The 57,363-nt window shown below is 58.7% G+C and overlaps 4 protein-coding genes across 5 annotated transcripts; 1 reads left to right on the top strand and 3 right to left on the bottom strand.

Annotated features, from left to right (window-relative positions):
• The first annotated feature begins 6,568 nt into the window (after positions 1-6,568).
• NPR2 (natriuretic peptide receptor 2) lies at positions 6,569-32,983 on the top strand. The gene is given in 23 exon segments (XM_087927624.1): positions 6,569-7,681; positions 20,432-20,625; positions 21,696-21,809; positions 24,533-24,668; positions 24,873-24,967; positions 25,173-25,299; positions 25,556-25,640; positions 26,124-26,244; positions 26,392-26,466; positions 26,552-26,629; positions 26,754-26,858; positions 26,953-27,024; positions 27,108-27,267; positions 27,357-27,518; positions 28,080-28,093; positions 28,095-28,249; positions 28,910-29,056; positions 29,153-29,276; positions 30,333-30,401; positions 30,516-30,690; positions 30,782-30,880; positions 31,182-31,273; positions 31,387-32,983. Coding segments are annotated over 23 exon segments (3,222 nt in total). The 5' UTR covers positions 6,569-6,918; the 3' UTR covers positions 31,447-32,983.
• Positions 31,056-42,101, bottom strand: SPAG8 (sperm associated antigen 8). Its single transcript, XM_087923235.1, has 9 exons — positions 42,063-42,101; positions 40,794-40,923; positions 37,287-37,510; positions 36,818-37,105; positions 36,380-36,554; positions 34,593-34,638; positions 32,553-32,670; positions 32,388-32,450; positions 31,056-32,178 (listed from the first exon to the last, which is right to left on the bottom strand). The coding sequence occupies exons 1-9, from the start codon at positions 42,099-42,101 to the stop codon at positions 32,089-32,091; spliced, it is 1,173 nt and encodes a 390-aa protein (XP_087779361.1). The 3' UTR covers positions 31,056-32,088.
• Positions 42,102-47,521: 5,420 nt separating this feature from the next.
• On the bottom strand, positions 47,522-49,064 carry HINT2 (histidine triad nucleotide binding protein 2). Of its 2 annotated transcripts, XM_026720790.2 has the most exons (5): positions 48,931-49,064; positions 48,675-48,809; positions 48,496-48,600; positions 48,209-48,281; positions 47,715-47,868 (listed from the first exon to the last, which is right to left on the bottom strand). In XM_026720790.2, exons 1-5 carry the CDS (start codon positions 48,988-48,990, stop codon positions 47,777-47,779), a joined length of 465 nt encoding a protein of 154 aa, XP_026576575.1. In that variant the 5' UTR covers positions 48,991-49,064; the 3' UTR covers positions 47,715-47,776. The 2 variants fall into 2 exon arrangements, with proteins under 2 accessions (XP_087783745.1, XP_026576575.1); XM_087927619.1 differs by lacking the exon at positions 48,209-48,281 and having other exon boundaries at positions 47,522-47,868.
• A 71-nt stretch (positions 49,065-49,135) lies between these two features.
• On the bottom strand, positions 49,136-53,505 carry TAF1C (TATA-box binding protein associated factor, RNA polymerase I subunit C). The gene is given in 13 exon segments (XM_026720788.2): positions 49,136-49,220; positions 49,223-49,291; positions 49,294-50,175; positions 50,567-50,704; positions 50,824-51,001; positions 51,189-51,317; positions 51,450-51,585; positions 51,829-51,900; positions 52,034-52,151; positions 52,252-52,380; positions 52,515-52,750; positions 52,905-52,975; positions 53,075-53,505. Coding segments are annotated over 13 exon segments (2,619 nt in total). The 5' UTR covers positions 53,498-53,505; the 3' UTR covers positions 49,136-49,182.
• Between the last annotated feature and the right edge of the window lie 3,858 nt (positions 53,506-57,363).

Genomic DNA, 57,363 nt, shown 5'->3' with positions numbered 1-57,363 from the left:
TCTTCCTGGGGCGTCACTTTCATACATGTCATAACCTCAGCCTAGCCCGGGGCGTTTCTTACGTTAAACTATACCAAAAAGGAGAAGTACATTTCTGTTATTTTCCAGACCCGTCCTTATTCACTGAAACATGCCTACTTCCAGTTCAGCAATTTCGTGATTTTGCACAATATTTCTGAAATAAGAAGCAAGGTAAGGGGGGGTCAGAGGATTTCTGGTAAATGCATATTTTGTTTTGGACCTTCCAGGCTGCTTCATTGCCAGCCCACAGTGCGTTTGTAATCGGGACATTCCCGTTGCAGCCCCCGAAACTCCAGGTGCAAACATTTCTCCTAGCTGAAGGATTGTTCTTTGTAGATAACAGAAGGGCAGGGAGGAGCGGGGGCCCATGGCCAGAAGCAAGTCATGGGGGTTTCCCTGCCGTGGTTATTAGTCCCGTCCCCCACCCCCCGCATTTATGCCCCGGAGAAAACGGGGAGGGGGAGGGGGGGACATGAGACAAGGCCTTTGGGGGAGGAGGAGGAGGCCTCTTTCAGCAGGGACTGACTTTGGCCAATGCCACGGAAGCCTCCGCTGTGGGCTTCCGGTCCTGCCTTTGGGCTCCCCAGCGGTGAAAGGCCGTTTATAATACAGCTGCTGAGAGGAGGATAAACCACCTGCTCCCGGCTCCTCCTCCCTCTTCGATCTTTTTCACAACTTCACGAACTTACCTGAATTAGGGAAAGTTCATCAAGTGATTCTGTTTTTGTTTGTTTGTTTTTATGCCTCCTATATTAAGACAACTGTATATTTGATAAATTTTGTTTCTTTAGGGTGTTGGCTATTCCTGCCAGCTTAGTATATGGAAATGTGGTAAGTTCCCCTTCTATTCCCTCATTTAGGAAGATATGGAAGAGTCCTGGGCTTAAGGCAGAACCTTGTGGCACCCCACTGCTTACTTCCCTCCAGGTAGACGTAGTCCTATTAAGGACGACTCCTTGCGTATGGTTGGTCAGCCAGTTGCGAGTCCATCTGGTGGTGATGCTGTCTATCCCACTTTTTTCTAACCTACCAAGAAGTAGGCTGTAGAATGCCTTGCTGAAGTCTACGTTTGTTATGTCCACAGTATTTTGCTGGCCTACTAATTTAGTCACTTTGTCAAAGAATGAAATAAGATTGGCTTGGCATGATCTGTTTTTAACAAAGCTATACTGGCTATTAGTTATAACCTTATTGGTTTCTAGATGTTCTCAGATGCTTTCTGATGATCTTTTCCAGTATCTTCCCATGTATTGATGCGTTACATCCCAGGATAGTGAAGAAAGTAGCAGAGATGGTTGCATAGCCACTCTCCCTGACCCCAAGAAGGACTCCGAGAGGTTTGGTGAGGCCCTAGGAGGCTGGAGGGGAGCAAATGCCGTCCCCATGTTCAAACGGGCGAGAAATAGAAGGCATCGTTGTCTACTTGACATCGGTGCTGAGCAGGGTCCGGCCACTGATCATCAAGCAGTGGTTGCCAGCAAAGGGTGGTTCCATGTTTCCAGAAGTGGGAGGGGTGTGGGTGTGGGTGGGGGGCTAGGTTCAAGCAACACAGGCCTGGCTGGCCTTATCTCATTTAAAAGAGTTGCTAAATCAGTAGACAGTGTATCTTCTGCTGTCAACAGAGAAGTTCCCCTCGGGATGGTAGATGTATCTGCTGAGCTCTGGCTACCCCAAGTCTGAAAGGAAGAGTTAGAGGAATTGGGGTGAGTTCGGAAGGAGAAACGAGCCAAATGCGGAACCGTTCAAGGACCTGGATATGGTCGGCCTAGAGATGAGATGATTCTCTCTCGACCCAGAGAGCAGGACCAGACCTATCAAGGACAACTCTCAGGAAGGAGGTTCAGGCTAGACATTAAAATGAACTCATTTATTTATTAACATTTGTGAAAGATGTTTATGAGGCTACTTGACTCCAAGATATTGAGTCTTAAGGTATTGAGATTTACTAGCTGACCAGCTGTTGTAAGGCTGATGCAATGAGGATGAATCGGCGTATGTACATAGCTGTCTTGTATATATACCGCTGTTAAAAGACAAAGTCTCTGTGTGCTGTGTTTTGCTCCTGGGTTGTCTTACGATAGTCGCGCTGCAAACACTCTGACGAGATGACTCTGAGTAACAGTAGAAATAAACACAAGAAAGGAAAACCAATCACTCAGCAAAGACGGTGCTTAATTCAGAAGGAAAATTGCACATTCTTTACAACCACCATATCCTGCCACAGCTGCCTCCCCTCATCCTAGCCCAAAGCTTGGGGAGAAAAACAGAACTCAAGGGCTTGTCCAGAGAAGAGTGAGATGGAAACCATTTGGGCTTCTTGGGGGCAGGAGAGTGGCAGAAAAGGACCCTTCCTGGACCCCAGTTTTATGGATGGTCCCGGGAGCGTCCCAGTCCCACCTGTAACAACCCAGGCAGGCAGAAACCATGGGAGACAGGTAGCCCCTTCTGCAGGAGCCAGGGCCTGTGCCAGGGCTCCAGAAATGGTAATCAGTGCCTGAAACTTCCTGGCTATATCAGAAGACAGCAGCACCGGCTGCCACCCGAGGAAGTGCATCCTATTTGATTAGAGATCTTCAAAGAGAGGCCGGATTGAATGAGATGATTCTTCTCTATCCAAACTATTCTGGGCACCATTTACATTTTAGGAAGAATGCTGGCAAGGTGGGGCAGGAAGCAGGACTATCTCTCAAGAGAAAGTTGTGGGCCTCCAGTGGCACTTCAGTTGAAGATGGACTGAAGACCGCGATCGTTCGCAGCTTTGATCTGTGCTTATCCTGTTGGAGGGTCCAAACGGGACCAGATCAGTGGTAGTATTCAGCCGGTTCACACCGGATCGGGAGAAACCGGTAGCAAGATTTTGTTGTGGGTTGCTGAACCGGTAGTAAGTTCTGGCTGGCCATGCCCCCCACCTGGTCGCCCTCCCGCTCAATGCTCACTCACCCCGCCTGCCTGCCTGACGTTCGCCTAAGGTATTTCTTTTTTCCCCTCCTGATAATCAGCTGTAGATAAGATCAGCTGCGCCGGTATTCTCCTTGCTAAGGCCCAGGAAGGCAAAAAATGGAGGGAGGACCTCAGCACCCCCCCTCCATTTTTTGCCTTCCAGAGCCCTACAGGAGCCTTGGGGGAGCAAAAATGCCCCCCCCCCCGAGGCTCTTCTGAGGCTAGGAAGCTCCCAAAGTGGAGCTTGGAGGGCTGCCGCGTGCCCCTCCTATGCTCTGTTCCTTTTCTTCCTGAGTCCCAGAGGAGCCTTAGGGGAGCAAAAATGCCCCCCAGAAGCTCCTCTGTGGCTAAGAAGCTCCCCAAAATGGGTGGGGGCTGCAAAAAAAACCCATGCCCACCCAGTCACCTGGCCACGCCCACCAAGCCATGCCCACAGAACCGGTAGTAAAAGTTTTTGAATCCCACTACTGGACCGGATCCATCTGACCCACCTCGGAGGGGTGGGGGAAGAGGTGGAGACCGCCAGCCGGGTGGAGGGGAGCTGCCTCTCCCCTGCCTGGCTAGGTGTACTCCCCTTGAAGACAGGAGGTAGCGGCAGTTTTAATGGCTGCCCTGAAGACGGAAAACTTCCAGGACTTCAATTTGTGCTGGAGCGGTGAAGCGGTGAGTGGTGTGTAACCAGGCAAAGGATTTTGTATTTTTCTTTGATAACTCCGAGAAACAAAAGGAAAGAGCCCTCATTTAAGGGTGTGGCAGTGGCAAATGGAAAATAAGTGGTAAATAAAAAACCGGATTAAAAAAGGACTATAATGGAATTAGAGACCAAATTTGGAATAAGATACAGGAATTGACATTAATCAGGCATTGGACAGAATTCTGGAATTGACTATATTTGAAAGAGCTAATGGTTGAAAATTAATGGAATTAATACAATTGAAAAGAGAAAAAAGAACTTTGAAAAGTGGAAAGAGATGCAGAGCACCATCTAATGGTTAAAGGCACTTTTTCCTGTTTGATTTTATGGAAAATTACTGGTCTTACAAATGTGTGAATGAAAAATAAAATAAAAGACATTATAACAATAACCCCAGAAGTACTAACAAAAAAAAAAAAGGATTGTAGCAAAGGGACAAGAAAAGATAATATATTGGGACTGCTTGGTGTTGATTGTGACAAGGAGACGGACTACCAAGAGGAATTGAGATAAACGAATATCTTTGGCAAGGACTAAAATAAAAGACTCTGACTTTAATAAAATAATAACTAAACTGATTTTAAAAAAGGAAGAAATAAGCAAAAAAAAATCAAGTTGGAACTGCAAACCGTGAGAGGAATGTTAAAAGAAAGAATGGAATTATTGCACATAACTGGCAGAAAAATTAATGGTGATGCAGTTCACAGAAGAACAGAAACTTCAAGGAGGAGGAGTTAAAAGAAGAGGAAAGCAGCTAAGAAGAGCACAAAGAACAAGGGACATTGCAAAAAGACATGAAAGGAATAAAAATCAAGACAGTGATGATAGATGCCATAATTAAAGGGGAAAACACACCCAAGACTAAACAAAAGAAAAAGAAGCAGTATAAGAAGAAACTTCAAAAGAGAGAACAGGAAAGGGTGGGGGGAAAATAAGAGATTGGCAGATGAAAATAAAAACCATACTAGAGGGAAATAGAGGAGTCAAGAGGAAAGCTTAGAAAGCATAGAAACTTAGAAAAGAGAAAGCTGGTTAGAACTATAAAAAACTATAAGGCCAAGAGATTTAGAGATAAGGGTTAATGATAATATAAAGGGGGGATGCCACATGGAAATGTGTGTGTGTTTTTTTTTTAGAAATATAGATTGGGGAGATTTGAAGTTTAAAACTTATTGGGAATTACCTTAAGATTGTTATATAATTATACATGAAAAAAATGATTGGATAGAGTAAAATAAATTAAGATGGTTTTATTGTTATCAAACCCTACTTTTTATATACATATACGTTAAATAATGTAATTGATTATTCAAATGATATTAGAAACAGAATATGGTAAACTAGAAAAAATGCTATTATGACCAGAAAGGGTGGAATGAAAATTAAATAAAATTTTATAGGTTAAACTTGGCTAAATTGAAACAAAAATGAAATGTAATTTTCTCTTTTTTTTTCTTTTTCTTTATTGTATACATTTTATATTAGACATGAAATAGAAAATGTAACTGATTATATAAAGGATATGAGAAAATAGAGAATATGGTAAACCAGAAAGGATTACAGTGGAAAGTAAAGTATTTGTAATGAGAATATTATATTATGGAAAGATTATATGAATATATCTGGAATAAATATAAGATTTATTATAGATTGGAGGATATACCATGTGGATACTGAATATATTAGTTTTATTTCATTTTTACCCTTTCTTGTTTCTTTATTATACATCGGCTTTGAGAAAGTTAATGAAGATAATGCATAATGTAAAATAAAATAGGTGGTAAGCTGAAAATAGAAATAATAGGGGATAAAGACTGGAAAATATATGAGAGGATGAAATGTTTTTGATATTGAATGAATGAATTGAAATCTGAAGTAAGAATTTAGTGGAATAGATAATGATTTGATATGAAATTGGATAAGAAAATTGGAAATCTAATTATGACTGTGCATAAACGTAACCTGGAATCACGTTGCTCACTTGAAGAGATGTGTAAAAAATAATTTTTTAAAAAAGAGAAAATTGTGGAAGAGACTGCCTAGGAGCCGACAGACGCCCGGTCCCTGGAGATGTTAAGGCGGAGCCATTACTGCAAAAGTAGACTCCTGCGCTGCGCTGGGCAGGTGGTTTGACTAGATGGTCTCCAAGGCCGCCTTTGTCATACCCAGAGGACGTGGGAAAGGCTACTTTGCTCAAATGGGGCTGTTTGACCCCAACGCCTGCAGAGCGGGACCAGAAGGGGCTGGGCCAGGGGTGGGAGACGCACTCCAACTGCAAAGGCCTACTTGGGGCTTGGCATCTGAGGGCTGCCAGCTGATTGGCTCCACAACCATCCTTTGCCCAATTTGCTTATTCTGGCGAGGCCAGCCGCTGCCATCGGCCTGGAGCCCAAGCCAGCTGTTTCAGAGGCTCGGTGTGTGTGTGTGTGTGTGTGTGTGCGTGTGTGTGTGTGTGTCGCCTCTCTTCTCTCCTGGAAACCCATTCCCGCCAGGGCCCTTGAGGCAAACTCTCCTCCACCGGAGCTCCCCGGGGCTTTGCAGCCAACATTCCCACCTGGCACGGCTGGGAGCAGGACGGGCGCCTGGCAGAAGGAGCCGCCCAGCTCCAGGTGGCACGCAGCCTCCGGACTCTGGCGGGGAGCCCTTCCCCCGGAAGGGGGACGAGAGGCACCATTTCCCCCCACGGCCCCTCTTGGCCCCTTCCGGGAGAACCCGCCTTCCTCCCTCGCAGCTGGGACTTGCTTGCCCGCTTTCCTCCTCGGGCGGCCGGGCTCGGCTCCCGCTCGGGCGCTGCGGCGGGGTCGGCGACCGCCCTGCAGTGGGGCCGAATCTCTCTGGGGGAGCCTCTCTCTGCGGCCGAGGGCGGTGGCGAAAGGATCCGCCGGCGGCCGGGCAGCCGCGAGCCTCTCTGAAGCCCCAGGGCCTTTCCCGAAGCGCGGGGGCGCCGTCCGGCTCTGCTCTGCGGACCCAGGGCCGGCCGGGCGATCGGACAAAAGCAACGGCGCCGCGGATGGCCCGCCTCGCCCGGGCTGCTGGTGCCCGAGGAGGCCGAGGGAGGCGCCAGGGGGCGCTGCCCGCCCACCTCTCCTCCTGGCGCGGGCAACGCATCCGGAGGGAGGGGAGGGTGGGCGGCTGGGGCGGCCCCTCTGGGGAGAGCGCGGGACATCCCGCCCCGCAGAGGGATCCGGCGGCGGTCGCGAAGGAGCCGAGTCGAGCCGAGCGGGCGGGCGAGCGCATTCCTTCAGCCGCTCTCGGCCGCCCCCATGGCCTCGCAGCCCCCGCTGCCGCTGCCGCCGCTGCTGTTCCTGCTGCTGGCCGCCTCGGCCACTCTCGCGCCCGGCGCCAACCCGCCGCCCGGCGCCAACGGCAGCGCGCCGGCCCCGACCGTTCTGACGGTGGCCATGGTGCTGCCCAAGGAGAACCCCAACTACCCGTGGGCGCTGCCGCGCGTGGGCCCCGCCGTGGACCTGGCCCTGGAAGCGCTGGCGCCGGCGCTGCGGGCCGCCGGGCTGGCGGTGCGGAAAGTGATCGCCACGTCCGAGCTGAACGGCGCCTGCTCCGAGTCGGTGGCGCCGCTCAAGGCCGTCGATCTGAAGCTTTACTACAACCCGGACGTGCTGCTGGGGCCGGGCTGCGTGTACCCGGCGGCCGCCGTGGGCCGCTTCGCCTCGCACTGGAGCCTGCCGCTGCTCACCGCCGGCGCCGTGGCCGCCGACTTCAGCCGCAAGCAGGAGCACTACAGCACCATGGTGCGCGTCGGCCCGTCCGCTTCCAAGCTGGGCGCCTTCGTGGCCCACCTGCACGGGCACTTCAACTGGAGCTCGCGCGCCGCCCTGCTCTACGTCGACCACAAGACCGACGACCGCCCCTTCTACTTCACCATCGAGGGCGTCTACGAGGAGCTGCGCCGCGCCAACCTGGTCCTCGGGTACCACATCTACGCGCCCCGCGACAACGGCAGCGCCGCCGGCGACGAAGCGGGGGACCCGGACGCGGCCGTCCAGTTCATCCGAGCTAACGGGCGAGGTGAGAGCCGGGACGGAAGGGGGGCGGAGGCGGCATCGGCGGCGATGACTTGCCCAGCCCGGCGCCCGGAGCGCAGCGCCATCGCGGCCGGGGCTCGCCGTTCCTCCTCCCGCGGAGAGCTTGACCTCCGTGCCAGCCGCAGGGCCGACGGGGCTTGGGACGCGGGCGGGAGGGGGCGAGGCGGGGGCGAGGCCTGCCGCGGGGAAGGGCCGGGCAGCCAACTGCCGGACGGCGCCAGCTCTTCCCTGGGCGTCGCCGCCCGGCCCCGGAGGCACCTATCGATCCGTCGGCCTACTGCAGCTGCGCCCCTCCATCTTGGCGGCCGCTGGAGCTGCTTTGTCATTGGGGCGGGCAGGAAGCCGCCGGGGACGGCCCGATGGGAACCCTGGCAGCCGCTACGGCCGGCCTGCCTACCTGCCTGCTCGACCGCCTCCGTCTTTCCGGGAGGAGGCCCGGATGGGCTCTCCCGCTGGCCGATCTCGACCTGGACGTCCCAGAGGCAGAGGCTCCGGCCGTCGGGCCCGTAGACGCTTGCAGACTGGCAAGGCCCCCGGTGGAGGTCGGGGTTGTAATGCCCCCGAAAGGCTGGGGAGGGAGAGCAGGGGCACGCGGTTGATGGGCCCTGCAAATCCGTAGGGCTGGGGGGGCTTTCAGACTGCCCCATAGGCGCTGTCTTCCATCAGGAATAGGCATCTTCCACAGGGTGGCTCTGCGGACAAGGGACCGGCAGGGTCCGGAGCCCCCGGGAGGTTGCCCAGCCGAAGCCATTTGCAGGAAGGACCAGGGAACCGCTGGTTTTAATCCCGGCTTCCTTATTTTTAGAAATGACTGGAAGTGGTGGAACATATCCACGCACCTTCCTCTTCCCATTTTCCCATACAACAACCCTGTGATGTGGGTTGTCTAGAGAGAGAAGGGAGGGGGGTTAGTGGAAGATGGGAAGAAGGAGCCTAGTTGCAATGCTACAATTAGGGATCATCTTACAGAAAACCCACTTTAACTGAGCCGCCCAACCTCCTTCTTCCCATTTCCCACTACCCTCTCACAACGTTGTTACCTCGCAACAGGGCCTTTCCACCCTCACCCAGCAACTCCCACCTCCACCCTCCATTTCCCATCCTCGCCCTGTTGGGAGAGTCCATCCAGCAATAGTTCTGGCAGCTGTTCCAGCGTTTCTGCTGCTTTCCCAAGATCCCACGTTCGGAACCCCTGGCTGCCCTTCAGAAGCTCACTAATCCCTCCGTCTTTGGCCACAAACTGCCGGACCTGTTGTGCCTCCAGATACATCTTCCCCTGGTCACCCCAGTTCACAGCGGGGCGGCTCTGCTTTCCTACCCGAAACAAGGAGACTTCCCCCAGGCAGAAGTGCCCCCAAGGCCTCCCGCCCTCCTCTCCACTGCTCTTGTATCTTGGCCTGGTCTCCCCCCTCCCCAATCCACTCCCCAGTCCTCTAGGAGAAAATTATTTCAGATTAATTCAGGACGTTACTCAATTTCCCCCAAAATTAATTTCCCGTTCTTTGGTGCTCAGCGTTCACTGAAGCGTATGAAAATAGATGCCTGCATACCCACAACACACATAGCCTTAGTTCCTCCTCTCCAACATGTTTAGGCCGTCTGGGTTAAGTTCCCTGAATCTATTCGTGGCTTCATAAGGGGGAATCGGCATCCTTTATCTGTGTTGCGCCTCCCCCTTTTCCTCACCGTTTCACAGACGCCCATTCCTCTCTTTTCCTTCGCCGTTCACTCCCCTTACGTGCCGAGTCTTTGGAAGGCTTCTTCCGAGGGGCTTCTGTTATCCACAGTGCCTTCGGTCAACCAAGGCTTTCCATGACCCTGGTTAGCAACCTACAGGAAGCGCAGACTAGGTGAACAGCCTTCATGGCCTCCAGGCCACAGGCTCAAAGGATCTGTTGTTGCATTGCACCTGAGCCCACTTTTACCCCAAACATGCTTATGTTATCCTAGGCAACCCAAAATCTGTAACAAGCTAAGATATCTTCCCTACACCTTAGCAGTTTAGAGGAAAGTCCCCTTGCTGACAGTGCTGTACCTGAAACCAGCTTCGCACATTTAAAGGGTCCCGTCATGGGTCATCGGTATTTGCAGAACAAACTGACCCTGCGGACTGAACTACTCCAGACTGAAGCGACCAAGAGAAAATGGACAAATTAAGGAGATCTAGGAAACGGCAGCTGAGCTTCTGAATAAGCCAACCCACCCCAGGGTCCTCTGGGCAGAGAGGCAGGTGCCTGGAAGCGTCCAGGGCGGAAGAAAGAAGCGTGGGGGAGAAGACAGGAGGCCTTTCCCCCTCATCTGGGTCGGCACAAGACTCGGGGCCATAAAGCACTGAGGCTGGGCTCCTGCGCCACTTCACCCGGGGAGAAGGCGACCCGCTGGGCGCAGCACACCAAGGCAGTTGCTCAGAGGCTCCCTGACGGGATGAAGGGGAAACCAGGCTGGGGGTTTTTTGCCTGTGGCTTCAGGCTTCCCTTGACTTGGTTGGAGGGGGCAGGGGGCTCTCCTCCCCAGGCCCTCCTTAGGTCAACAGCTGGGGCCTCCCAGGGGCTGCTTGAATCCTGGGGCGGGGGCGGCTTCGACAGCAAGCAGGGAACTGAACTGATTGGCAGCCCCCAACCATTGAGGGAGGACCAAGCGGGGGAGGGGGGGAGAGGAGTGGGCCTCGACTGGCCAGGAGAGACCTGGTGGAACCGGAGCTTAGTGGAAACAGTGGCCTAGTGTGTGTGCGGCTGTGGCAAAGAGACAACACGGCCAGCACCACACTGTGCTTTTATACCGTGCGTGGGGTGTGGGGCGCCCTTAGAAGGTTGCAGGCGGTTCTACTCCCCCCAGCTGGAGAAATGAAGGCAGGCAACCCAGGAGCAGCCGGCTCTTGAGGCCCAGGAGGCACTTGGCGCTTAGGCAGAGGCCGAGAACAGGACCCTGGCAACTTCTGGAGAAGGGGAACCGTGTGCGTGTGTGTGTGGCGGGGGGGATAGCAAAGACAGGGGGGAGGTGGGTGAGGCTGATCTGTGGAAGATGCCTTTGAAATGGCTTTCCAGTGGGTCTGGGTGACGCCAGGGCCCTCCAGGGTTCCCGGTAGCAGCTGCTGGCTGCTCGGGCGCATCCCCTTCCCCTCTGCTGATCCCATTTGACCAAGGGGACTGGGAATTTCTGGGGCGGTTTCTTCCTTGAGGCCTTTGAGGTCCCCTGGCTGGGAGCGGCCACACTCTCTGCCCATCTCTGCTTCACCAGTGGAGCCGGGGAGCACCTCAAACCCCCTTCTCTGGACTCCGCAGGCAGAACCCAGGCTGAGGGCTGCAGGCTACAAATGGGGACAGGAGCAGGAGGGGACCTGATGAGGACGGGGGGCAGAGCCTTGCCTTCCAGCTCCAGGAGCTCCCCTTTCCTGCCTTGACCGAAGCACGGCTGGGCAGAGGGGAGATGGCCAACGGGAGCACATTCAAGGAGGACTCCAGAAGAGGCCAGCAACCAAGACCAACGAGGAAGCATTTAGCCTGCAGGGGAAAGGACTGGCGGCCTCTGAAGTTCCGTTGCCCAGAGGCCAGAAGCCACGGAGTCAAGACTGCAGGGAAGAACGTTGAAGCTAAACCTCGGGAGGAACAGAGGAAGGGTTAGTAAGTAGCCAGAGGAACAGACGGCCACAGATGAGGGGTGAGTTCTTCACTCTCCCATCCGTCAGGCCTCCCGATCTGAGCAAAGTTGGCTTCTAGGACTGTGGATACAGGGTGGTCCCGTAACTCCCGAGGTCTTTCAAGAAGCTGAGCCTGGCCCTCCGGGAGCCCATTCAAGGCCTGCAGCTGGAGCTGAGCAGTGGCGGATGAAGGCTCACTGGTGCCCTGAGCACTGACCAGTCTTGGTGCCTCCCCCTTGGTACAGACGGTACAAACGAAGCCATCTTCTCCACTTCGTGGTGGCCCCTATAAGCAGATGCTTCGTCTGCTTCATGGTTAATACCCCGCTGGACCTGAAAAGCCATTAACCGGACAGTGGCTGAGCTTCCTTCAGGCCACCTGGGTACCCCCCGCCACCCTTGGCATAGGAGGCAGAGCAGGAGACGGCAGCAGAGCTCAGGAGAAGACTGAGAGCCCCCAGGTCTACCAGGTGGCCCAGAAGAGGGCCTTTCGGTGGGGAAGCCTGGCCTTGCAGTACCCAGGCAGGGAGCGGCTGCAGGAACCCTCGATCCCAGGTTAGGGCAAATAACCAGTGACCGGAGAGGGCTTGGAAGCGGTTCGTTGATTTGTAAGCACGCCGTGTGCTCTTAAAGGGGAAGACAAATGCTTACAGGTGAGGGAGCCCTTGAGGAAGTTGGCTTCCACGCATTACATTACCTTTTGCTGCTTTCCTTTGTTAGGAACAAACAATAGTCCCTTCAGGAGAAGAGCCCAGTCCTACCTCGGACACACATCCTGGCTTCCTTCTCTGCACAGGGCCGTTTCTTCCAACCCTGGCATTGCTGGTGCTCCTTATTGTGGTGCTGCCTCTGCTCTTGTGAAGCGTCCAGATGATTCTGCTGTTCCGCCCGAGGGAACAAAGAAGGCAGAGCGAAGATGGAGTCCCCGGCTTTTCCTCCTGGCAGGAACACTCCCTTACTGACTGAAGCCCGCTCGCTTCACACATTTAGGATGTTGGCTTAGAGAGCCAAGATGGCTCCCTCTGGAGCAGCCGGTCAAAAGTCCCTGATCCCCTGCAGCTCAATAGCTCAGACTTGACCTCACGCCCTTCCTCCTGGCAGTCATTTGGCTCTTTGGCTGCTCTGGCAGGCGCTTGGCTTCCTTTTCTGAAATCCGTGGGATTGTGAGGGAGGCCGGTTGGCTCTTGGCCTGCTGGGCTCGCTTGACTAAGCTAGCCGTGCTCCTCGGAGGCTGCGCCCGCCCAGCTCCAAGGAAGAAGTCCAGAGCGAAGCTGGATTCAGCCAGAGGCCCTTCCCCCACAGCATGAAATCACAAGGCCAGCAACTTGCCAGGGGCTCCCTTTATTGTGAGAATACAGTCACACTTTGCAGGCTGTGGTTTTGAAGGATAAACTAGAAGACCAGGTTGTTCGGATGACCATGTTTAACCAAAACTGGCATTTAGTGCATGTCAAGGGGTTGCTCTCTCTCTCTCCTTATTTCAGCCACAACTGACCAGTCTGTTACTTCAGCACATTCAGATCTACTAAAGTGGGTGGTAAATTTGCCCGCACATCCTATGGTGCCCCTTACCTGGCAGGACTTTCTTCAGATGCAACTCACAAGAGCTGGCATTTCTCTGCCCACACTTCCGGAAACGGTGCCTCCCGGGCAGAGGACTTAGTCCCAGGTGCAGCTCAGCTGACGTGCAGCTCCACCTTCTCTCCTCATACCTACCGCCCTGGCACAGAGCCAGGCCCACCTCTGCCCCCCATGCGACCTTAGGGGCAGGGCACCTGGCAAGGAGGAAAGGAGGCTGACAACAGCCCTAGGTGGAGTTTGTGCTACCAGCTGGAGGGAATCTTTGCAGCTGGGGGTTGAGTGGGGGGCTCCGTGGTCCGCCCCCAGCTTCTTTCCCTAGAGAGGGGGACCCCCACCCCACCCCCACCGCCTCCTGAGATCCTACCCCAGATCCCATCCTCACAACCAGGCTGCTGCCTGGGACAAGTGCTGGAGGGGGGAGGCGCTGCTGGGAACCCCAGCTCTGGGCCTGGAGGGCAAGCAGAGGTGGAGGCTCCCCCACGGCCTTCCTTCCCAGGGCGAAGGGCTGCCGGGCATCACCCTTTGCTCTTGACCTTCTGTGCCTTCCCTCCTCCGGGTGCCTGGAATGCCAGCCCTGGCTTGGCAAAAACTGCTCGGCCATCCAGATGCCCTTCCTGGTGGGCAACAGCATTTGCAGAAGAGACTTCAAAGCTCACTACCGGATAGTAGCTAACCAAGGTTAAAACAAACCATGTTTAACATGTCTTTGGGCCTTTCCTGGTCTGGTTGAGCATATTGTGGTAACGTGGCCCATGTGGCTGGGCTATTTGTGGGAGCACTTCTCCCCAGTTGATCTGCTCATCCAGGAATTCCATCTTGCCAAGGAGGCCGCCCCACCCCCGCCCCGCCCCCCAAGTGAGGCCAGCTCCATCCCTTATTCCCCCGAGATTCCTCAAGACCTGGCTTCGTCATCCAGCCTGAGGCTTTGGGGGTCTGGCCAGATTTTGGGTGCCCTTCGTGTGTGAGCAGGTGAGGTGTGTTTACTGCTCCTTGTGGGATGGGCAGCGCTATCAATTGATAAATAAATGAAAGCATTCAGGCTCTGCAAGAAGTGGCGGCTGCCATTTCCCTGGAGATCACCTTGTCTTTCACTGAGGATCGTCTTTGTATTCATGACTCCATTAAGCCGTTTTATGTGTTCCCTGCAATCTCGTTTTTATTCTGAAAATCACATTTGCCCTCCTCAAAAGCAGCTTTTGCTGCTTGGACTCTGCGGAGCAGAATTATGGCAGGTTTCCCTTTCACGCCCAGGACAAAAAAGGAGTCTTCACAAGCATTTCAGTGTTCAGGTGTGCAACCTGGCAGGAGAGGTCTCCAGGGCCCAGGGACCCAAAACGGGGAGACGAGGCCCAGCCAGGAGCAGGGAACAGGCAGGGGAGCCTTCTAGCTGCAATTGGGGGGGGGAGCCCAGCGGGAACAAATGGGGGTCCTTACTGCCCCAGAGGGCAGGACAAGAAGCAATGGGTGGAAGCTGCTCAAAGAGAGCTCCAGCTTACAAATCGGGAGGAACTGCGGCCAGTGAGATCCATCAGAGTTGTGCTCCATTCCTGGAGATTTTCAAAAATAGACTGGACAACCCTCCTGCCTTGAACAGAGGTTGGAGTAGAAGACCTCCAAGGTCCCTTCCAGCCCAAGGGTTCTATCTTCTATTCGCTGGGCGGAGGTCTCTGCAGGCCTCCCGCGTGGAGCCAGGTCTGTGTCGCGCTCCTCCGCTCGCCGGCTTCTCTGCCTGGCCGAGGGGGCACCGCCCCGGATAGCCTTTCCGCGACGGGTCCCGCAGGGCCGGGCGAGTGGGTGCCTGGCGGGGCGGCGGACTCGCCGTCGGTCGTGGAGCGGGCAGCCGGTGCTGGAGGCGGCCTCCGGCCCACCCGAGCAGGGTCTCGCCGGCACCGATCTCTCCCCTCCCGCCCCCGCCTGGCTTTTCTCCAGCCTTCCGTGGAACTGCCCGGCTTGCTTGGCGTCAGGGAAAGGCGGGGAGGGCTTGTGGCCAGGAGACCCGGATGCGCCCAACCAGCTTTGTGCGGCGGTTGCAAAGATAAGCTCTCTGTTGCATTTGCGCAGAGAGCGACGAGGGGACGGGATCGCTCAGGCCCAAAGTTTAAGGTCTGTAAACATTAAGGCGCCAGCTCTGTTTGCGCACCTCTGAGTTTCACGTGAAGGGCTTACGAGCCAAGCTTCAACCTTGGTGAGAGTTTGTTTGGTAGCTTCGCCTGGGAATTCCCCTCCCCTCCTGTTTGGCCAATTAAGGAGGTTCCCTAAAATGTAGTCTAAAACTCCATGAGGGTGGGGGGGCATCTCCCTCCAGAGAGACACACACACACATGAACTGCCTGAGGCCAGACAGCTCTGCACTCCAACTCGGAGGGGTGGGGGGTGGGGAGCTTTGACCTCTGGGTGGACAGCAGAGACTCCTAAACCATCTCGCCAAGGCAGGCAATGCTGGCAAATCCAGCTGGTATTTTACACCCTTGCCCCATGGGCACAGTGCAGCTGCTGCAGGGCGGCCTCACTCTGAATTCCAGCCAGCTGAGCTGAAAACGCCTTAGAAAGAGAGAAAGCCAGGGGGGGCATTTACCGGGGTGCCTGGGAGGGACCGCCTCAATCATCCAGACGCATTCGGCAGCTACAAGCCAGCAGGACTCGAGCTGGGGGTCTTAAAGAAAAGGAGGAACCTTCCACAGAGTGTGTGTGTGTGTGTGTGTGTGTGTGTGTGGCTTTTCTGCCTTGCCTTCGGCCACACCTGTCGTTGAGTCCCTCCTGCTAGAATGGGAGGCCTGCTCAGCTTGCCTTTTAGACCTTTGCGGCTTCGGATGCAGACCATGCCAGTGTGCCAGTGTGCCGGTGCGTTGGCTGGCCTACTAGCATGCTCCGCCTGGGAGTAACGTGGGGATTGGCACCCGTGGCTCTGCTAAGCTCGCTTGCTTGGGCTGTACTTCAGGGCAGGCTATGGGGCTCTCCTCTAAGGGGAGGCGGCTGCTTGGGGAAGATCCAACCCATTGTAGGTTTCGAGTATGGCACATGGGAACCATGGGTGGTTGCTGGATTACTGCAATGACTGGGTGAACTGCCATTGGCTTAAAAAGAGGAAGCAGAAAAGCTGCAGAAAGGGGACGGACTGTGTGGGAAAAAAGACCTCCTGTGGGGAATGTGGCGGAGGCATGCGGGAGCAGCTGCAAGGGGCACCTTTGGCCTTGGCTGATAGGCACCCGGCAGGCTTGTCCCATGAACTGGGCGATGGGCAATGCCGCTTGAAAAGGAAGGGCAGCCTCCGTTCCGTTGCATGTGCTCCGTCTGATCACCCCCAACTCGGAAGCTTTGGAGGCGGCCTTCAGCAGGGAGCTTCTGGGTCTCCAAAGAGGGTGGGTTTCCTCCTGCTGGATCAGGGGAAGGTCCAGCGGCAGGTTTTCCAGGGTGGCCACCCAGATGCTTCTGGTGGTTCATAAATAGACCCAAACACACCTCCTCCTCCATATTCGCCCTGGAGATGAACATAGGAGCCACGGTGGCGCAGTGGTTAGAGTGCAGTACTGCGGGCTCCTTCTGCTGACTGCAGGCTGCCTGCAATTTGGCAGATCAAATCTCACCAGGCTCAAGGTTGATTCAGCCTTCTGTCCTTCCGAGGTGGGTAAAATGAGGACCCAGATTATTGGGGGCAAGATCCTGGCTCTGTACACCGCTTAGTGGGGTCTGTCAAGCTCTGTGAAGCGGTATATGAGTTGAAGTGCTCTTGCTATTTATTCTTCAAGACTGTTCTCTGAGTTTTTTCCATCTTCTTGAAACTCTTGTGGTATTGCAGAAAAAGACAAGGGCATTTAGTGGCAGACCCAGCGGCCCAGGTTATGCAGAAAGAGAGAAGGCCAAGACAGATTTTGCAGGGTCCTCTGAACCAAGAGCTTGGCCAGTTGCCTAGGAAACCCAGGTCCCTTCTAGGTTGTTAAGGCTGTCTGGGAGGTGATTGGCAGTTGGGTTCGCTCTGTGCCCCTCGCATCTTTCGGAGAGGGGTCGTCAGCTCTGGAGCAGGCAGCGGTGTGTCTCCTCCTTCAAGGAGAGGACAATGCTGGGTAACTAACCCTGAACCCCACAGTTCTTGATAACCACCATCCTGTCTCTGACATGGTCCTCCAAACACCAGGACAGGACCAGGACGTTGACCGCATTCCTTGGCCCGGAGCAGACAGATACTCCAGGCCGGTGACTTGCCCACCCACCGGCATCATGTGGATGCTAAAAGGAGAACGGCCGCACGGCCTCTGTCCCCCAGAGCTCAGCTGGTTCAGAAAGACCCCAGGACCCCCTGTGTTGGAGGCTGCTGGGAGGTCAAGGAGGGCCGGGGTGGGCGCCCCATCCACACCCTTCTCCTGCCAGGGGCCACCTGCCCTACAGGCATGGGGTTGATCGGCCTCAGTGCTGCACCCTGAAACCGGAAGGGCTCCCCACAGCTCACTTTTCCCAGAGCTAAACCCCGTCTCAAGGAGGAAGGGGCGGAGGCAAAAGCCTGATGCCTTTGGAGCTGGCGAGGGCCTTTTGTCTGCAGGGACGTCTCCCTCAGTCCAAGGCCTGGCATTGCCCCCCGCCAGGAAACGGGCCCCAGAAGCTGCACCCCGTCTCTGTTTATAGAGGCCGTTAATCACAGCGTCTCCAAGCCCGTGAGCTTCTCCCCCACCCCCACCCCCATACTAAAGAGAGCCCAGCAGGGGCACCTTTTCATTCCTGTCCTCCTGAGCTTAACTGGTACACTTGTAACAGCTGCCACATAATTTGATCAGGGCTATTTCTGTAGTCCCTGGCCCTAAGCACGCCTCCTCCGCCTCCTCCTCCTCCTCCTCCTCCTCCTCTCCCAGGGGGCCCTGGCTAGAGGACTGATTGGATGCCCAAGTGGCCAAGGCTGCCTCTGGGCACTGGGCCCACTCAAGCTCCTCCAGGTAACCAAGTCAGATCCCCGCTTGGAGCCCATGCCGGTGGCTTTGTTGGAGCCCTGCAGAGGTTCCTTCCGAGGAGGCGCCACGCCCCTTGCAACAGGGCTCTCTTTTCACCCTAATCAAAGGCTCGGTCAGATTCACTCTCTGCCCTGGGGGGCGGAGGGGGAGGGGGAGGGGGAGGGCATTTCTGCAGCGGAAGCCCTGGAGACCCCAGTCAGAGGCTGCCTGTGATGGGTGGTCCCAAGCGCAGGCTGAGCACCGCCAGCTCCTCCCAAAGCCCAGCAGGGCCCAGCCGGTGCCTGTCGTGGCAGGAGCTCCTTCCTTGCTGAGGCAGGGAGCAGCACCGGAGCCTCCAACGCCATCGGAAGGGAGCGGGGAGGATGGTCTCCCTCCTGCCCAGGTCACGTTCGCCATTTCCCTGGGTCAGAAACGGGTCCGGGAGTGACGCCGCCTCCAGTGGTCAGAACCGGCTCTTGCCCTCCTCTTCTGCCTTCAGGGGAAGGGAGCGAATTGCTTTGCCTCTTCTCGCCCACCCACCCCCGTCCCCTCCCCTTGCAGCAAATTGCCTCTGCTAAGATGATCAGGTGCATCTCGTAAGCCGTGCAGTTAATTCTCCCCGTTTGCCTGTGGAAGCTGACCTGGCAATTCCTCACAGCTCGTCTAGCCTTAAACTTCTGGTTGGGTCTTTGGGGCCCCTGCTTTCTCAAAGCGCCCTCCTTACTGGCCCTGATGGTGTTACCGAGTTTGGGTAATCAAACACCTGCCAGAAAACAACCAAGGATTCCTCTGGTTTCCTCCTTGTTCAGAACTCGAGTGGTCTTAGCAGAATGACAGGGTGGGAAGGGACCTCGGAGGTCTTCTAGCCCAACCCCCTGCTCAGGCAGGAGACCCTCTACCACTCCAGACCAGTGTCTGTCCGGTCTCTTCTTAAGGCCGTTCCAGGGATTGATTGTCCCCTCCGCCAGGAAATTCCTCCGTAGTTCCAGGTTGCTTCTCCTGACGTTGTATCTCTTGGGGTGATGACCCGTAGTCTCTCAAAATAAACCCAAACCCAAAACATACATTAAAGTCCGGTAAGGCCTTCAACTTAACTTCACCGTTTTATTAGGCACAGTTTAAAGTCACAAAAGTAAATAATGAGGCAAACAAAAAACCAAAACAAACTGCATTGATGAGAGTCCCAAAGCAAGCCAAGATAATTGTAAAGTCCAGGAAAATAATCGAGAAAAGTCCATGGGAAGAATGCCAGCAAAGATAAGCCTCTTTCACGGTAAACACTAATTGACTCCAGCAATTCTAACTGCGCAGTTGCAAATTTATATGCCTAGCTCCCACCTGCAAGCCACGAGGAGGATCATGGTAATCTCCTCTTGAGTAGAGCTGGCTTTTATCCTCTCCTCCCTGCGTGGCCTAGGATGGAGAGGGGATGGGCCTGGGTCCTCCTCTGACTGCTCAGCCAGCCTCTGCCCTTCCCCAGCCTCCTCCAGCACCTCTGGAGCCAGACTCCCACTCCCTGTTGGCTGTTCCTCCTCTTCCTCCGAGTCAGGCTCCACCAGGGGCAGGACACTCTGTGAGGCTGCCTAAACCAGTCTCTGCTGGCCTCACTTCGCCTCTGATGCTCCTCCTGTTCTGGCCAGCTCCTCAGCCCCTTTCAGCTGCCCCTCCCCTCTCCCTCTTCCCCTGACCCAGCCTGCCTGCACCCCACCTGTTTGGGAGTCACGTGGGGGGCACCAAGTTGACCTCTCTGTTCTCTTGCATGGTTTTCAGGGCTGCTAATCCAAGGGGGCAGCTCTTTCATTTCCCATCTGAAACTGATCCAAGGGGTGTGCAAATGGGACCCCCCCCCCCCCCCCGTGTCTTGGCCTTTGGGGGAACAGGAGAGGCAGGAGGACGGCCCGGGGAAGGGAGGGCTTCCTGGAAGTCCCCAAATGCCATTACAGACGCAAAAACAGAAGGGAGCTTTGGGGAAGGGAGAGTCCCGTCCCTGGGGGAGTTCCCTTCCCCTGCACATCCCAGGGGCTCTTCTTCCGCTGAAGGCAGGTGCCCCCCCCCGGAATAGCTCTCTGCAGTAGCCAGAGGGGGCTCGCTCGGGCGCCTCCCTTCCTGGAGGGGTCGGAGTGGGCCCTGCTAACCACAGCTGGCCGACACGTTGTATGTATTGTAGCTGAGTATCGAATCAAATTTCTTCGCTAGAGCACGAATGGCAAAGAACTCAGGGAAACGTCTCCGGCCCTCAGTGGGGGGGCCAGGTGGGGCTCAGCCCCCCGTCCTTCTGTGGAGCTGAGCTGGGGGTTTCATCATAGTGAGTGCGAAATGCCGCTTCCATTTAAATCAAATAAAACAAATGTATCGCGTTGGCCCAGAGGTGGCATTCAGCAGGTTCTGACCAGTTCTGGAGAACCGGTAGCGGAAATTTTGAGTAGTTACATTTGGTGTCCTCCCTGCTTCTTACCAGGAACCTGACCGTGTGGGGGTTGGGGGCTCCACTGACAGCCCCGGGGGGGGGAGGGGGGAGGGGGGAGCACCAGCCGCAGACGGACGGACGGGGAGAGCAGCTGAGCCAACGGGGCCCCTCCCGCCCTTCTTCTCTCGGCAGTCATCTACATCTGCGGCCCCCTGGAGATGCTGCACCAAGTCATGCGTCGAGCCCAGTCGGAGGGCCTGACCCAGGGCGACTACGTCTTCTTCTACGTGGACGTCTTTGGGGAGAGCCTGCAAGGGGACGGGCGCCTGGGGGCTGCCAAACCCTGGCAGAGCAAGGAGGGACCGGACCTGCGGGAGGCCTTCCAGGTCAGTCCAGAAGCTGGGGAAGGGAGCCGGCGCCCTGGAGTCCCAGGCATGGGGAGGCCTTGGGGGGAAGGGCCTGGGCCGGGCGGAGGGGAGCCCCACCAACTGCTCTTCTGGAAACCCGGTGCTGGGAGGGGGGCTCCTTGGTGGCCAGGACCAAGCCTCCCCCCGCCTTGCTCTGCCCTTGGGGTCTCTCCCTGCACCTGGGCCTCCCCTTGCTCAGAGCGGAGGGACTCTTGGCTCTCCGTCCTCCAAGCGGGGGGCTGCGCATGTCTCCTTTGGGTCTGGTAGGCGGTCCACGGCTGGGAGAGCTGAGGTTCCCAAGGTGGAGTGATTGGGGGGGCAGGGGGGGAAACCTCAGGAAGCCTGCACATAAACTCTAGGAAGCCCCTTCCGCCCCCCACCCCCCCTTCTGCTCTGCTCACTGCCCGGGAGGAGGGAGGGGGATCCCGGGCCTCTTCTGCAGGAGGAGGAGGTGCTTAGAGGGAGGAGGGGAGGGGAGGGTGGGCTGGCTGTGCTGTGGGGGAGCAGAGCAGAAGCCCCTGGAGAGCAGCAGCTCCAGACCTTGAGGGCCCTGAAGGCCTCCACCCGGCCAGCCTCTGCTTGCCTCAAAAGGAGTCTGGGGGGGAGGCTGTGATGAAGGGCAGGGTGGCTTCCTTGCCCCTCCCTCTCAGCCACTTCCCAATGCATGACAACAGTCTCCTCTTTCTCCCCCCCCACCCCCCCCCTTGGTCAAAAGAGGCCCAGGCTTTGCAGAAATGCTCAGGAGGAGCAGATGGGGAGAGGCAGGAGGAGCAGACGGGGGGGGGGGAGGAGGTGCAAGGCTGATGCCTGAGGCAAGGGGAGCCCTAAGCAGCCCCCAGAGGTTGCCAGGCGAGGGCAGGTGGGAGTCATTTTGCAGCCTGGTGTGAGATTTCCAGACAGCTACATGCAGGAAGCATGGTGTGTGTGTGTGTGTGTGTGTGAGAGAGAGAGAGAGAGAGGGAGAGGGATAGAGAGGGAGAGAGGGGGGGTGCCTCAGCTGCAGGGGCACATGGGCTCCCATGTCCCTCAGCCGATGGCCTTTCTTGCAGACGGTGCTGGTGATCACCTATCATGAGCCCCAAACTTTGGAGTACCGAGACTTCCAGAACAAGCTGATCCTGCGGGCTCGGCAGGATTACCAGGTGGAGCTCAGTGGTTCACTGGTAAGCGCCCCCCCCTCCCCCAGCCTTCCCCCTCTTGAGCTCCTAGCTGGGTGAGAGGAGTCCCCCCCCACCACAGGCGAAGCCTCTGCCGGGAAGGGAGGCCGCCTCTTGGCCGTCCACAGCAGCCTCCACGCAGACGCAGAGCCTCCGGCAGGAGGATCCAGGCAGGTGCTGGGCCAGCACAGGCGGCCTTTGCCCAGAGCGGCTGGCCACACGCAGCTCTGCGGGGCAAAAGCCGATGGGAGGGTTCCCAGCCTGCCTGGGGAGGCAGCCCGTGGCTTCCTTCGCCTTTGCTGCTTCGGGAGAAGCCCGCTCTGCCAGCCCCTCTTCGGTGGCTTTGCATTGGGGGAGGGGGTGTCACCCGGTGAGCAGAGGCCAGCTCAGGTCATTCCCGGCCTTCCCGAGCACGGGGGGAGGCCCTGAGACAGTGAGGGGCCCATTTTGAAGAGGCTCCTGGAAACGACCCCTGGCTCCCTTCCCTGCTCCTGGGCGAAGCGAGCAGAGGAACTTTGCCAGCTCCTCCCTTGCTGCGTTAAGGCAGCGGCTGTGTCCTTCATCACTTGGGGTGGTGCAGCTGCTTTGAGGGCCTCCCCAAATCCTGGGCCCTGTTTCTGCTGGAGCTGTCACTGCGGGGCCCCGACTGGCCAGGGGCCTGGAAGCCGCTGCAGCAACCCTTGAGAGGACTGGAGTGCTTCAGCGCATCAGGAACATGATGGCACTGACACTCTCCTGCTGTGTGGGGGGCTCCCTCCAGCGAGCACAGGAATCGGGTGCTTCAAATGAGTGCGCACACTCACACACTCACACGGGGGTGTGGAGGGGGGGGAGAATCCCTACTGCAAAGTTGTCTAATCCTGTCCAGCTGAGACCTTTCCAGCCGTTTGTGCCAAATCCCCGCAGCCTCTTTCTCTCCTCCCCCTCCTCCTCCCCCTCCTCCTCCTCCTCCCTCTCCTGTGGATTGGCGAACGTCCTCCTCACCCCCTTGGGTGTGATGTCCTGTGCTCTGCTCAGTGGGAGCCCCACGGGTTGTGTGTTATGGCCGCCCCAAGTGACACTTGAGAGCTGGTCCAGTCAGACCTCCCCCACCCATGAAAGCCCAGAGAAGTGACGGGGCCCTTCCCCACCTGAGGTGCCCCATGGTGGAGTGCCAGAGGGGGAGCCAGAGAGTTTCACCGGCCTCTTTGAGGGGACACTCAACTGGGGAGGGAAGCCCTGCAGGTGGGCTGGCAGGGTCTTTCTTGGCCTCCTCGGCCTCTGCTTGCAGCGAGCTTTGCAGGGGGCACCCACAAGTTCCGGGCTGCCTAGAGGAGAGAGGCTACAGGGGGTTCCCTGAGGGGCCCCTACAGCCAGCCAAGGCCAACTCTGGGGGGGCCTGGGAGGGGAGAGAGCCAGTACCCTGAGGGGCCGGGCAGAAGGGGGGACTGTATGTGTGTCTCCCCAGTTGAGGTCAGGGGTCTCCGCCCAAACCCCTGCCCGGCAATGGCACAGGAATTTCTAGCTACCACCAGCCATGCTGATAAAAGAGGCCCTCGGCTCCCCTGGCTCAGAGCAGGGCTGTGTGCGGGTTCTGCTCTGGGGGCACCTGGAGCTGCCCCGCCTGGGTTGGCCTGGAGTGGGGGAGGGAGGGAGGTCCCACCGGGTCTCTCAGTACTGGGGAGGGGGTGTTTTCATACATTCCCCTTCTGCAGAGTGTGAGTAATTAACCTTTTCCTTGGGGGGGGGGAGCAGCCGGGCCCCCTTTCACCAGGCTGTGGAAGTGACTCTGGGTGCAGACAGGAAACAACGGCCGTCTCCCACCCACATCCTGCCCCCTCCCCATGGGGCTGCTCCTATTTTTAGGCTCCCCTCCCCACTTTCTGTGCAGTTTCCCAGGAATCTGCAGGCAGGCAGGGAAAGGCATTGGGGGGGGGGGGCTGCATTCACACCTCTCCCTTCCTTGTTCACTGAGCAATGGCTGTTTCCTGATTGGCTGTTCAACTGCTGGCCAGTCCGCTGGCTGAACAGCCGGGCCTGCTCATTCGGGGGCCCCCAAGCGCAGAGGAGTCTCCAGGACGGGCTGGTGGCATTCGGTCCCCTGAGGGCCCACAGCAGTGGAGCCCCCCCTTGCCCTGCCGCCTTCCGGCCCTTCTGCAGTGGGAGCCTCGAAGGGCCCGGTGTCCGTTCAGCCGAGCTTGGCTGGGGAGGGCCGTGGGGCACGGGAAGGCAGCAGGCCGTCAAAGACTCTTGGCGCTCTGGGCTGCCGGCAAAAGCGGTGCTCTCCACCCGGAGCTGCTCCTGGTCTCCTCTGGGGCAGCAGAAATTTTGTTCCCCTTTCCTGAAACAGACACGCTCCTGTTTTCTGCCTTTAAATAAGAGTAAAAGCCTCCCTAGCTGTAGCCTCTGGCTCCAAGGGCTGCAGTCACCGGCTCATCCTGACTGCAGGGGTGCCGTGGAGGAGGGGCCCTCCGCCCGGGGTGCAAGTGGGCCCCTCTGCATCTGAGCAGAGAAGAGCTCCTGTGTCCTGGACACCTTTGCTTGTGGCAGATGGGAACCGCAGGAAATTTGGGCCACCCGAAGTCACCCCATAACTGACGCCAGGTTAAATTGACGGGGCCACGCCCTATTCCTGGACAAGGGGTCCTCCCGAGGGTGGGCCCTTCGACTGCTTGGCTTTCCTGCTAGGGGAGGTGCCCTGGAGGGCACCGAGCAACGCCTCTGCCTCCCTCTCTGGCTCCCCCCAACAGAAAAACCTGGTGGCCGGCTGCTTCCACGATGGACTGCTCCTCTACGCCCTGGCCCTGAACGAGACCCTCCACAAGGGCGACACCAAGCTCAACAACAGCCGCATCCTGGAAAAGATGAAGGGGCGCAGGTTCCAGGGTACGGGGGCTGCAAGAAGGGGGTTTCCCAGACCTAGAAGCAATGGGGGGGCAGGGGGGGGGGCTGGAATGACTGGAGAGGAGATCTGGGGCCTCGACTGGAGGAGGACGGGGGGGCGGGATTGGAAGGGCAGAGCTCCATCGACAAGGGTCACAGTGCTCTTAGGGGCCTGATCCAAATGCCAGGGCGCTTTTGTTCATCCAGGGGTCACTGGGACCGTGAGCATGGATCAGAACAATGACCGCGACACAGACTTCAACCTGTGGGCCATGAAGGAGGGGGAGAGTGGCACATACCAGGTAAGCTGGAGCCCCTCAGCAGCCCCTAAACCCAGCCCACCCGCATGCCAGTCCTCCCCGGCCAGGAGACACCGGCCTTCTTTCTCCTGGAGGGACAAAGTCTGGGGCAGTCAGGGCCCCCCCCGCATTCTCCTGGCCATTGGTGGGCAGGCGGAGGAACAATGGCAGCGGCTGGCCAGGTGAGCCAACAGCCTTCCGCCCACAGGTAGTTGGACACTACGTGGGATCCGAGAAGCAGCTGAAGTGGCTGGGGCCTATCCACTGGCTCAAGGGGCAGCCGCCTCTGGATAACCCCCCCTGTTTTGACATGGATGACCCCTCCTGCGACAAAAGTGGGTGCCTGCTGCCCAAAGAAAGCGGGGGAGGGGTGGGATTACCTTCACCCTGGGAGAATCCCTGAGCCCATTTTCCCCGCCCTCCTCTGAATGGCCTGCCTGCTGTGGGCAGCTGGGTCTCTCCTTCCAGTGGACGTATGACCCCGCCCCCCCCGGCTCCCTCCGCAGAAAGACCCACCCGGGACACCCAGCTGCCTGCCGGTGCTTCTCAGGGGGGGGCTGAGCCCTTGCCTGATCTGTGGTGTCCTTGCAGGTGCACTCAGCACCCTGGCGATCCTGGCGCTGGGAGCCGGACTCACCTTCATCATGTTTGGGGTTTCCAGCTTCCTGATCTTCAGGTGCCTGAGCAAACTCTTGGGGGGCCTGGAATACAGCGGGCGAGAAGGGGGGGTACCCTGGCCAGACAGGCAGTGTGCAGCCCGGGAGGAAGAGGGCCATGGCTGCAGTGGCCACCCCTGTGATGCGTGGTCAGGGCCAGGCTGGGCTTAGCCAGGTGTTTCCTCCTCAGCCTTTGGAGGACGCTGGGCTGCATGGAAGGGCCACCTCCATGAGGTCCAAATGTTCACACCGTGGCATAAACCAGAGCAAGGTCTGGCGGGCCGCGTTCACATGTGCCAGGCTGCTTGGGGTGAGCTGGCTGGCCCTTTGAGGCCTTGGCTGGCCTTTGGCCTGGGGTGTGGCAGGTGCCAGAGCAGCTTCTGGCTCTTGCGCTGCAGACTCAGCCCCGGATCCAGTTGCAGGGCATTGGGGGGGGGGAGGGGCGTGAGCCATGGGGCCATGGCTGGGTCAGGGAGCTCAGGAGCCATTGTGGGTCTTGACAGGAAGCTGATGTTGGAGAAGGAGCTGGCCAGCATGCTGTGGCGGATACGCTGGGAGGACCTGCAGTTTGGGGGCTCGGAGCGCTACCACAAGGGGGCAGGCAGCCGACTCACCCTCTCACTGGTAGGTACTATGGGGCGCTCACGGAGGGTCCCTCCAAGGCCCAGCCCCCCACCTGTTCCCCAGCCCCTCGGCTTTGAGGGGGCCCTTTCCCCCTCCTGCTGACTCGGCCTCAGTTGGCTGTGACTCTCGGCCTCGGCTTCTCTCCAGCGTGGCTCCAGTTATGGCTCCCTCATGACGGCCCACGGCAAGTACCAGATCTTTGCCAACACAGGACTCTTCAAGGTGAGCCCCACCGTCCCCGTTTCCAGCCCCAGCCGTACTGGAGGCTACGCCAGCTCACCCCCCCCGCTTGTCTCTTGCCCTCCAGGGAAACGTGGTGGCCATCAAACACATCAATAAGAAGCGGATTGAGCTGACGAGGCAGGTGCTCTTTGAGCTCAAGCACGTACGTACTGGGGGGGAGGGGCAACTACTCTGGGGGGTCTCCTGGGGGCGGCAGCCTCTGCTGCAGGGAAGAAGATGCTGGCAGTGGCCCCCCACTCCACCGGGCCATGCTTGCTGCCCCACAGATGCGGGATATCCAGTTCAACCACCTGACCCGGTTCATCGGGGCCTGCATTGACCCCCCCAACATCTGCATCGTGACCGAGTACTGTCCGCGTGGCAGTCTGCAGGTGAGGCGGCTGTCCAGGGCAGGTGAGGGGGGAGGCAGGGCTCCCCCTACTGGGCTGTGGCCAAAGCTGACCTCTACCCCCCTCGGCCTGCCAGGACATCCTGGAGAACGAGAGCATCAACCTGGACTGGATGTTCCGCTACGCCCTCATCAATGACATCGTCAAAGTGAGGAAAGGGGCTTCTGGCATTTGAGAGAGGGGAGTGGGGGCTCAGCCTCAAGGGGCCTCTCTCCCTCCCGCCCCACACAGGGCATGACCTTCCTGCACAACAGCATCATTGGCTACCACGGTAGCCTCAAGTCCTGCAACTGCGTGGTGGACAGCCGCTTCGTGCTCAAGATCACGGATTATGGCCTGGCCAGCTTCCGCCAGGGCCACGAGAGCGAGGGCAACCACGCGCTCTACGCCAGTGAGTGCCCGGCCAGCCCCTCCTGCCTGTCACCTGGGGAAGCCCGAGCCCCGCACCCCCTGACCCAGACTCTCTGGCTCCTGCTCCAGAGAAGCTGTGGACAGCCCCCGAGCTGCTGCAGAAGGGGACGCTGCTCCCGCTGCCCCTGGCCATGCAGAAGGCGGACGTCTACAGCTTTGGGATCATCCTGCAGGAGATAGCGCTGCGCAGCGGCGCCTTCTACGTGGAGGGCCTAGAGCTCAGTCCCAAGGGTGAGGAGGGGCCGGGGGTCAGAGCGGAAGCCCAAAGGCCAGCCCTGCCTGCCTCCAGCTTGCGCTGACCAGGAAGTGGGATGCTGGTTTACGCCTCCTGCCTCAGCCTGGAGAACCAGGAAAGCAGCGAAGGCAGCCTGTCCCTCCCTCCCTCCCTCCCGCCATGCCCTGCCGTCTTGCAGCCAGGGAGTCCTCCGGCCTGGATGGGTTCATCATGGGGCCAGCCGTCTGAGCAGTGCTGTAGAAGAGGCAGGGAAGTAATGTCTGAATGCAAGATGGGGGGGGGTTCCACACCAGAGAATGGTAGAAGTGGGGCTGCTGCTGGCTGTGCCCTTGGCTGGGTTCTATTTGTGACCACGCTGGTTTGACCTGTGACCTCTGTCTTTCCAGTCCCCCCTCCGTCCTCATCCACCCCACCCCCACCCCCAGGATTGCCATGTTCACTTCTCTCTTCTCATTGTCCTAGCAGCTGGTCACCCCCCTCCCCCCACGCGTCAGCTGTGCCTCCATCCCATCACCCCCACATTCACTCCTGTGCATCCCGCCCTACTCCTCCCCCAGAGATTGTGCAGAAGGGTGGCCAACGGCCAGCTGCCCTACTTCCGGCCCACCATCGACACCCGCCTGCACAGCGAGGAGCTGGCTGTGCTGATGGAGCGGTGCTGGGCTCAGCAGCCGGCCGAGCGCCCAGATTTCGCCCAGATTAAAGTCTTCATCCGGCGGTTCAACAGGTAAGGAGGTCTCCTCCTCCCACCTTAGGTGTGCGTGTATGCGCGCGCGCGCGTGTGCACAAGAAGCCTGCTTCAGCTTCTGACCCCCCAGGCAGGGAAGTGCAGAAGGGGCTCCTCCCCACACAGCCCCGCAAGGCGCCTGCTTGCAACCCTCCCAAGGTTGTTTTCCCCTGGGATGCAGGTGTACCTCGAGGATGTTCCAGTTGGCCCTGGAGAGACTCTCCCTCTTCTCCTACTGAACGTGGACTAAGGGTCCCCACAGGGAGGCCCCGCAAGACTTTCTGCTGGATCCCTGAGATGGAGACAATGGGATGGGGGTCCCCAGAACAGGCCCCAGGCCCCAAATCTAGCCAGCTTGGCTTTCTCAGGCACTTCTGTGGCTCGGCTGACAGATAGCTCCCTCCCCAAAGAGGCAGGTGGCCTCTCCGCCCACCCGCCCACGGGAGAAGTCAGGGGCTGGCTGAGGCTCCCCAGCAGGGCCGCAGCTCCCGTCGTCTGGGGGCACCGTCTCCCGCCTATAGCAGGGTTGCCTCTCATCCAAAGGCTTCCGGGGGGAGGAATGTAATGGCATAGCGCCCGCCATGCCCAGTCCTGTCACCCTTTCCTTCCCCTCACCCTGCCTGCACCACCATGGACGTCCACCCTCCTCCTGTGCCTCAGGGAAGGAAGTACCAGCATCCTGGACAACCTGTTGTCGCGCATGGAGCAGTACGCCAACAACCTGGAGAAACTGGTGGAAGAGCGCACGCAGGCCTACCTGGAGGAGAAGCGCAAGGCAGAGAATCTGCTCTACCAGATCCTGCCCCAGTGAGTCCAGCTTCCGCCGGCCTCCCGCCGGGGCTCCGGGCCTGCGACACTCTCCTGCTTGGAAGTTCAGCAGCTCCTGTCTTTTCTACCCCTCAGTTCGGTGGCTGAGCAGCTGAAGCGGGGTGAGACGGTGCAGGCTGAAGCCTTCGACTGTGTCACCATCTACTTCAGTGACATTGTAGGGTTCACCTCCTTGTCAGCAGAGAGCACCCCCATGCAGGTAGGCTGCAGCGTGGGTGGGCGGGCTAATCCCTTGCATGCCTGAAATGGATGCAGCTGACTCTGGTCCTCTTTGGTTTGGGCTTGGGAAAGTCTCCCCCCCCCGCCCCCCCCACTGGCTGGGGCAGGTCCAAGGACAGAGTCCCACTAGACAGTTTCCCCTCTGGCTCCCCCGCTTAAGGGCTGGGGTGTGGTTTGTTTTCCTCACCCAGTGGAGACGTGGAGCCCTGAACGTGGCGCTGCCACCAATAAATATGGCTGGCGCATGGCAGAAGGCAGATACTTATGTAGCTACCAATTCATGGAAGAAGCGGAAGGGCCTATTTGCAGAAATGGTGAACCTATGGGATGTGTGTCATAGGCGATACACCATGCCATGTTCGGTGACACTCTGGAAGTTGAGCGTCCTCTGAGGGGCCTGGGAATATAGTCCAGAGGGGAGGGGAGGAGAGGAGAGGGGAGGTCTGAAGAGGCCTCTCTTGAGCAGAGGGCGGCGGTGAGTTAGATGCCACAGAATCAAGGTGGACATTTTCTGAATTTTTGACATTCTGAACCCAAAAGGTTCACTGTTACTGGTCTATGGCTATAACCGTAGCCCATAGAGCTCAGCGTCTGTGCTCTCGCAAAACCCCTTGGGGTTTGGGCTGCCTGTGAATCCAGCTGCTTCTTTCAAGTCCTCTCGGGGATCCCTGCTTCGGTGGAACAGATTACACAAACACAGCAATCGGGTTTCCGTGCTGGCTTAGCAGGTTGTGTGAACGCAGCTACTGGGAAGCAGAGGGAAGGCCAAGAGGGCTATTAATCCCACTCGTCCCTTCTGCAGGGCCTGGGCCACTGGGGCTCCCTTGTGGTCCTTCTCTATCAACTTTTCTAATTGGTCTCGTCTCACTTTCCCCAAAATGTCGATCCCTCTGCCCGGGGAATCTGCAGGAACTGCCATGCCTGAGGGTCACAGCCTCGCCTGGTCTTGGCCCTGGACAGCCACCTGCCCTTGCTACATTAGGCTCCCTTCACCTGCCCAGGCAGCTCCCCTGTCTCTCTCTCTGCCCCCCCCCAGGTGGTGACACTCCTCAATGATCTCTACACTTGCTTCGATGCCATCATTGACAATTTCGATGTCTACAAGGTGAGCCTTGTGGGGCTGGGCTGGGGCCCCTTCCTGGCTGATCCCAGGCTCACAGCAGCACTGCAGGGAGTCATCGCCCCCCCGCCTCACCCTGCTTCTGGACCCTGGCCGTAGGTGGAGACCATTGGTGATGCCTACATGGTGGTGTCCGGCCTGCCTGTCCGAAATGGCAAGCTCCACGCCCACGAGATCGTCCGCATGGCCCTGGCACTCCTGGAGGCTGTGAAGACCTTCCACATCCGGCACCGGCCCAGTGAGCAGCTGTGTCTGCGCATCGGGGTCCACTCCGGTGAGTCCCTCATCTGGGCGAGGGTGGCCCACCTCACCTGAGCATGCGCAGAGCACCAGCAGTTCAGCCGCCCCCCACTGCCTCCCTGCAGGGCCGGTGTGTGCAGGAGTGGTGGGCCTCAAGATGCCACGCTACTGCCTCTTTGGGGACACGGTCAACACGGCCTCACGCATGGAGTCCAATGGCGAGGGTGAGACCCCCCTCCCCGCCCTCTTTCCAGCCCCCCCACCCCCAGCTTCCTTGTGAATTTCCTTTCCCCTTCAGCAGATGCTCCGGTGGGATGCAGCTCAGCCCCACCCCATTCCCCCGAGGCCTTGCTGCTTCTCCTCCTTGAGGGCAAGAGGGGTCCCAACAGGGCAGTTCAGGCTTCCCTAGTTTAGGCTAATCCACTTTATTGCGGTCCTCCGTCATGCTGCGGACCCCGAGACTCGGCTGGGCCATCTGGCAGGGGATCCTGGAGGGCATTCACTCCCCTGCCCGCTTCCTTCCAGCCTTAAAGATCCACATTTCTGCTGCCACCAAGGAGATCCTGGACGAGTTTGGCTGCTTTCTGCTGGAGCTCCGGGGGGATGTGGAGATGAAGGTGGGTGTGGGAAGGGGCAGGCCGGCCCCGCCCTTCCATGCCCCAGGGGGTGGGCTGCATTGCAAGAAAGGGGGAGAGCGCCCCTCACGCACACATCTGCTGCTTCCCGGCAGGGCAAAGGGAAGATGAGGACCTACTGGCTGCTGGGCGAAGAGAAGGCGGCCGTCATCTGAGGGCGGCCCTCCCTCTGCGGGGAATGGGCAGGAGCAGCTGCTCCCATGAACTCGTGGTGGATTTGCTCTGCCTTGGAGCACGGAGGGGGGGCGACAGTGGCCAGCCTGCAGGGAAGGATGGCTTCGCGCCTGGAGAGGCGGTGGCTGTGCCCGGAGCAGGCGGGGGGGAGGGGGGGCTGTCGCTGTCCCAGACACCAAGGGGTCTTCCCTGCCCAGCCAGGCAGCAGGAACCCACCTGCCGACCAGCTGGGGCTCCGGGCCCCATTCGATGCCCCTCCCCCGGCTCAGCTGGCTGAGCCAGCCCTGCTGCTCATTTTCCCCTTTGGCGGCACATGCAGGAACCAGGCAAGCAGTTTGGGCCGAACAGAAAGAGGGAGGGGAGAACATCCCCCTCTTCCCTTTAGCAAGAGAAAGGACAGGGAAGGGCCTGTCCAGCCCCCACTGCTTCTGAGGTGGGAGAACCACAAGGAAGCTGCCTGGAAGCCCCTCTCCGGCTCTTGCAGGAATTTAACTGGGGTGATCAACCCTTTGAGGAAGGGTCTCTGCACCCCCCTCCACCCACATAAGCTCGGGGTTTCCCCACTGGCCCAGGGGGTGGCAAGGACGTCTTCAAGGCCGGGGGACGTTTTTTGGGCCGTACAGCTACGGCTGGTCGAGGCATTCCGAGATGGGGGTGGTGAACATTGCGCACTTCCTGAAAGGGGTGTCGCCCGTCCGGATGCTGGAGGTGCCCTGTGGAGAGGGACAAAGAGGCTGAAGAGCAGGCGGAGGGGGCGGGGGCGGAGCTGCCTTCCTGGCATGCGTCACCCGCCCTCGTGGCCAGAACATACCCTCCATGCTAGAACACCAGGTGCCTGGGCTGCCTGCCCACCTGCCCCGTCCTTTGCAGCCTCTCAAGGACGCGCCTCACGGGAGGGGGCACTAAAGGCATGGCAACTCACCGGCACCTGCTGGGCATGTTCAAGCCAGAACGTCTGTGGTTGTTCCAGCCGGTAGTTGTGGGGCTGCAAGAGGAGAGGACGTCAGGGGAGCTACCGGGGCGTCTCCAGGAGGGGAGCGGAGGGGTGGGGAGCCTGACTGCTACTCTGGCCCGCAGAGCCCCTTACCTGGGTGGGGGGCAGGGGCTCAGAGTGGAAGCCCTCCTGCTTGTAGTCCCGGTGGGTGATGGAGAGGGACTCCATGGGCTCGGACGGAGGGGATGCGTCGCGTGCCAGGAGGTTCGTGCTGCAAACCAACAGCCACAACAGCAGCTGAGCCTGGAGCTGCCCTGGCAGGAGGGCTGGGCACAGGCAGCTCAGGGCCCAGAGCGCTTCCATTGCCAAGCCATGCGTGGGACCTTCCGCACCGTCAGTGGCACTGAACCCAGCATTGCTCATCAGCAGTTGGGGGAAGGCAGGCTGGTGGGGTCAGCGCAGCCCCCAGCCCCATAGACACCTCATCCTGGAAAGATTTTCTACGTTCGTTTTCTAGACAGAGGGGTGAGGATCCTTTTTCAAGTTGTCCAAGTGTTTTATGAATAAAAGAGAACAACACCCTGCGCAGCTATTTCATTGGTCTCCCAAATGAAACGGCCACAGGCACCGCCGGAGTGTTTCTTGCAGGACTTCTGGGTGCCAATCTCAAAGGCTGCCCCTCCTGCCAGGCAAAAGGTTGGGAGCCGCACTGCAAATCGTTATCAGTCTGTTTGTCCAGGTTCTAACTTGGCTGCCCAGCTGAGAGCCGGGAACTCCCCGGGCACAGGGGGGAAAGGGTGTGGAAAGAGCTGGCACAGCCCTCGCCGCTTCGTACTATGAGGATAGAAGGGCAAGGAAAGTCCTGGGAGCAGCAGCAGCAGCAGCACTGAAGGCAGCTTCTGCCGGGCCCAAGATCCCCCCCCCTGGGGGGGGGTCTGTCACTGGTGGCTAAACAGGCCCTGCCTGTGAATCAGTTGTCCGCAGGGAGGGCTGCAGTGGGGAGCCTCCAGTGCTGCTAGTGCAAATGAGGAGGGGGAGCGCAGTCTGGACTTCGGATGCCTCCCTGTGGCTCCCGGAGGCCCTGGCACGTGTGCTGGCCACTGTGGACTTCTGCAGCCTCCGGCCTGCTGGGCTTGTTTCAACCCAAGGAAACCCTGAGGGAGGGGGGGGGGAGAGGGGAGACAGCCCACCTCTCTTTCCTCAGCCGTTCTGTGAAAGTGCGCAGGCCTGCTGCTGCCGCTTGCCTGGGAGGTGGCACGCTCTACCTTGGGCCACTGTGCTGCTGCCGCCACTCTCTGCCCCCTCACCAACTTTCGCTCTCCCATGCCCGAGATTCCCCCCCTCCCGGGTCCTTCTTCCCTGGTTCCCTTTCCTTTTGCAGCTTCCAGGGTTAGGCCGCATGGCCTCCCACCAGTCCTTGGGCAGGACAGGAGGCAGCAGCCTTCCACAGTTGGTGCTGTTGCTCGGCTCCTTGGCCAAAGGCCCTTGGAAGACCTCGGCTCTTCCCTCCTGCAAGGGAAGAAATGCCAGAGGAGTCCCGCCCTCTGGTTCCAGTCCTGGCACCTGCCCACTCGCTCCTAAGCTTCCCCTTTGGGAGGCTGTCTGAAGATACAGTGGAGGAGGACTCCCACACCGGTTCTTAAACTCTGGCCCATCCACTTGACACAGAAGGATGGTGCTCAGAGTGACCGAGATGGAGACCGCCTTGCCTTCTGAAGCTCTGTGGCCTTGGATACCCCCAGGGCAGAGTGGGATTCAGCCGGTTCTGACCAGTTCTGGAGAACCCGTAGCGGAAATTTTGCGTTGTTTGGAGAACCGGCCAATACGGCCTCTGACTGGCCTTGCCAACCCCACCTCTTCTCTGCCTCCCATCGAGTCCCAGCTGATCGGCTGGCTCTCCTTGGGTTGCCCTGCCCAGGAGAAGGGAGCTGGAAAGCAGGCTAGTGGGCTGGGGAGGGAAGGGGGATTTGGCAGTATATCCTCCCCCTGCCATGCCCACCAAGCCAGGCCCACAGGACTGGTGGTAAAAAAATTTTGAACCCAACACTGCCCCAGTGTCTCCTGCCTTTGGGTCGCTGAGCAAGTTCACAGTCCAGACCAGTTGGAGGAAAGAGGCCGCCGCCCTTTAACCTTGACAGGCCCACAACAATGCCTGGGGGTGGGGGGTGCGGAGAAGGTCCTGCTGCTGCTCACCTGTGTTTCTGGTACAGGAGATGCTCCATCATGGCCTCCCGTTTCCCTGGGGGGGGAAAAGGAGGAGACAAGTGGGGCGGGGGGCATCCACAGAGAGGCTGCAGAAGAGCCTTGCCCAGGAAGGGAGGCTGGAAGGCGGGCCTGGGGCCTTACGCGTGGAGGGAGAGGGGGGAAAGCCATCCCCGCCAGCACCTGGTGCCCTGAACTGAGCCAGGCCCTATGCCGATGCCAGCCGCCTTGGGGACCTTGCACAGCCCATTCTAAGGGGGCTCCTGTCTGTTCAAAAACAGGAACGCCCCCCAGCCCCCACTACCACCCCCACCACCCCCCCCGAGTCCGGAAGGATCTGCCGCCAGGGGCCTCCCAGGCCGACTGCAGCTGCCGGCTTCAGCCCTGGAGACCCTCTGGCTGCAGGGCGGCTGATCCACAGGCCAGCTGATCCTCAGGATTCTCAACTGAGCCACGTGGGCCTCCCCAACCCCCCGAACTGTGGAGGCCGGGCAGGATCCGTTCCAGCTTTGGGACCCCGAAGGCCTCCTAGCAGCTGCAGCCCCCGAAGGAGTCAGACCGAAGGCAAACTCTCCCACTCAGAGGAGGAGAGCAGCGCATCACAGGCCGCAACTTGTCCCTCTACACTTTTACAGTACAGGAAGTCCTCGACTTCTGACCATCCTCAGAACAGGAAAACCCATCCTTTTAAGAGAGACGTCGCAACCTCCCCTTCCGGCTTTCCCAACGGCCGTGCCGGGGGAAGCAGCCACGGACCCCAAGGACACCTCAACCCTTCCAAGCGTCAGCACCAGCGGTCAGTCACTTTTTAAAGGGCTATTGTAACTTTGAACAGTCATTAAACAAATGGTTGTAAGTTGAGCACTGCCTGTCATTTCAAAAATAAACCCTAGATGCTTTAGAGGGGGCAGGGGGGCGGATAGAAGCCAAACGGTCTTTTTGAAGTATCTTGGGAAGGAATTGCTGTCCATCAAAAAAGCTGCCCAGGGGGCTGTCCTAACGGGGTTTTTTTTGGTTTTCTCTTGAGGACTTTTGGCTTCTCATCCAAGGAGCTTCTTCGCTTCTGACTGAATGGTGGAGCACCGAAGGATTGTTGTTCCTTGCAGTCATCTGGTCGTTGGCCCTCTTTCTGAGAGTGTGAGGCCACTTGGAGGTTATCTGTGTCTCCCAAGGCGCCTCAGTGACTCTCAGAAAGAGGGCCAACAACCAGATGACTGCAAGGAACATGAATCAGTCCGTGCTCCACCATTCAGTCAGAAGTGAAGAAGCTCCTGGGATGAGAAGCCAGAAGTCCTCAAGGGAAACCCAAGGAAGTCCAGTTGCCTTTTAAAAAGCCCCATTGGGACCTGATGGGTGAATATCCGTGGACGGGCTGAGGGGGCTGTTTGGGGGAAAAGGCCAAGAAGCGGGCGGGGTCGCAGTTGCACATCAGGGCTGCCTGTTTGCTGATCCAAAGCCAGAGCAAGGAAGGTCCTGCCTGGCGGCCCAAAGGAGCAGCTGAACTCCCCAACGCCTGCTGGGATTGCGGAGTTTGGTTCCAGCTGCTAAGGACAACAGCACCCGTGAGATGGACTGGGGGGGGCGGGGGGGGGGGCAGCCTGGCTTTCTAGCGTGAGTGGGAAATGAGGGGCCTTCCCAGGTGGGGAGAATGAAGCTAATCCTCCGCAGGAGCATTGCAGCCACCGGGAGAGAAGCCCTTTCGCTCCCGGCACAGATGTGGTTCCTCCACTCCAGGCCTCTGGAGCCTCTCCTGGACACACACACACCCCGCTGCCCACCTCGCACAGGGAGCCCCGTCTTCACGGGCCGAGGGAAGGAGTCCTTCATCGTGGTGGTCGTGGGTGTGCCGGCCAGGAAGTCAAGGGTGAGGAGGCCAGGATGCCCGAACCGGTGGAAAAACCCCTCGCTGCCATACTCGGGTCTTGGCACGCGGTCCAGACAGTTGGTGGCTCTCTGGGAGAAACAAAATTCAAAACAAAGGATGCGTCTCTCCCTCAGGGCCACCCCCCAGCCAGTTTGGTCCTACCTGCCCTCTGGCTCGGCAGGGCAGGAGGAGGGGCTGCCCTGAAGCCCCTGGGGAGGCCGGGCTCCTCTCACACGGGACGCCAGGCGGGCTCTGCGCTGGGGACCGCCTGCTAAGTTAGGGCGGCAGGGTCCGGCCGCTGCCCTGACCTCCCACGGCCAGAGCGGCGGCGGAGCCCAGCAGGCAGCCTCACCTCTTCCTGCCAGTTGTGCATCAGGCACTGGCCGCGGACGGGCGGCTCCCTCGGGGGCTCCGAGACGCAGGGCGGGCGCGGCTGCAGATCGGTGGCCGGCAGCTCCCCCAGGTACGGTCCGGGCACGCCGTGGCAGGGCGGCAGCTCCAGCGGGTGCGTGGCTGCGGCCTGCAGCTCTGCCTCGGGGTCCGGCGGCGTCTCCGCATTGGCCGTCTCCGCCGGGATCCCGCGGGGCTCCTCCGCGCTGGTCGGGCGGCGGCGACCTCTCCGCGGCTCGGCGGCGGGGCTCTGGCCGGGAAGAGACGGGAGAGCGCCGGGTCACGGGCGGGCGGGCGGGCGGGCGCTGGCAAGCGGGCAAGGCTGCTCCGGCCACCCACCCCCGCCCTGCACGGAGGCGCCCCGTCCCGACGCCAAAGGCCGCCTGCGGGCAGGGCCGCGGGCGGGGAGGCGAGGTCGCGCTGCGACTCACCGGTCCGGCTCCATCGCGGCCCCGCGCTTGGCTGGTCTCCACGGAGACGCGGAACCCGGGAGGCGGGCGGGCCCGGGAGGCGGGCGGGTGCCCGGCGCGACCGTTGGCTGGCCGAGCGCGAGGAGGAGGGTCCGTTCTCCACCCTGCCTCCCCGGCCGGCGCAGGCGGGCGGGCGGGCAGGGCAGCGACCCAGGACGCAGCTCCCTGCCGTGCCCGGGCCAAGGCTGCCGGGAGAGTCCCCGAAGGAGGCGAGATCCCAGGGGCCTCCCCTGGCTAGGCTGGCCAAGCGGGTGGCTGCTTAGGTGGGGTCTTGCATACCCTGGTCTTCAGTAAAGTCTGTAAGGATGCGGTCAAAAAAGTCAACATGGCGGTTGCGACAGTGCAATTAAAATCCGTACGAGTCAGGATTCCGGCCTGGATTGGGACAGAAACGGCATTGGTGGCACTTTTGGATGATCTCTGGCAGGAGTGGGATGGGGGTAGAGCATCCATCCTTGCTCTAATTGACCTCTCGGCAGTTTTTGATACCACTGACCATGGGAGTCTCCTGGGGCAGCTTCGGGGGATGGGCGGCCTTGTGCTGTCTTGGTTCACTTCCTGCCTCTGCGGCTGCTTTCAGTCAGTGTTGATAGGAGAGGAGAGATCCAGCCCTCGCCCACTGCTTTACGGGGTTCCTTAAGGCTCGGTACTCCCTCCGCTTCTGCTCAACGTTTACATGAAGCCTCTGGGTGAGATCATCCGTCACCATGGACTGAGGTGTCACCAATATGCTGATGATCCTCAGCTGTATGTCTCGGCCTGTGGTGAGTTAAGTGTTGCTATGTCCTCCCTCTCGCAGTGCCTGGAGGCTCTTAGGGGCTGGATGGGGAGCAACGGGTTGAAACTAAACCATCGCAAGACTGAGTGACTGTGGGTTTGGGGTTCGTGGTTCAGGGAGAATTGCCACCTTTGGTCTTGGATGGGGTGGCACTGCCCCCAAACAGACCCTGTGTGTAATCTAGGGGTTTTCCTAGACTCGCAACTCCTGTTCGAAGAGCAGGTGGCGGTAGTGGCCAGGAGGGCCTTTGCGCAACTGCGGGTTGTTTCTTGGACCAGCGGCCCCTATTCATAGTCACTCATGCCCTGGTCACGTCCCGTCTTGATTATTGCAATGCACTCTACATGGGGCTGCCCTTGAAAAGCATCCAGAAGCTCCAGTTGGTGCAAAATGCAGCAGCCTACATGGTTTTGTGCAGACCCCGGTGTGCACATGTATCACCTCTCTTCGGGGAGCTGCATTGGTTGCCAATTTGCTTCCAGGTGCAATTCAAGATGCTGGTTGTCCCCTTTACAGCCCTTCATGGCTTGGGACCAAGTTATTTGAGGAAACATCTCTTGCCAGTCACATCCACCCGACCCATCAGAGCAGGGAGGCAGGGAATGCCGTGGGTCCCATCCCTGAGGGAGATACCCCTGGTGGGACCCAGAAGAAGGGCCTTCTCAGTGGTGGCTCCCTCTCTCTGGAACCTCACCCCCCGAGATTAGAACGGCCCCCACTCTAGCACTCTTCCGGAAGGCACTGAAGGCGGCCTGGTTCTGCCAGTGGGCCTGGGGAGCCCAGAGCGGGATGGAGCCCCTCCAATGGCTCATCGTGTGATCTGCTGTTGACGGGGAGGGGGTGGGAGTTGGGGGTGATTTATTGATTTATTTTCCAGATTTTGTTCTATTGTACTTTATTTATTTGATTCTTTTTGTTAGTTTTTATTGTTTTTTTTATATGGTTTTTATTAACCATATTTTAAATATGGTTTTACATTCTGTAAGCCAGCAAATAAGTTCAGCAATATACATTCAATAAATAAATAAATAAAAGTCCATCCTGTGTTTATCAGGCCACACTTATCCGTTCTGTCTGTGCAGAGATGGTGACCCGCCAAGCTGGGCGTCCTGGCAAAGGCCCAGAGGGCTCCAGCTCTGCCTGCTGCAGCTCCAGAGGGTTGTGTGAACACCCAAGCCGGGTGGGATGCCTGGGTGGGAGGACACAGGTGTTTCCCAGGACGGACTAGACTAGACCTACCCACAGGGAAGGGCACCCCCTCCTTGCCCCATGCCTACCCAGCCTTTAAGTCTCCACCCGCCATTCAGCCTCAATGTCCTGGCCAAAGAAGAGCCATGTTGGGTCTGGTGGTGGGGACGCCCTTTGGACAGCAGGAGGTGTGACTCTTTATCCCAGCTGCCCTCCCTGGAAGAGAGACCCCCCCCCCTCTCTCTGTGTACATGCATGCACAAGGGGAGGGGGGGTGAGAAGAAGTCGCTTCTAGCCAAGTCTAAAAGTATGTGTGTGTGGGGGGGGATGTCTGTGGGCATGCTGTCCTGGGGGGGGGGGCAGGAGGGTCCTTGCTACCCTTTCTTCCTCCTGAAGGGATTCTGGGTCCTGTCATTGGTGCTAGCACTAACCTCAGCCAGCCCCCCACTTTGGCCCAACATGGCCCCCTCAACGGCCTGCAGTTCCCTAAGAGCAGCACGCACAGTCACAGCCAGCCTGGTCGGGGTCAGGTGAGGGGGCCCCTGCAGAGGGGGAGGAGGGCAGCTGGACAAGAGCCCCACCCACCTCTCCTTTCGATTCCTTCACTGGCACCAAGGCAGGGAAGAGGCAGCTTCTCCAGGGCCTGCAGGGAGGGCCCTGCTCGGAAGCCCTTGGGGGGGGGGAGGAGGGTGCTTCAGTTGGGCCAAGGATGGGTGAAGGGTCCGCTTGGAGCTGCGCGCCCTGCTGCCCAGCAGATGCCTTTTTGAAACTGCCAGACGGCATGGCCTGCGGCTTGGCACCTTCCATGCCCACCCTGAGATGGGGCAAGGCTCTGATTGAGGTGGCTGCATTTCCAGGGGGGACAGGGTGGAACCCCTGCCAAGGATTATTGTGATGCGCCTGCACATTTGCCAGTAAAAGGGCTTCAATTCCCCCCAACATTGATGCTGGTAAAATGCTGAGTGAGGGTGCAGGTGGTGGAGCCCCCACTTGCAGAAGCGGATTCCCTGGACACTCTCAGGTTGCTCCTTGTGGCACTGGTCCTTCGTGGGGGGAGTCCTACCAACTCTGGCATCCTTTCAAAATGCCTTCAAAGTCAAGTTGTTCCTCAGGGTGTTGCTCTGTTCGGTGGCCACTTTAGGAGTAATTATGGGTGTGTCACTTCTTTGTGGTAATATACCCAAGGTTTTGTTTTCAGTGCTTTTGCAATGAAAACCAACAGGAGCTTTAAGATTTGGTGGTTATAAATTAATACCTATGTAAATAGAGGCTATTGCAAACTCAGCAGATAAATGGCTATCGGCCACCTCATGAAGGGCCACCTCAGCTGGTCCCCTGCCTTTCTGGTTGCTCACAGACGATCTTGGGGAAAGTCTGGAAGGTCAGTTAGATTAAAAGAACCAGGATCCATCCACGGCCTCTTCCCTGTGACAGCCCTTCAAGTACGGTGAGGTGGCTAGCACAGCCCCCCGCCCCTTAGCCTGCTCCTCTGCAGGCCGAACCTGCCCATTTCAAGGCCCGTTTGCTCCTAGGATTCATCCCCTGCCACTTTCCTCGGGACTCCTTTCTGTCGCTCCGCAGGCCTCCTGCCTTGTGGCCATAGAGCTGCAGCAGAGAGCATTCCCAGAGCACCTGAAAGAGAAGCAGAGAGCAGAACTCACTTCCGGTCACCTCAGCATTGGGCTCTGCTGGTGCAGCTCAAGGTGGCCTTGGCTTTTGGGGTGTGTGTGTGGCTCCTGCATAATTTATAGTCTCCTCCCAAGTGTTACTCTTGAGCCAGGGGCTGCCCGTCTGGTATGTGTGTGTGTGTGTGTGTGTGTGTGTGTGTGTGTGAGAGAGAGAGAGAGAGAGAGACAGAGAGACAGAGAGAGAGAGAGTGGTCAAGGGTAGCCCAGGAAACACAGGAAGACCTTTTCATTCTCAATGAACCTCAAGCTTCCTGTTTTTTGGCTTGGGGACTGACTTGTCACTCCATGTAACCGCTTGTCCTGCTTCCACGGAGTGGAGAGAGGCCCCTGAGGCAACCTGGGCCATCAGCCCGTGCCAACAGCCTGCTCATCTTGTCCAGCAGTCTGTCCTCACTGCACAAGGAAGCAGGTCTGGTCTCCCAGCAGGTGCCCCCAAAGGCGGCCACATGGCCCTCCTTTCTGGAGCCCGAAGCCCCCAACCTTTCCTCCAAGGACGTGGCTCCAGTCCCCTCCCCCCTCAAGAAATCTTCCCTTCTGAGGGTGGGAGGGGGGGCTGGAACCGAGCAGTATTCCAAATGAGGTCCTGGCCCTGGTTTATAGGAGGCCATCCTAAGGTTGGCACCTCTGGCTGTTTCACGGTGTCCCTTTGCTCCAGGTTCTCCTTCCTCATCTGTCATTGTCAGCTCTGATCTGTTCCTTTGCATTGGGGGGGCCTGGACACATGTGTATCACTTGCCACCCCATGGAAGGGAGGACCAGACTCCATATGAACCGCATGTGTGCAGAATGAAAGGCCCCGTGTTTAAGTGCTCAGGAATAAGGTGGCCCACAAAGGGCAGGCCACCTTCAACTCAGGTGCTCAGGTGCATCCCTTCAAAATCAGGAGCCTAGAAACATCTTTTCCGGCTTTTCTTAGCCACCCCCCCGCCCTTCCAAGAGCAGTTTCTGGGTTGTCCCGGCCCCCCACCCGCTCCAGGGGCTCTGAAGGGCGCTGCTGGAGGAAGGCGGGATCCAGCCCCAGCCCAAACTTCGCCTTTCCTTGCCTTCATCGGAGAGCAGCGTCTTTTGCGCTCTGCCTCCCACCAGACGGCACCACTCGAGCTCGATTTGGCACTCAGGCATCGGCGTCACGAGGCCGGCTCGGCAACACCGGAGCCGGTTCCCAGAGGACGCCGTGGGACAGCGGCGCGTTCAGTCGCCTGCGGCCGGACCGGCGATGGGGCCTCGTTCCTCGGCACTTCTGCCAGGCGCTCTTGGAGAGCCGGAGCTGCCCGGAGGAGCTTGCCTTGAGCCGGCGCTGCTCGCCCGCTTCGGGCTTCGTTCGCAGGGAGGTGACGCGAGACGGGGTCGCGAAGGGGGTGTTGCCCGTCGGCGCAGGGGAGGCTATTCTTAGCCGGGCGGGCGGCCCCTAATTGACAGCCAACAGACGCACCTGCCGTTGCAGATTGCACGTCCGCAGCGCTCCCGGTGCCCCTTCTGGAGACTCTGCCTTCCCCGGGGCTGGGCAAGTGCGGCCCCCCCGAAAGGGCCTTCTGGCGGAGGCATCTGCCGCCTGGCTCCACCTCATCCACTGGTTGCAGGGCGAGGGGGTCCGCATGTTGCCGGTCGATCCAAGCGCGAGGCTGTTCACCAGGAGGACGGGCTCCCGTGGCGTCCCGGGATGGTCCCGGGGGTCCTCGCGCCCTCCGACAGCCAGGTCCACCCGAGCCAGAGAAGCGTCTGGTGCCCCCCGGTCCCGATCCCAAAGCCGCGTGAGCCATTGGCTCCGGCACCACCCAGTCTCCCTATCGGCGATTGGTCGGGGGTGGGCGTCTCCTCCACCCCATCACTCCCGGTTCCTCATTCCCAGGGTGGGAGCCGAGAGGCCGCGCCGCCGCAGATGCGCGGCTCACCTGAGCGCTCTGGCGCGGAAGGGTCGCCCAGAACCGCCCTCCGCTGGCGGGGCCGGCCGGGTTGGTTCCGCTTTCCCTGCAGCGCCCTCTGGCGGCCGCCCCGCGCACGGCCTGCCCACCAGAACAAGAAGGGCTTTCATCCCGAGCCTCGCCCCCCCGCCCGGCCTTCCTCCCGCGGCGAAGCCTCGAGCCAGGCGGCTAAATTTAGAGGGGGGGGGGCTGGGGCTGGGGCGGGGCTGCCGGTGGGCTACCTAGAGAAAAAGAGCCGAGGGACGAGAGGGCCAGGAGAGCCTGACATAGTCCAGGCTGGGGCGGGGAGGTGGCCTCCCCCTCGCAGCCATGGGATTCAAGCCCGCCCCTCCTCGCCCCAGAGAAGCCAGGAAGGCGGGGCCCAACGGATGGGGCGGGTGGGGGGTGGGCGCGGCTCTCTGCTCGCTTCCCCTCTTCCCACATGGAGCCCGTTCGCCAAGAAACAAACTGGATCCTTGAATTCAGCGTCTACTGGATTCCAGCCAGTTAAACCATACATTTGTAGCTGCTTTTTAAAATTTGTTTATTTAAACGAAAGACACGGATTCAATAGAAATAACATCAGTACTTAATGAGAATTAGAAACACAAGTGAGGCTCAATCTAGCATTAACAAATGATTTAAAATCTTTCAGTGCGGTACCCTAATTTCCAGGGCATTATCGCTAAATGGCAAAATAGCAAGAAGTGCTGAGAGGGCCCACCCTCCCTTGTGTCCCGTGACAGCCGGTTGGTGCTTTCCAAGCGCCACGGAGTCAACAATACCACTGCGGGGAGCCCAGAAGCCCCTGCCCACCGAAGAGAGCCTCCCCCAACTTGAACAGCTCCTGGGATTTTGAAGGGCCCTAAATATGTGGCTCTGCACCCAGACCCAAGGACCACCAAGCCCCCCTCCTTTCCCCCCTGCCTCCCTCTGGGTTCATCTCCTTTGCCATCATTTGTCTGGTAGCTTTCGTGCCGAGTCGCTGTGAGTCAGGCAGCATAACATTATTTTTGAATATGTATCTGCGTTGCCATTCCTGCTTAAATTCTGACAAATTTCTATTTTATATAGCAAGGCGTTTTGCCATTGCTGCATAGCCTCCAATCAGGTAGTACATCTTTTCCCTAAAGTTGGGCAGAATTTGTGCTGGCAGCTGCAGGCAGGTGCCTTGATACATTATGGTACTTTTTAAAAACAGGTATGTTCTGTTATCTAAAGGTAGTCCTCACTTAACAACGGTAATTGGGACCAGAATCTATATCGCTAAAGGGCACAGTCGTTAAGTGGACTTACGACCCCAGAAGTCAAGGATATCGCAGGACTCTCCTTGTGGGAAGCTAAAGTGGCCGGTTTTGCTCCGGGGGACTGCAGGGTGGTCAGTTGCCCAGTTTGCGATCACGTGTGGCAACAGCTACAACTACAAGGATCTCCCTGAGTTCCGTTCATTCAGTGCCACTGTAACTTCAAACAGTCACTAAATGAGTGGCTATTAAGGGAGGACTCCCTGTACAAAAAAGAAATGTGCTTTCATTTTGAGGCTAAATTTTTACTGAATCTGGGTTGAGAGGGTTGTATGAATCCAGCCAGGAGGTGCTGAGCCCTGTACCCGCCTGCACCCGAACATTATCCAGGGACATCCATTGGGACAATTTGCTGGCACAAATGTTTGGCTGGCCACAATGTTTTTTTGGGTGGGTGGGAGCCTTTTGATGAGGCCAATGACACCGTCCCTCGCTTGTTTCTCTGACTGGCTTCTGGTTTTAACCTCTGCATTAGTACAGACTGGCAGGTCAGCATAGCCCAGACCTGCCCATGAATTTGGACCCTGGTGCCAATCCCTCAGGGGCCGTGCCCTCTTCCAAGCCATCGGTCTTTGGGTGCTTCCTGCGGCTCTCCAAGATGGGGGAGGGGCGCTGAGAACGTGCAGTGGCTCTTAGGTGGAAAGAGCTCCCGCCAGGTGGGCAGAGCTGCTCTGCTCAACGGGCACTTGGCACCGAAACTGCTCCAGGCTGCTGAGAGGCAAGATTTGGATAAGCCCAATGAGTTCTTGGGGGCCCCCAATTGGGTCCCCGGATCAAAAGGTGGGGCTGCCAAGATCAGGCCTGTCATGCCTAAAGGCAGCCCTTCCACTGCCAGCCCCTCAGGCCTTAAGGCAGAGGCACAGGTGTGCACCATCACACACCTGGGCTTCTTCTGCAGAGCTCAAGCTGTGGCAAAGCCCCCTACGGAGACCTGTCAGGGATCTCAGGGCTGCCTCTGCCTTCATCCCTGGGGGGGCGGAGATGCCCCGATGCAGTTTTCCCCTCCCGGGTGTGCATTTGCTAGGAAGCACAGAACTGTCCCAGGAGCTACAACAAAAACCCGTGGAGCAGCCCTGTTTGGTGACACCCAGAGTGCCCTGCTTGGCTGCTGTTGAAAAGGAAGGTGGCCTGGCTTGCCACCCACAGCTTCCAGGTCCACCTTGTACCAGATTCCTTGCCCGGGTGGGCAGGAGAGGAGCTCACGCCCTCGGCTGACTTCGGTTCTCAGGGAGGTTGTGGTGAAATCTATGGTAGGAAGAACGCCTCTGCTTTGACACGGCCAGATGGTCCCCAAGGCTTTTCGGTTGCTGGTGCCAGCTCCCCTGCTGGACCAGTTGCTTGGCAGGACCCCAAAGGCTTTCAGAGGGCACTTGGGCTGTTCCCCAAAGCGGCCAGCTGCTGCCTGGCACCAACAGGCAAAAAGGCCCTGCAGCTTTTCATGGCTGGTTGTTCCTGGAGGGCTCCCTGCTTTTTCCAAGAGGCCCAGAGGAAGCAGCAGAAGAGACACCTAGCTCTCTCTCTCTCTCTCTGTGCGTGCGCCTGTAGGAGGAACACAATGGCAAGTCCAGCCAGAGCTGCATGAGAGCCATCTTAACCTTGCAGGCTTGTCAGTAGCCAAAGGTACAGATTTCTCAGCTTGTCTCACACCCGGGCAACCAACCAGCAATCCTCGGGGGACAAGAGCACCAGCTGAGCTGCTGGGAGGATTTGCGCAGGCCGCTGGCAGAGGAAGCGGCTGGGATTCGGCTGGGCCAAGCTAACCTAGCTGTGGTGTCAGAGGCTGCTCAGCAAAAGGTCCAGGACCTCCCATGTCCTTCCGGTTCCCATCCCTCCAGCTGGGCTCAGGCCACCTGGAAGGCCAGCGGATCCAGTGACAGGGGCCTGCTTGAGGAGTGGGGGACACGTGCCGGGCCTGGAGGAAGCAGCACCCCCCTCACAGAGCCTCCCTTGCAGCCAGGGGCCTCTTACCTGGGAGGGCTGCAGGTGGTGGTGGTGTGGGAGGTTGGGCTAGTTGCAGAGGGCCCCAGAAAGGCTGGATTAGGGAGACCCTTCCCAGGCAGGAATGTGGCCCCCACCTGTGGAGAGCTTGCAGTGGAAGGGAGGCACTGGGGCGATTCTCCTCCCTTCTCCAGAGGAGGTGAGAGGCAGCCTTGCTCAAGGCTCTCGGCCTTTCACCCAACTCCTACAGGAGGCCTCTTGCGTCGGGGTCCCCTGTCCGAGGTTAAGCGTCCTTCCTGTGAAGATGCGCACCTTCTCTTCTCCCAAGGCAGCCAGCCAGTGGTGCGCAGCCGGGCATCTTGAACCTGAGTTCAGCCAAAGGGCATCCCAGGACCTTGCAAGGTTTTTTCCGGTGGGGGTGGAAAGCTCAAGCGCGAACCTAGCAAGACTGAGTAGAGGTGTTGCCCCTCCCCAGCATTTGGGATCCTCCTCTTTGGCTCTGAATGTGACCATGCGACGCAGTCTGGGGCCACTGCACAACCCGGGGCTGCTTCCTTCCAGGCTCACAGCTGCTGCTTGAAGGAGGCCGCAGCCCCAGCCAAGAAGGCCTGGCAGGCTTCCCTTGTGTGCCAGGGGCAGCAGCCTTTCCTGGCCCAGGAGGCCTACGCGGTCTCCCTCGTGCCCTGGCCAGTTTGTGGATGGGTTGTTATACTGTGCTGTACGCAGAGCTGCCCTTGGAGACTATTTGGAGATTGGGGCTGGCCCAGAATGCAGCACTCGGAGCAGTGAGGGCAATGCCAGCTGGGCTGGTGATCACGGGATCCCAATGATGTGGCCCTCAATGTTGCTCTCCCGCCAACGAAATAATGGGACTCAGGAGGGCCCAAGAAGAGGGTCTTCCGGAACTGCAGCTCCCCCCTCCGCTCAGAAACCAGCTCCCCTCCCCCACCCCCAACTGAGGTCCTTTAAGACAAGGGTCCCCAACCTGTGGGCCGTGAGGGGTTTGCAACGAGGCCGTGGAGACGGCCGGCAAGCCTCTCCTGTGCAAGCAGTGGGTGAGCGTGGATTCCATTCAAGTGTGCGGCAGGCACGTGGGCACACTGCTCGTGCCAACAGAGCTGCGTGCGTACCGGCCGCTTGTGCAACACCCCCCCTCCCCCCCCCCGTCTGCTCCCTTTGAACACTCCCCGCTCGTGCCGGCCTTCTTCAGCTTCCTCTCTGGGGTTTTGTTTCTTGGTTTCATGGTTTTTATATGCCAAGCCATTCAGGGGTGACCAGGCTGGAAGTCTGATTAATAAGTAACCCCCTGTGGCCGCAGAGGAGACCCCCCGCTTCTTCACCCACCAGTTCCCAGGCGGTGGTTTCAGAATCCCGCCCAGCTGTGGGTCCCAAGGCAGGCGGGGGACAGGGAGAGTCACTACCAGGGAGGCTCCTGGGCATTTTCTGTTACTGGACGAGGTTTCCTTGCCTGTGTTTTCAACTCCCCGACCTGATCCAAACCCCAAGGCCTCTGGACGGTCCCCATCAGCCGCACTCGGCCAGGACCAGCAAGGCAGCCCCTGGGAAGAAAGAGGCCCACGCAGCCCCAAGGCTCCCTGCCGCCTGCCCAGCGCAGGCCTTTATTGAGAGCAGCTCCTGTACAGCACAGCTTTGCTCAGCCGGGCGGCCAGCCCAACTGGCGTCCCCCCAGCACGTGGAGGTGGAGATGGTAGACGGACTGCGCCCCGTGCTTGCCCTCGTTGATGACTGCAAGAGGAAGGGGAGAGGGTCGGAGGGGGCCCTTGGCAGCAGGAGGAAGTTCCAACCCCCTCCCTCCCAGGACCGCAGTGGGGCTTCCCACCCAGCTCTGTTTGGGGCAGGGCCTCTGGGGAGGGAGGCATGGGAGACGTCTGCTGAGCCCCCTCCCCCCAAGCCTTCAGAGAACCAACACAGATCCAAAGGAGGGGCTCAGACGACCAAAGGCAGGAAGCTAGGAAACCGGGAGAGGGCGGGGGTGTCTTCCACAGGACTGATCGGTTGCACGCATCCCATCATCCCCCCTCCAGGAATTACCAGGCAAGGCAGCCCCCACATCGCTTCTACTCACCCACGCGATAGCCCTCCGACAGGCCTTCCGCCTTGGCGGTCTGGCTGGCCACCACCAGCAAGTGTCCCAGGAGCTGGGCAGGGAGGGAGGGAGGGAGGAGATCGAGGGGTGGTCGCAGAGCCCCCTCCCTCCCCTCCGTGCCAGGCTCCAGAGCCGAGATTAGGAGGCAGGGAAGCATCGGCGGACGGCGCGGGGCCTTCGCCAGGCTCGTGGCGGCCCCATCCCCGCCCGCCGCCCCGCAGTTCACCCTCTGGCCAGGCCGGGCGCGGCCCGATCCCCGCGCTCACCTGGGCGTCGCTCTCGGCCACCCGGCTGATGCGCGCGAGGGGCCGGCGCGGGATCACCAGGAAGTGCACCGGAGCCTGCGGCGCCGCGTCCCGAAAGGCGATGCACTGCGGGGAGCGAGAGCGCGCTGAGCCTCCTGCGCCGCCCCCGCCCCCGACCCGCCCCCGGCACCGCCGCCCACCTGGTCATCCTCGTAGAGCAGGTGCGCCGGCAGGGAGCCGTCCAGGATCCGGCTGAAGACGGTGGGGCCGGCCTGCTCAGCCGCGCGCTGCGCCCGCTCCACCTCCTCGCCCGGTCCGCGCGCCGCCAGGCCCCTCTGCCGGACAGACGGCGGCCAGTCACCCCGCTGCGCCCGGCCCGCCCGCCCACCGTGGACGCGGCCCGGGAAACCCCGCGGGCGGGCTCCGGAGAAGGCGCCCCCCCCCTCCCCGCCCTACCTGTCCTGAACGCCCCCAGGCGCGGGCCAGCAGCCCCCTAGCCCCCATCGCCGCCGCCATGCTTGCTGGCGCCGCCCCCTCGGCCAGGCGCAGGCGCACTCCCGCACTCCGCCCCTAGCGGCGGAAGAAGGGATTGCCGGGCCAGCCCCCTCAGGAAAAGGAACCTTCCCCGCCCTTCCCCAAACAGGAAGACAGGCAGCTGGACTGAGCAAGTGACTCCTTTATTGGCAGGTGCTCGCGCCGCCGCCCCCCTCAGAAGCCCATGCGGGCCCGTTTGGGCTGGGGGCCTGGGAAGAGAAGGGCCCCCGCTGGCTGCTGCCCAGGGCCGAAGCCTGGCTGGTGGGCAGGTCGTCCTCGGGGGCTCCGGGGGCTGGTCCAGCACAGCCAGGTACCTGCGCAGGGTTTGGCGACGCTCGCGGGGGATGCCCCGGGCACTCAGGCTCTGTGAGGAGAGCAGGCCTGGGGAGCCCTCCTGGGAACTGGGCAGCAGAGGGACCGGAGCCTGGGCGGGGGGCTCCGCGGGCAGGGCGGGACCAGTCACTGGGGCAAGGTGGGACCGGTCCCCCGACCAGTCACTGGGCTCCGACTGGTAGCTGGTGGAGGAGGTGAAGCTGCCGGAGAGGCTCTGCGTCCCCCTGCGCCGCTTGGCTCGCCTCCGCTGCTCCCTCAGCTCCTGCTGTCGTCGGGCCTTGGTGGAGCCCAGCCTCTCCAGCCACCAGGTCACCCAGTCACCCACCCAGGAAGCCGCCAGTCGTTGGCCAAGCTCCCCCAGGGGGCCCTGGGGGGCAGGGGGCACGGGGACCCCACTCTCCTCCCCCCAGGAGAGGTGCCCTTCCCGCATGGCCCTGTGCAGGCGGCGGGAAGCCTGCTGTGAGGACGGGGAGCTGCCCCCGGTTTCCCTCAACTCTTGGTGGGTGAAGAGGCAGCCCTGGTGGAGCGTGGCTGGAGGGCACTGCCGGTCCTGGGCAGGTGGGGCGGTCCGTTTCCAGGCCCTCAGCCAGCGCCGGTACAGGGCTGCAGCCGCCGGGCTACAAGCGGTCTTGGCTCCGTCTGGAGAAACAGAGTCCTGGTGGGGCCTGCCCACCACAGCAGCTCCAGAGTCCGCGAGGGAGGGAGCCTGCCCCTCGGCCTCTTCCCCACTGGCCTCTGGGAGCAGCGCCTGGTAGAAGAGGTCCCCAGCCCCGGAAAGCTGGAAGACCAGCAGCGTTTGGATGCCCTCCCTCTGGCCCGGGGCTGCTGCAATGCCTGCATGTGGGGGAGAAAATGGCAAGAGGCGGGATGCGATTAGTGGGGGGGTGGGTGGGGGGCAATTCCTGAAGCCCAGCTGGAAGAGCAGGGGAGGGGACACAGCTCAAAGCTATGAGTCAGGCATGGCGTAATGCCCTCCTGCTTGGGGCCAGCTCGAAAGGGGGCGGAGTCAGGCAGGGGCACGACAGCCCCCTCTGGAAAGGTTTCTCCCAGCCCATCTTTTTCACAGGGTCTCTGAGACCACCCAAGGAGGAGGATGGCAGCCTGGAGCTGCAGGGAGGCAACCCAGAGCGCCCCCTGCTGCAGCCTCGCGGGAGTGAGTGCAAACCCCGTATCCCTCCCTCCGGCACCCATGCCAGCCACACCGCCTCGCCCGGCCCCTCCCTACCTGCTGTGGGGACCGAGAGACGCCGGCTGAGGGCCCTCTGCCTCGCAGGCACCTGCACAGGGAAGTGGAGCAGGCAGTCCCTGATGGATGGCAGCTTCTGGGGCGCACCCTGGAGCTGGCAAGGGAAGCTGTGGCCACCTGTGGGGATAGCCCAGCAACCTCAGAGTCCCGCGGCACCCAGGCTGCCCCTCCCGGAGGCTGCCTCCCCCTCAGCGCCAGGTGCGGGTGGCGGGTGCAGGGCCCTTTCCCGTGCCCACCTGAGTACTGCAGCAGGAGCATCTCCTGGGAGTGGTGGGCGCCCAGGAGCACCTTGTGGCTGGTCTGTGGAGGCCTGGCAGGTACGAGGTGGGCGTAGATGGGCGGCCGCTGCATCATGTGCTCCCAGCTCAGGACGGGCACCAGGGGGAAGCGTTCATCCAGCACAAAGACTGAAAACTGCAGGGGAGGAGGAGGAGAGCTTGTTCCTGGGCACAGGGACCCTCCAGCAAAGGAACCCACCGCCTGCCTCGGGGGGGGGCAGGGGGGGCAGGGGAATGCCCAGGCTGAGGCTCCTGGGCCAGACCAAGACTGCACAACAGAAAGCGCCCACAGCAGCCCCCAAATACCACCCCCCCAAGGTTACCTGTGTGGCCACCAAGTGGTGGAAGGGCTCCGAATGGCCCAGGTACTTGGAGAGGAGCAGCCGTTCCCCACGCTGGCAGCCGGCTTCAGCCCCCACCTTGAAGAGCTCGAAGTGGCCCCCGGAGGACACCTGGGGGCAGGCCAGGAAGGTCAGCAGCAGGCAGCGACTGCCCCCCCAGCCCAGAGGCCCTTCCCAGAAGCCCCCACACACACAAGGGAGAGGGGGCGGCAGCCCCCCACGGGCCCCCTGCTCAAGCCTCACCCTCTGGTCGAGGCCCTTCAGGCCGGTGCGGTCGGCAAAAGTCAGCACTCGTGGGTGGGCGGAAAACTCGCTCCAGCGCCAGGAGGAAAGGTCCCGGAAGAAGAGGTTGTGGCGGTCACGGTGCAGCCGTCGGAGCCTGGTGGGAAAGGGGGTCAGTCCCTGCCCCTTCGCAGCCAAAAGCTGGCCTGCTGGCAAGAGGGCAACAGCCAGAAGCCGCTGGGGCAAAGCCCACTCCTCCCCAGAGGCCCCCAGGAGAGCCTCATCTCTGGCGCACTGGCTAGTCTCTCTGGCTGCCCCTCCCCCACCTCTGGGCCCCACCCCCGATGTCCTCCAGTGGTGGGGGGGCACTCGTGAAGGCCCTCAGCCGAGTCTTGCTCACCCTGTCTCCACATTCCAGAGGTACAGCTCCCCTTCCAGGGTGCACAAGGACAGCTCGCCAGGTAGGTGGGGGCTGCAAGGAGAAAGTGGAGCTGGGGAAGGGCAGAGGACCCCCAACCCTTCCCCCAAGCAGCAGGATAGCCCCACGTGTCCCACTGGCCGAGAGCTCCATGAGCCCCGCAACCCTTGGAGAAGAGGGCTCTCACCTGACTGCGATGGAAGAGCACGGGGCTTCTGTGCAAACCACCTGCAGAGGGACAGGGGCCCTTCCACGCTGCCGCCTCCAGGCCCCACAGAAATGGGCCGAGCGGACCCCCAGGAAGTCTGGGACGGAGGGAACAGAAAGGCCCCTTCATGAGCGGAAGAGCAGGGGCAGCAGAGGGCCGGTACCCCCCGCCCCCCCCCCACGGACTGCTGTACCCACCGCTGCCCTCCAGGTGCGCAGCTGACACTTGCTGCACTGCTCCCTTGAGCGTGAACTGGATGGGGCCGCCCCGGAGTTGGGGTCTCAGGGCGCCGCTGGCCGCTGGCCTCAAGGCCGCCTCCTGGAAGCCTGCAGAGGCCGCTAAGGAAGAGCAGCGCTGCTGCTGCTGCTGCTGCTGCGAAGGGCTGGAGACGCGTCAGCAGGAGGGGCGCCTGCCCCGCGGCCCGGGACCCCCCGCCCCATCCGCTCGCGCCTCAGGATACAGAGCCGGTCCGCGGCCTCCCCGGCCGGGAACACCAGGCAGCCCCGGCGTGGGGGTTCGCCGCGGGGGCCGTCAGGCAGCCAGGCCAAGGCCCCGCCGGTGGGAGTCTCGTCGAAGGCCAGTCGCCGCCGCCGCTCGGCCAGGTCCTCGTGGAGCCACTCGGCCACCAGCTTCAGGGGCAGCTCGGACAGCCAGTCGCGGCACAGCGAGGCCACGCCGGAGAGAGGCCGCGAGGCACTGCAACGGGACAACGGGGCGGCCGCCGGTCACCCGACGGCCGCAGCGGCAGATGCCTCGGGAAGGCCGGATCGGCGGAGGCAACCACCGCGGGCGGCTCGGGGAAGCAGGTCCCAGGGTCTCCCCCGCCGCTCGGCCCGCAAAAGGCACTGACCTGCCGCCTCCCGTCCGGCCTTCCAGGGCGCGAAGACAGCGGGTCATCCCGCAGACGCCTCCGGCTCTCCTCTGCGGAAGAGAGCGGGCGGCGGGTCAGGCGGGGTCCTCCCGTCCCCCCCGCAGGGCTCCGGGAAAAGCCGCCGCCGCCGCCTCCCCGCCCGCGCTCACCCAGTCCGTCGAGTCCCCCAGGTAGACGTGCTCGTGCAGCAGCCGGGCCGTGGCCCCGAAGGCCGCCTCCGGCTCGTCCAGGAAGAGCCGCCCCAGCTGCGAGCCCAGCGCACTCAGGGCCGGCCCGGCGGACGCGTCCTCGATCGGGGGCGCCGCTCCTGGGGGCTTCAGCGGCAGCGGGGCGGCCTCGGTGGGCAGCCAGCTCTCCCGCGCCTTCCGGAGGCGGTGGGGCACGAAGAGCGGAGGCGCTCCAGGGCCGCCCGCCGCGACGCCCAGCTGCCCGCACTGGCCCCAGCCGCCCACCCGCAGCCCGGCCTCGAGACCGTCGCGCCCGGGCGGCCCCGCGCGGAACAGCCCCGGCAGCAGCGCGGCGGGGAAAGCCGCCATAGGTGCGCGCAAGTGCGGGACTGCCCGGCCGCGCATGCCCAGAGCCGCCGCGCGACGCTCTCTCTCTCTCTGTCTCTGTCTCTGTCTCTCTCTCTCCTGCGCCCCCTGGCGGCCAGTTGCCCCGCGGAGGAGACCGAAGCCCTGGATCTCAACCCGCCCCCCCTCCGCCTTTGGCGCTTCTCTGCTGAAGGCTTCGGGGAAGGACAGACGGCCAGGCAGGTGGGCGAAGTAGCAGCTCTCGAAGGAAAGCGGCCGCGGGTGTTTTGTTTTTTTTTAAACTCAAAAGGCAGCAAAGCTTGCAGGGAAAGCGGCTCAACCGAGAGCAGCGCCCCAGCGCCCCCTGCTCCCTCTGTCCCTCGCCTGTCGCGGTTTCTCTCGAGGGAAAAGCGCTGCCAGGTCTACGAAGGGAAGCGAACTGTGTGCGCCGCACCGCGTCTTTCCAGCCCGCCGAAGCCAGCAGAGCAAAGCATTCGCCGAGCCTCTCCGCCTCCCCCGCCCCCAATCAGCGCTGGACTCCTCGAGGGGCGCCCCTCTTCCCCCCCCCCGGCTCAGCGCCGCCTTTCCACTCAGCCCCACAGCGCCCCCCCATCACCTAATCCCAATCAAGGCAATGCTGACCAGTTTGGGGGCAGCTCGCCCCACCACCCAGACCACTCAGTGCTCCCAACCAAATTTCTCTTTCAGCCAAGTGAAGCCCCCCCCCTCTGCAACTACTTTCTTCCATGCCCCGAAGCAGCCCATTCCCATAGGGAAGTGCAGCAGGCAGAGGGGGGGACCCCAGGAAGGAAGGCTGAGCCCCTCTGAGGCTTCCCAGGCTGCCCCCTCCTTCCTGTGCTCTGCAGGCACCCCAATCTTTCCTAAACTGGTTCCCAGCCCCCCTCCCCGCCCCCGGCCTGTGCATGGGAGGGAGTCTGCTCACCCAGCCCAAACGGCCTTTCTGGGATTAAAAGGCCAAGGACTAAAACACAGCAAAGCTGCCTCTGTGGTGCCCCGTTGAGGTCATTCTCGGTGAGAAGAATGAGTGCACACAGGGAAACTAGTGAGAGTGATGTTGCATAACACACGACCAGCACACAGATACACTGAATAGTAACATGTAAAAAATAGTAAAAAAATCACAATTAAACAGTAAACAGCTGTCTGTATACGGTACTGTGCATTCACACCAACTCTGAGCCTGGTATGGCCTGGGCCCCATAACCAGTGTTGAGGTAATTCCCCATTAGGAGAATGAGTGCACACAGGGAAACATAGTGAGAGTGATGTTGAATAACACACAACCAGCTGAATAGTAAAATGTAGGTTTTACTTCCAGTAAATGGTTAAGCAAAGTCCAACAAGCAGTCCAAGTCATACACAGTTAAAGCAGTCAGTTTTCAGTCCAGGGATAATCCAAATAACAAAGTTCAGTATCATAAACAGTTCAATAAATAGACTCACAGTGTTAGTGTTTGGGGACAAACCCCCAAACAGAATGTGCAGCAGCAGTCAAGCCAGGCAGCCAATGAGAGGGGAAGGGCCCTAGAGTTTACACACACTGATGACAAACACTGTTTGTAGTTTAAATAGTTGTTTAATCCAATTAGAGTTTAAACATTGTCAATCAGTCCATATGTCATTCACAAATATATCCATTCAGTAACTTAGTCCATTTACTAGTCAGTTCTATATCCTTATCTGCTTGTAAAGATATCTTCTCCTCTGATACCTTTCCTTTTGAAGACAACGCTGAGTATTCACAGGATATCAGCACATCAATGAAATAGTCCTTTCGTTCAGGTATTCAAACAGTTGTAGCAAACAGTAGCAAAACAAACAGTAGCAAGCAGATAACAAGCAGAGAGAGGTTACGTTTCTCTTACTGCCTTTTATTGCCGTTTGTAACCGCACCCTTAATTAGTTAATTACAAGCAGTTTTGTGCTTAAAGCTACAAGTTACAAACTCCCAAACCTTGGTTTATATATTTATTCACCCAAACTTAGTTGGTGTATCAATGTTATACCCAACATTCTCCCCTTTTGGGTGATATAAATATATAATACCCTTACAATCTAAAACCATACTTTACACAACTCTCTTGGTGCTTAATGGCACCTTGGGCTTTAGTAAAGTTATCAGCTATATTGTTCTCCGACATGCAGTACTCCAGCTGTATCATTTTACTCTTTACAGATTGTCTAACGTTTAAGTATCTTAAATCTGTATGCTTGCTCCTAGTTTTTACTGCAATACTTGTGGCCATTTGAATTGCTGCCTGATTATCTTCATGTACAATTATAGGATAATTTACAGTTAACCCCATGTCATTCATCATCTGCTTATACATGATTAATTCAGTACATAATAACGACAAACAGGAGAATTCTGCTTCCATAGTAGACAAACTTATATGCTGTTGTCTTATTGACTTCCAACCTATTAATGTCTTACCCAGCATTATGGCTGTTCCCGAAGTCGACTTTCTTGTGTCTCTTTCTGATGCAAAACTAGCATCTGCATAAGCACTCAGTATTAGATCACCTTTTGGTTCTAGATACAGTGCATGGTGTAATGTTCCTTTAAGATATCTTAAAATTCTCTTTAATGCTTTCCAATGACATTGAAGTGGATCATTATTATGTCGTGCCAGTTGATTAATACTATAAACTATATCTGGCCTTGACCAATTGCTAATGTATGATAAGCTACCAATCAAAGATTGATATATTTATCAAATTTTGGACTTTGAGCATCCATTTTGCAAATATCCTGACTCATTGGAGTCTTTGCATTCTTACAAAGTTCCATCTTATAATCTATTAGCAATTTAGATATCTTATCCTCCTGAGATATCTTAAAACCTTTCTGTGTTTTCAGTATATTCAAACCTAGATATTTCTTTATCTCCCCTAATTGCTTGATTTTTATTTTCTTAGCTAATGATGCTATTATTTTATTGGCTTCATCATTAGTTTCTGTAATCAAAGCAATATCTGTGAATAATAGTAATAATGATATTTTCCCATTTGTCTCCCTTTTAAATAGACATGGATCGGCTAAACCAGCTTTAAACCCTATATTGTTTAGTTCCTTTACAATATACTGGTTCCATTCATAGCCTGATTGTTTAAGACCATAGAGGCTCTTTTTTAACAACCAATAATCATTATTATTTTCACCTTTAAATCCAATAGGTTTTTTCATGTATACAGTATGTCTTAGTGGAGCATGCAAGTAAGCAGTTTCTACATCTAGATGGTTGACTATATATTTCTTGCTTGCTGCCCACACTAAAGCTGCCCTTAATGTTGCTGCTTTAAGGCTAGGTGCAAATACCTCATCATAGTCATTGGCATTTTGTCTAAAACCTTGGGCTACTAATTGTGCCTTATGGATTATGTTACCATCTTTTTCAGTTTTTATCTTAAAAATCCATTTGCAGCCAATGGGTTTTATATCAACAGGTAATCTCGCATTTTCATATACTTTCATATCCTTTAAGGATTTCAATTCCTTATTCATTGCTGCATACCAACTTTCCTTATCTTTAGTAGGATACATTTTTATTTCATCTACAGTATATGGAACTTTATTAATCTGGCACACTGTGTTAGCCTGGTATCTATCAGGCGGTCTAGATATTCGTGTAGTTCTTCTGGGAATTACAGGGCTTGTATGAGGACTTTTTGAATTACTACCTGTTCCTGTTCCTCAGCTTGCTCAGCTATTGGTACTATTTCTTCCTTTATGGGCTCTATCTCTGCCTGTATTTCTCTCTTTACTTTATTCTTAAAGTTACAGGGATAATTAATGAGATTTCTATAGGATTCAATAATTACTTTTTATTGTTATCCTGTTCTAACTTATCCCATCCTACGTGCTCTAGAAATTGGGCATTGGCACTACATAACACCTTAGATGT

The sequence above is a fragment of the Pseudonaja textilis genome, chromosome 2 (genome assembly GCF_049901715.1).
Source record: "Pseudonaja textilis isolate UNSWEBS1 chromosome 2, rPseTex1.2, whole genome shotgun sequence".
Taxonomy (NCBI): domain Eukaryota; kingdom Metazoa; phylum Chordata; class Lepidosauria; order Squamata; family Elapidae; genus Pseudonaja; species Pseudonaja textilis.
This window is presented reverse-complemented; position numbering and strand designations above follow the sequence as displayed.

Coding starts and splice junctions, on each gene's coding strand:
- SPAG8 (XM_087923235.1), bottom strand. CDS start 42,101: ATGCCTGAGTGCCAAATCGAGCTCGAGTGGTGCCGTCTG. Junction 37,511..40,793: donor ACGGGCCTTGAAATGGGCAG/GTTCGGCCTGCA, acceptor CTCTCCCGGCAG/CCTTGGCCCGGGCACGGCAG. Junction 36,555..36,817: donor TGCACAACTGGCAGGAAGAG/GTGAGGCTGCCT, acceptor TGTTTCTCCCAG/AGAGCCACCAACTGTCTGGA.
- HINT2 (XM_087927619.1), bottom strand. CDS start 48,990: ATGGCGGCGGCGATGGGGGCTAGGGGGCTGCTGGCCCGCGCCTGGGGG. Junction 48,810..48,930: donor CCTGGGGGCGTTCAGGACAG/GTAGGGCGGGGA, acceptor TCTGTCCGGCAG/AGGGGCCTGGCGGCGCGCGG. Junction 48,601..48,674: donor TGCTCTACGAGGATGACCAG/GTGGGCGGCGGT, acceptor CGCTCCCCGCAG/TGCATCGCCTTTCGGGACGC.